Here is a 72,089-nt window from a genome sequence, read left to right on the forward strand (position 1 = left end):
GAAAGAACTCCTGACAAGACAGGGAGATAAACTAGGATGGTGGATTTATGTAAGAGAAATACTTAGAAATGAAAATGTCTTGTAAAATTAAAAAGAGTTTTTTTTCATTATTTTCTCATTCCAATCAAAACAGACATCCATGAATAATTCTCCTCTAAGGCTTCCATAAAACAGGTTAAACAAAAAATAACAAAAACATTTAAAAGTTTGAAAATGAAACAAAAGAAAAAAAAATGTGCGTATGTTTCAGAGCAGGATCACAGGGAAATGAGATGAATCTGGTCAAGATGAAACCTAGAGTGGCAAGCAGTATCTAGAATTAAGAACTGTATGAGAAAGGCAGTGGAGTAGTGACAGGAACATGGCCAGGCTGACAGATAAGGCTGGCCCCTCTACAGGGGCACAGAATGAGGTAAGAACATATTTCAAATAAAGCAGCACCTTTCCTTTCTTCTCACCTCAAGTATCCCATCTCCCAAAAAAAACCCAGTTTGATAATAATACAGAAGAGTTGTGGTATGTCACTCACTTCCCATTTTCTTTTAACCCTCACTCCAAAGTCTGGAAAAATGAACATTTCGAATTTCCAAGAAATAAAATTCATCGCCAGGTATATGGATGTCCTGAGGACCAAGTGACAAACTGAAATATGTGAGGGCTGAGAAGGTGGAGACTGTCTCATTCCACAGAGCAGAAATGTGACTGCCCAAGTTAAGAAGGGATAAGGCAACCATAACAGGTGAACTAGTTCTTATAACATTAAACTTATTTACATTATTCTTAACTATACTTAGTTCAAATCACTTTCCAGCTCAATCTTCATTTGAATGATGCTGATCTTTCCTGCAATGTGTCTGTACCATCTTCACATCTTAGTATAGCTTTCATCATGGGGATAATAGATGATAGTGGCTGCATAGGTGATGTTTTTATTTCTATATATCACTCCCTCTACATACTATATAAATAGTAACATTTAATGAGTTTCATTTGGAGAAGATATGAATGATTGATCTAATATATGTGGTTTAAAACTCTATTGAGATTATTTAGAAAATATCAGGTATCCATTCTCTGTAATAATTGCTTCTCTCATATGATAAAGAAACAATAAAATTTTATTCTAGTCAAAATAATTCTCTATAATTTTAATATCTAAAGATACAGAAGAACATTAAGATAATGTGGAATATTAAATAAGCTGGACTGCATGTTCATTTATTTAAGAATAACCAGAATCATTGAAATGTGTCTGGAACATATATAGGAACAAAAAGCAAAGCATTGAATAAATAGTGGCAGAAGAACAGCGTCATTTTGTTAAATGTAGTTTACCTTCATATCAACTGTTTTCTTTTATTTAGTAAAAATTCAATTTAAAAACTCTTCGTCAGAGATTTTCATCCTGTCATTGACTCTATTTTCAAAGCTCTATCCCATAACTAGCATGATTATTAAATTTAAAACCAAGAATTTTGTGTGAGTCAATCACTTTCTCCATTTCCTTGTTTGTGGTTTATTCTGTTCCCAAAGGCCATGTTGTGTTGAAGTCATGAAGAATTTCTGGCTCATTTGATGAAAATTTTCTGAAAGCAAATATCATTCATAGTTGTAAAATGCTGTGCATGTGTTTAATAGTACTGGATATTACAGTTAAAATCATCTGGGTAAGGAATTTTTGCATGAATATCATAACACGCTAAAATACTAAAGAGAAAACGTAGAAGAGCTAGATATTTATTATATATTTTTACACTTCTAGAGTTTGTAACTTTACAAAATATGAACAAATCACTTCTTTCTGTGAAATTTAAATTCATGAACTATTATATTCTAATCAAACAGCTGTGTCAGCTCCCATAAAGTTGGATTAAATGCTAATTGCAATCCAAAATGTTTGGAGTAAGTAAATCGGCAAATTATTTGTCTGCATGTACTAAACAAACATGTAATGTAACCATAGGTTTGCTCTTAATGAAATAAGAACTACCAGATATATGTGAAAAAATGCATCTATTAAAGAAATTGTTTGGTTATATAACAGCTATTTATTCATGGTCTGAGTAATGGCTTATATCACCAAACCTGGAACAGTAAATAGGAATTTCTAGTGAGTTAGAGGTTCTCTCAAGCATCTTCAAATAAATCGATCTAAAATATATTCCTTTAAAATTCTCCTAAATACACTTATCATGAAATATTCCACATCACAGTAAAACTCCAACATATTTTCATTTTCTCAAAACAAGACATTGTCTTTCTTTCTTCCGGCCCTCCCATAATCAGTCTACTACCAAACACATTATTTCCAACATAACTGTCTGATATGAATCTTTTTCTTTCAAACTGACACTCCTTCCAGATTGAGTTCAAAAACATCCTTCAAATCATTCTGTGCATCATTTCATAATACAAAGTAACCAGTGTCCCTTATTATGAACATAGAGAGTTAAACAAACTTATTTAAAACTATTCAATGATTTCTTATACATTTTCCATAAATAAAAAATTATCTCTCATATTGTTTCTGTAAGCCTATATGTGATATCAAACTTCAGCTTTATTTGGTCCTCTCTTCCATCACTTAATGTATACAAACTACTATCACATATACTTTTTGTATATGCAAGTTCTTTTCCTTTTATTGACCTTATATTTATAGTAATATTGCCCGAAATATAGTTCAATTATTTTTCATCTAATTTAACTTAGCTGTCATTTCTTGGGACAATCTCCATGACCTTATTTCTAAGACAGATTCTTCAATTATTGCATACAATCAACTCCAACACACTGATTTATGCATTCATCTTTCTTTTTTCTTATATCGTAATGCAATTTCTGTAAGAGAAAGCTCATAATACTTTTTATTCATTCCTAATCTATACCATCATTATGGAGCCTGGTACATTAATGGAGACGTATTATTTATTACATGATTCAGTAAGTTGTAAAAATAAACTTTATATTATTCTTCGTTTTAATGAACATGGATTCCATGCATTGGTTAAACCATCTTGAGTATTTCTGTGAGTTCTTCAATATATTACAAATCAATGACCTAGATGACATTGCCTAAACATTTTTATTTGTCAAAGATAGTCTATTACATATTCAACAGCAATGCTTTGTTGAATGAGCAATTATCTCCGTTAAGAATACATTTGACATGAAAGAAAAAGATACCTAATTTTAATTGATAGCACCCATGTAAAAATGCCAGGTGCCAATCTTTTGTGGTCCCATGTCTGAAAATACAAAGAGATTATCATTCCTATTGGCTTACTGGTCACGGAGTCAAATTTCATTTGTGAGCTGATTCAGTGAAAGATTGAAAACCAAGGGGACCCAAACCTGTGGTTAAGAGCTGAACCTGTACCTCATCTCTATCTCCCCAGATCCCACCAGGAAATGGCTGGAATTCCAGGACTGCTGACACACTCAAGATCACAGGAGAGACTACCACTTTTCAGGGGATAGTGCCTGGAGCCCTCAGGACCCAGGAACAGAGGGGCAGTCTGTTACAGGATACTTTTGCTTTCTATCTATTCCTTGTCACTGAACCTGATCCACAGCTCTTGGTACACAAGATCCTTCAGGAGAGAGCTAGTGTGCCTGGAGTCCTGACACATAGGCTTACAGGAGAATCAATCCATTGTCAGAGACAGTAAAACCAGCTAACCCCAGAGATAACGAGATGGGCAGAGGGAAGAATAATAGCCGAAGCAATATAAACAGAGGTTACATGACATCATCAGAACCCAGTTCTCACACCAACAAAAGGCTAGGATACCCTCAACACAGCAGAAAAGAAAAAGAAATGTTTGTACTTCAAATCACTTAACATGATCATGTTAAAGGATAATAAAAAGGACATAAATAATTCCATCGAAGAAATACAGGACAACAGATGTAAAGAGATAGAAGCCCTTATAGAGAAAACAAAAAAATCACTTAAAGAAGTACAGAGGACCATAAGGAGACCATAGGCAAATGGATGAAACTAGAAAATATCATCCTGAGTGAAGTAACACAAACACAAATAAACACACACAGAGTGCTCTCATTTGTAAGTGGAAATTAGCCCAAGAGCTCAGAATATCCACAAAAAACTCATATACACTCTGAAGCTTAACAAGAAAGGACAAGGAGGGACGGCTTCAATCCCAATTAGGAAGGGGACGAAAATTATCATGGGATGCAGATGGAGGAAGGACCGTGTGTGGGAGAGGGGAGTGAAATGGAAATACAGGAGAGCAGGATAAGATGAGGGAAGAGACAGGAGAGAAGCACAGAGGACCAGCAGAATGAATGTAGAAAGAAGGAACATTGGAGGATGGGGGTAACCTCTAGAATGTCCCAGATACAAAGGATGCAACAGGTTCTCTGGAACCAACACTGATGACAATAGCCAACATCAACACCAACAGTGAAACTGAACCTGAAGACACCACCTGCAGTAGATAGACATGACCACAGTGTAAAGATGGGACCACTCACCCATCTCTTATTAAATCAGTGTTATCCCTGTCTAGTTTAAATGCAGGGTTAAATATGGAGCAGAGGTTGTAAGAAAGGCCATCAGGAGATCTGCAGACACCAAAATGGACACTGTTGCTGATGCTGAGATGTGCTTGCAAGCAGGAGTCTGGTGTGGCTGTCCTCTGAGAGGCTCTGCCAGAACCTGACTGATACAGATGCAGATATTCACAGCCAATCATTGAAATGAGCCTACATATCCCAATGGAAGATGTAGGGGAAAGGATTATCGAGCCGAAGGAGACTGTAATTAACAAAAATATCCATTAACCAGACCCTTCAGGGATCCCATGGACCTAAACACCAACCTTAGATTATACATGGTCTGGTACCCTACATATGTAACAGAGGATGGCCTCATCTCACATCAGTGGAAGGGGAAGGACTTGGTCCTTTGGATGCTTGATGTCCCAAAGAAAAGTGATTCAGAGAAGAATGATTCTACAGGGTGATGAAAGAATGAATGTGGCTTGCTGAGCCACCCACCTAGAGACAAAAAGGAGGAATATGTGAAGGTGGGGTTTATAGAAAGGTGGTAATATTTGAAATATAAACAAATACAATGGTTATTAATACTACTAATAAAGGAGTGGTATCTTCCATACACTACTTTACTGTACAGGTTAGCTTGGAACATTTATTGTTGCCTAGATTCATATTTCTTTCTACAGTACCTGATATCTTGTTTCTCTGAGGAATGTACTCGTAGATCTTCCTCTTCATTCAAAGAAGGCATAACACTTAACTCCTTTCTCCAAGCAAAGGCGATTGTAGATATGTCTGTAAACGGCAGGAAGTATTTGTACAATCTAATTGGGGGTCACAAAAAGAATTATTTACAAGCAAAGCTTGTAACGTAAACAGTTTGTGTTCAGTCAACTTACCAGTATTGAAAGCATCCCAGGACTTCTGGGCAGGCAACTGCATACGATGTCAAGAGACATTTAGAATTTCAATATATGTGACTAGAGAAAATACTTTCCATTGTTTATCATACTCAATATTTCAAAAATATCATCACGGAATGAATATTAAAAGCTTTAGGACCAGAAGAAATAGTGAGTGAGACATCAAGGCAGAAGCGTCACAGTAACACCTGAAACTCACATGGAATTCTAATATCAATCCCATGCATTCTATGCTCTATTCAAATCCTATCACATGTTTATTCCCTAACACAGTCCACCAGTGATTTTCTAGTCCCTGCAGTTTCTGAGGAGCAAGGGTGTGGATCAGCCTTTCCCATTCGGTTATGGGGTTCCAAGACACATCACTGCACCAATGCAGGTGTAAGAGGCGCTTGACTACCCAGTCTCCGAAGCACCCTTTGCCCTTTCCATTAATTTTGCTACTTCAGGAGTCACTTGTCATGACCCCTGACAGTGTGCACAAAACAGGTAGCACTCCGGACTCAAAGGAAGAAAGTCGACATGGTTCCTCCTCTTTCAGAAAGCTTGGATGATCGCCCGCTACTACAAGCAGAACTGACAAGTGAGGCATCTCCTGGCTGGGCCGTGCAGACCTCGAGACTGCCCCGTGCAGACCTCGCTACTGCCTCGTGCAAACTGGAGGACAGCCCCTCTCGAGCTTTGGTTGTTTCCTGAGATCAATGGTCACTCGAGATTTCCCTGCTTTGCCTTCCGGACTTGTCCACATTCTCGGGAGAGAGAGAAACACTCAAAGGATACAGCTCGACTGATGCTCACAATGACTCACCACTGCCGACTCCTTTCACTGCCCCTTCACGGGGTAGTGTTTAGAGAGGACAGAGAGCCTCATCCCGAACTTTACCCTCTGACAATGCACCAGCGATTTCCCAGCCTCCATGGCCTGGGAACCCCTTCAGAGTCTCCCGAGATGATTATAACCCCGGAGTGCAGCAGGGGAATCAGTGGAAGGATTCCCAGCCTCCACAGCCTGGAAGCTCATTCAGTGTCCCCCAAGCGGATTATAACTCCGGACTCCAATGGGGGAAGCACTTGAAGGGTTTCCAGGCTCCGCCCTCTGAGACCGCCTTCAGTGTCCCCCAACCAGATTATAACATCCTACCCCAACGGGGGAAGCACTTGAACAGCAGAGACCCGAGCGACTTTCCACCTCCGGGACTACTTAGACGGACTCGACACAAGTTCAGATGCCCAAAACCCTATGAAGAGCAGAGATTCAAAAAACCTGATGCTCGTGTTACAGAAATGCTGCAGAAACTCAAAGATCATATAAAGGCTTCAGTCAGTAAGAGGGCCCTAGACCCCTGAAATGAACTGACAGAGAAGAAGAAATGGACAGTTCCACTTCCTCTGAGGGCTCCTGAGGGCATGAGTAATCCACTGACCAAGGATAGTATATCACTGAGTAACCCACTTGCATAATATATATGTCGTATGTATGTAGTAATTTGTATAGTATGTACGTGAGTAATATATGTGTATATATGTAGTACGTATGTATGTATGTATGTATGTATGTATGTATGTATGTATGTACACCCATGTGCAGTGACCCACGGAGGTCAGAAGAGGGCATCAGACTCCCTAGAGTTGGGCACGATCTGATATAGTTGCTGGGAACTGAACCAGGGTCCTCTGAGAGGAATGCAATCCATTTTAACCGACATTACTTCAGTTTCCCACCATTTGTGAAACATCTTACCATCCATTGTGTCTTGTACTCTGCAGTGTTCGTTTCTTGGTGCAATGGTGTCCCTTCAGTCAGGCTGGGTTTTGACGGTCTGTTGAACATGTAAGTCCGTCATGGCAGAAGGATAGCGTGGGGGGGTGCTCTGATGCAAAGAGGGACATTGCACTAACTGCTCAGTCACTGTCTCTGCTGGCCTGCACTCTGCAGCAAGTGCCTCCTGCGAAGACAACAGCTTTCCGTGTTGCCTGAGCTGACAGCCTTGCAGCCTCCTCTAGGTCCTCCTCTGTACAACCCCAGGGGATCATCCTGAGGGATCCCTGAAAAGAAATCCCAGATAAAATTTCTCCAGTGCTTACTAAAACCTCAGGCTAAAGCCCAAATGCCTGGTTGGGAAATAAAACCAGCTCCCAGTCAACCATAGCCTGACATCAGGTCCCATCCATCCTGCCTGCCATTCAGCCCACTGACGCTTCTATTCTGATAGGGTCAATGATCATATTGGATTAGAGGCCCAGCACAATCCAGGGTGGCCTTCATTATAACCACTTACATCTACAATGACTCTACTTCCAATGGATATCACATCCTGAGCAGCCAGGAGTTAGGATGAAAAGAGAGGCTGGTGCATAAGCCAGACACTCACCCTGTCTGGGATACTGACTTACTTTATTAAATGATTAAAAAAAGTATAAAAAATTAGAGAAGTTTGCACCCGAAGAATGGATTAGCACTTTCATGTCTATAATTCCTTCACCTGCTCTCTATAAGCACCTACTACCAGGGACTCAGATAAGCCAGAATTCATTTCCTGTTTCCACTCTAGATAAGGCACAGGTAACCCGTCGAAAACTGCTATTCTGAGACTTTAGGAAACCTGTTGGAGACATCAGTTCAGGAAGCCAGATGCCCTGGCCAAGACCTTGGAGATGGGTCTTCACAGAGATGGCAGATTTGGAAAGACGACAAGGTTGAAGACGTGATGCCTTTCTTGCTAAGGAATTGGAGACCTGCCCTTCAGAGAAGATGGCTTCAAAGAATGAAGTCTTCAAGCACCTCTCCTTGGAACAAGTGCTTGTTCCTATGGGGGTTGGGGAGGACGGCTGCATTTCAACCTCAGGCACTGGAGAGTGACGGGTCCAGAACTTCTCGAGTCGGCTCAGCGTGCGATGACTTAGGTGGAGAACCACTAGCTTCCTCACTTCAACTAGCCCAAGGAAGGATGCTCTGCTCTGTCTCGCTGCCTTGGAAAGACACCTTCATTCCTGTTGTTCATGCCCAAGGCTTCCTATGGTCCTCACCTGTTTGCTTCTGAGTCAGCTGAGGTGTGTTGACATACCTCACTGTGTGCAAGCTTTCCTTAAGAGCTCTAAACCCCCAACCCGTCCTGTACACTCCATGTCTATTGTTCTATTTAGCTTGATTTTTTTTCTTCAACAAAACATGAGCAGGAAGTGGATATCTCAAATGGCTAATGCTTGCATTCTTCTAAAGTTGAGGCCCAGGTGAACGAAATGAATTGTGGGCAGTACCTCACACAGACAGATCTTTATGCCTATTTTATTTGCTTTCTATGATGTTTAAAATGTCGTGTTTGGGGGCAGGAAATTACAAAATGGTAGCAGCAACGACCCATCGTGTGTCTCTGTTAAGGTTTGTTTTATTCACAGTGACAAACGCTCCTCCCAGGACTCCATATTGTAGGAGGTAAAGAGATGAGCTTGGTCCATGAAATGATGGCCTTAGGACCCAGGGCTGGTGGTTGCCTTCCCCAGGTTGTCCTTCAAATATATCTTGCCACCAACCGGTTATAGCTGCGGTTCACAACTTGCGTGTGGGTCACGATCCCTTTGACAAACTTTAGTCTCCAAAATGATTCCCGACTACGATTCATAACAGAAGGAAAATTACAACCATGAAGTAGCAACAAGAATAATTGTGTCATCAAGGGTCGTAACAACATAGGAACTGTGTTAAAGGGGACAGCATTAGGAAGGTAGATCACTGACTTATAGTCCAAAAAAGAGCGTCTAGTTATGTGCCAAGTAAACAAAATACAGGATCTCCAGCATGCCAGGATCATGGGATAAAATGCAAGCTGGGGAGATAGTTTTGTGGGAAGAAGTGCCTGCTGTGATATTACCAGCACGTGCATGACAGTCCATAACCCATGATTGGAGGGATAATGACAGGACACATGGAGGGTCCCACAGCTCCAGCCACATATATAGCAGAGGATCGCATTGTCTGCATCAATAGGAGGAGAAGCCCTTGGTCCTGTGAAGGGTCAGTTCCCCAAAGTGGGGGAATGCCAGGGTGTTGAGTTGGGAGTGGGTGGGAAGAAAAGCATCCTCACTGAAGCAGGGGGAAAGAGAATGGGAGAGAGGGGATCCAGGAAAGGGGATAACATTTGAAATATAAATACATAAAATTCCAATAAAAAAGAGACAGGAAGTGTTTATTTTGACCCACTGTTTGAGCTGGTACCATCCGTCATGATGGGGAAAACAGAGCAACTGGAGTGTGTTGGTCACATTGCAGACCTGGAGGGTGTTCAGCTTCCTTCCTTCCTTCCTTTCTTTCTTTCTTTGTCTCTTTCTTTCTTTCTTTCTCTCTTTCTTTCTTTGTCTCTTTCTTTCTTTGTCTCTTTCTTTCTTTCTTTCTTTCTTTGTTTCCTTGTTTTAAATTCCATATATGGGTGTTTCCCTAGCTTTTATGTATCTGTATAAAAGATACATATACAGAAGCCACAAGAAACTTAGGGAAGAAAAGCAGGTATAGCTGTCAGTAAGACATGGGAGGCCACAGGGCTCAAGTCGGTTTCCCTCACGATCACATGTGTACTCATCAATACAGGAGACAGAAGCAGGGCACAGAACTGAACAAGAGTAATCAATGCTTGTGAGCCACCATGTTGGTACCAGGGTCTGAACTCAGGTCTTCTGAAAGAGCAGTAACGGTTATCAACTATCAAGACACCTCTCCAGTCACACACAATCATTGTTTATACAGCCCCCCAAACACAGCACCACTTGATGTGTGTAAACACGCATACTAGACATGCGGTGTGATTTATTTGTGTGAATGTTCAGTAAATGTGATATAAATGCTCTTGTGTTCATAAATATTGGCATCACCATTTTCACTTGGAAGTTCTCTTCATTCTCAGCTTTGGTGTTTACATACATCATCTAGAGAGGAACCGCCCTGACAGCCTACCCCTGCCTCCCCCAATTTGCAACTATGCCTGCCTTTCTTCATTAAGTTAAACACCACCTCAGACTCTACTCTTTCATTTTGTTCAGTGTAGTAGACTCTCCAAAACCATAAAATGGAATCCCAGATGCAGAGGGAAGAAGTTTTGCTGTTTGTTACTTTGTTTGCTCTTAGTTGCTTTTTCCCACTTCCACTGGTTTGAACTTGTGTCCCATTCAGTGGCAGGTACTTAATTCAGCCAGCATTTTGAGAAGGGCTGTGGGTGGAGTGTGATAAAAGGAAAATTACTGGAGAGAACTCACTGGGATTTTGATGATTAATACACAGTGTTTATTGACTTGATTTTTCACTTACACAGAACCCTGGAGGGCACTGACTGGAACTAAAACTTCATATCTGACAATTTGTTCAAAGGAAATAAAAAGCCTTAAAGACTAAATTGATCCAACAAAATAGCTCTAAGTTGTAATGATTTACCCTGTATAAAGAGAAATTTTGAACTTATTTAAAAAAAATGAATTTGATGTTATTGTTTAACAATTTCATATACTTACATAATAAGTTTTAGTCATTACCTTTCTGTATTTCCCTTTCCAATTCCCCTCCCTCATCCCCCTCCCTCATTCTCCCATCATCTCCTACAGTTCTCCCTTGCTTCCTCCCTCATCCTTGTCCATCATCCCATTGGTCAACCCCTTCTCTCACGCCAATCCCTCTCCAATTGGTACCGATATTCTGAATAAGTCCCCCCTCCTATTTCATGTCTCCTTTCTGCGTGTAATCCCTAAGTCTAATTAATTACATGAGTACAGAGGAATTCGACAGAACAACTTATCTACGGGTACAGGAATGAAGAAGGGAGTGAAGCAGAAATTTCTGGTTTCTTTGGAGACTCAACTGTGTCATGGATGATGTTCTGGAAACTGTCTTAGGGGAGGATGCTTTGCTGAGAACAAACACATGGTGTTTCTGGTAGCTGCCTGGGAAAAGGGCATGTGATGTTTAGAAAGGGTACGAGTATAACCCTGGACAACAGTGGGCAACACCACGGCATTGGCTTGCCTTGCCACTCTTCGCTGATGCTCAATGGACTTTGATGACACTGGTATTCATTGACATGCTGTTGCATTGATTCACCTTTCTATCTTCAATGACCATTGTTTGTCATGACTTTGTAGAGAGAAAAGCACCAGAGAAGATCTTTTGGTGACATTGCGGTGGCTTCTTGCTGCCTCCTCGAACCCAGGCCAATTGGAAGAGCTCCTCAATTTCTTCTGGGTTGAAATGTCCATGGTGGTTCCTGAATGGTGTTTGCAAGTAGATCGACCTACTTCTGATGATTCACGTACACTGAACTGATATCCTGATGATGAAGATTGAAATTGCCCGAGAGAACTATTTGTAAGAAGGTCCACATCGTCCTTTGATTGGCATATTATCCTTTCCTTTCCACTACCTCTGGTGGGTGGTGGACTAGAGGAAGGGTAAAGGGTATAAAAACTCTTACTAAAGTAGGTCTTGAAAAATCTAAGCCTGCAGGATAGAACCCTCCTCCAATAAATGTTGATTGCCAAGGGAGGGGAGGGTCTTCATGGCCTCTTCCATCTGTGATGAAGTGTTGAGGGGCCCAGTCTTGTGCCCGTGACCATAGCCGCCATCAGTTTAAGAGTTCAATGACTAGGTCCAATCTAAAAGATGTCCTTTTGCTGTCCCCTTCCCCATCTTCTGGTTCTTATATTCCTTCCACCCACTCTTTCATGATGTTCTCTGAGCTGTGGAGGAGAAGACTTAGCTGTCCTATTTCCACCTGAACAGTCCAACACCACTGATTCCCAGCACTTTGTCCAGCTGTACGTCTCTACCATGGTAGTCAGAGGCTTCTTGTCTGATGAGAGCTGAGTGCAACCCTGATCTGTAGATATAAATATGGATGTTTGGAAGGAAGTTCGACAATGTATTTAGCATTAGGTTCTTTCATAGGGCCTATATCACCCTAACCATAGGTTCTTGACCAGTTTATAGAACCTGGTATGTATTCTCTCGTGTGGCATATGCCTTGTATGCGGTTGGAAAGCCACTGGTTGCTCCCATGACTGCAATGCCACTAACACATTAGGGGCACATCTTGCCAGACATTTTAGCTTGAATGGTTCACCCCCGTGTAAGGTTGTAGACGATTTTCTCCCCTGGCAGCCTACATAGCACTTTCTTGAAACATGAAGGCTAGCCATTATAGAGGATGCTTCCACCTCAACTTCAGATTGACCCTTCTGTGACCTGTGACCAAAAGGATTCAGTATCCTCAGAAATATGGTCTTACCATCATGTTCTGGAGGGCTACGAAGAACAATAGCAACAACCTGTAAAGTTGTGAGGGCTTTTGGGATCTCGCTGGTCAGCAATTTTCAGAAAGACATTCCACATCTAGCCCTGAGATTTTTGCTTAATTTTGGTTTCCTGATGTTCTGATAAATACACTCACCAAAGCCAGCTTGGGAAGGGAAATCTTCATTTCATCTTATCTGTTCCAGCCCATCATCAAGGTAAACCAAGACAGGATTGTGAAACAGGAACTACAGAGACTGCTCACTGGCTTGCTTCTAAGCTCACATTCAACTACCTTTACAGAGTCCAGACCCACCAACATAGGGAGGTTCTGCCCACAGTAGACCAGGCTCTCCAACATCAGTGAACAGTCAAGGAAATGCCACCTGGACATAGTCAAGGCCAATCTGATGGAGGAAGCTCTTCCAGGGAGGTTCTTTCCTCCAAGACTAGTCATCACAAGAAATCAATGAAAATAAAATAGAAAAGAAATCAATAGCTTCAGGGGGAGCATGGCTTATCCATGGAGGGTGCCTCCATATGCACGCAACAGTTGATCTTGTAAATATATTCTGTAACATGTTTTATAACCCCTCTCACCAAACCCCGTTCTAACCTAATCACCTAAGGGGAGACGGAGTGGAAAGTAAGTTTTAAAAAAATAATTGGAGCAGAAGGAAATGCTTCTTGGAAATGAAGCAAAAAAGGAAGCATTTCTGCATTCCTAGATGCTTTCCTCGCATCATCTGTGCAAAGATAATGAAAACCGTTACGTTCCAGGTACAATAATTTCCAATGTTACAAATCATATAAATAATACTGCTTATCATTCATAAAACACATTGGCACTAATCGTTTTGATGTGTTTTTCTAACTCACTCCTAGTGTAGATCTGATGAACTGGAATTGTTTGCCTGCTCATTTATACATGAGGGAAGTGAGGTTTAAACGTCGAGCCAATTTCCCAATACTTTAAGCTAATAAATGGCAGAGTAAGACAGCCGCACTTTCTCTGGCTTCATGGCGTGACCTCGTGAGAAATGCAAGTCAGGGTACCTTGGCAGGGAATTCCAAGGATCAGTACATGGCAGCTGAAAGTTGTCTTGGATGCAAGACTGGGAGTGAGGCTCAAGTCAGCCAACCCCAGCTCAGGATTCCTGAAACAGAACACCAGAATATATTACAGAGCGAGGAGACTAAACTAAACATATGGGAGTCCTCAGCAGATTGTACACATCCAGGGCTGAGGGTTCATAATTATGTTGGTCTTTGTGGAGGTGGAAAGGAACAATTATTTAGATCCCCACCTCCTAATATGTGCTACTACAGTGGAGGCAATGCCTTAAGTCAAAGGTTTTTTTGTTTTGTTCGTGTGTGTGTGTGTGTGTGTGTGTGTGTGTGTGTGTGTACATACATGCATGTGCAGTGTATAATGTAGGGACTAATCCATTTTCTCTTCCACCTTATTCATTGAAGCGGCATTTCTCAGTCAAACCCAGAGGTCACCAATATGACTAGTCTTGACAGCTGTCTTTCCCTGGGGATCTGCCCTTTCTCTACCTCCCTGGACTGGGATTCTGTGTAGGCCACAAAGCCTACCCATCATTTACCTGAGACCTGTGTGCCATCTCCTCAACTGCTAAGGTTCAAGTCCCGGTGTTGGACCCATCTCCTTTACTTTTGTTTTCTTATTCTTTTTTTTTTCTGTCTTGGTCATAATATCAGAACCAGGTTAAGGTATGACTGGCTCACTCAATCACTAACTCAAATCTCTCCACACAAATGTGTTCTAATAAGGAGGAGGACCCTGCTGACTCTCTGTCCTGTAAAGTCTGACCTTAACAGATGAGTTAAAGGATGGGATTATCCTAGTGGGTGATTGTGGACACTGTTGTTGAGGTTGAGGGAGGCTGGCAAATGAGGGACCACAGCTGAGTCACTTATAATAACAGATACAATGCTGAGTGTGGTAGTCAATACCTATATTCTCAATACTTGCGAAGAACACAAGTTGAGATCAAGCCTGGGCTACATTGTACGTCCAAAGACAGCCTGGGCTACATCGTAAATCAAGGCCAGCCTGGGCTACAGAGTAAGTCCATGGCCAGCCTGGGCTACATAGCAAGTCCAAGGCCAACCTGGGCTACATAGAATGTCCAAGTTCTGCTTGGCCTATTACATGATGCTTCTCCAAACAACAACAGGTTTTTTTTTTCCTTTTTGGTTTCTGTCTCTCCTATTTCCTCTACACTGATACCAGTGCTGTAGTTTGGGAGTGTGGGGGAGAAGTTTCATCATGTCTGATGGTCCAGGATCTCCCAAGCAGCACGGCAAACCAAACAGTGCAGCAAACAAGTCTGTTTCGATTGTTGCAGAAAAATATGACACATGGGAAGTGCTGTCTGAAGAAATGGCTCTAAGATGGGACGACACCTCAGGAGACTGGGCTTGGATCTTGTGCTAGTTTCCTCCTGATAAAAACAATGATGTTCTCAACCAGAGTCTGTGTTGGGAATACAATGCTGTGCTTCCATTTCAACACTGCATAATCTCCATATGGCCACCCTGGAAATCTTGTCTGATATTAAACAGATTATAGGAGAGACAAGTTGAGTATAAACACTGTCATTAAAAAGGGTTTAAACGATGAATATTTTTTTCTAAATTTTTGTCTGTGGTACCAGGTTCAGTGTTCTGCATAGGCTCTAAAACAGGGCAATTTATTTTTTATTTATTTATTTTTAATCGCCAGATTAAATGGACCTTATATTTTTCTATCTAGGTCTAATCGAGACGACAAAATACCATTCTTTGCTTGAAAAAAGAAAACTAATTGTGTTTCTTTGGCTTTTTTTTTGTTAATATCTTCTTTTAAGTGTTTTGGTGTTCATTTTAACAATTATTTTTTTCATTGAATTAATTACATTCTTACTTTCTAGTGTGGATAAAAATTTAGGTTTCTGGTCTTTGTTTCTTATCTAAGAATTAGTGTTGTAAATAAAGTTTCCTCTTAGCACATTCATAGTTACGTCTCATATTTTTTGATAGTCTGTTTCCTATCTTAGTCTTTTTTTCTTACTGTTACATAGTTTCATTATTTCTTGACATCTGTATTACTTGTGAATGTGTAATTTAATGTTTCTGGACTGGGAGACTCCTGTTGTCTCTCATTGAAGACGTCTATTTTAGTTTTGTTGAATTATCAGAACACATCCCGTGGGGCTGGAGATGCAGCTCAGTGGACAGAGTGCTCACTTGGCTCTCACACAGCTCTGGGCTCCACCTACAGTACCTCATCAGCCTGGTGTGGTGGTACATGCCCAGAGTACCATTACCAGGAGGAGAACCAGGAGTTCACAATCATCCTCGGGTGCATAGTGTGTTTGAGGCCAGTCTGGGCTACATGAAACCTGTATTAACAAATATGTCCCACAAGACATCCTTTCTTAGGCATTTGCCACACTTTGTTCTGTGGTTTCTGAGTGTCTGAAAAGTCCAGGGTACTTGAAGGAAAAGAACATCCTGGTGCTACTAGGGACTCTCAGTCAGGGACATTGGCTGGTGGAGCCATGTCATCCCAGCTGGTTTTCTGCCTGCTTCTGTTGCTGATGGACTGATCCTGGTCCATAGCTGTCGCACCCACCTTGTCCTGTAAGGAAGACGCAACACCATCAGATCCTTGTCAACAGCCTTTATTGCAGGACACCTTCATTGCTGATACGGGGAACCCAAGCAGCAAGATCACTCGCCTTATATAGACAGCAGGCTGAGGCTATGCTAGTTGTCCTTCAGGGATTGGCAGAGCATGAATCAACTCATTAGCATGATACAGCTCCCTCATTAGCATATTACTGGCCAACTGATGCCAGCTGCAAAGCCTGCCCATGCACAGTACCATTGTTTACCACAGGAAGGCGCCCTACATCCCCCATTTTTTGTTTAATAAAATGACTGGTCAAGATCTGGGTGTCACATCAATCTTGTCATTGCTCCTGTCTTAGGTCGTTCTTATCCAAACTCGGCCTTATCCGTCATAGAGTTACCCTATTGCCACCGCGCCCAATGTATTAGGTTGGTCCGAGCTCGAGGAAAGCTGCGTGTCTTTGGATACAATGACTCCACATGACAGTGACAAAAATGATCTAGGGCGCACTCTTGATCTTTCAAAGAGGCCAGCCATATATTTGGAGAAGCACCCTTTTTAATGGTGGTCATAGCCTGGTAAACAAACACTTTTGTCTGGCATGTTCGCTTTTTGAATGGCCAATAAGCCAGAGACCTACTCCACCTCCCAGGAGGACAATAACTCCCCAGGCAAACATGCCTGCCCACTCCTTGACAAAGGGAGAAAGTATTGGTAATCCATGAGGTAAAGTCTTCAACTGTGTTGGGGTCCAGCCCCATGCTGCTGAGGACAGTAATACGCATCAGCAATTGTCTTGATTGTTGCTCTGCTTTCATGGACCAGTTTCCTTTCAGGTAATTTGAGATTACTTTGCACTGTTGAATATGCTGAGAAAAGTTAACTCACAAAGGAATAGAGCATAAACTCTAAAAGAGGAAACACAAGACAGCTGCGTCATATGATACAGTGCTTCAAATTGATCTTGAGCTAAATCTATCCTTTGATTGTATAATAGAAGGCCAGATGCCAAATGGGTATTAAATTCTTCGTGCATCTCTAGCGCCACTGCAGTTCTTTCTACAATCTGATTGACAGTCTCAGCCGTCTGTATTTGATTGTTCATAGCGATTGCAGCTGTGGTAGCTGCGCCAGCAGACAGCACAATGGATGAAATTATGGCTGCTGTAATTCCAGAATCTCTTTTAGCTCTCAGCAAATTAATAGGAAAGCTATCTGGGTTTGCCTTCACTGGGATTGGCACAAAGGAGGGAATCTTAACCATCACTGCGGTGTCATTGGTGCCATCCCATCATTCAGCCATATAGCAGACTACATCAGAGCTATTATAATTCAAAACACCATTGTTGACATTAGTGCTTATCAGAAAGAAAAAAGGTGATCTAACACATACTGAAGTACTAGGGGCAGTATTATTTGCCAAGAGGTTATTATATTGAACATTGGTCAACCTGGTATCATTTTTTCTGGTAGCTGAAACATTATACACCACAAAGTTCTACCCATCAACCTAGCAAAGGGGGTCAGGGATGTATATGCCTGTTTCACATTGGACAGCACCCATTGAAACTAAGGCATGAGATTATGCTTGCCAGTCTTATTCTCAAAACAGTAGAATTGTTATGAACTGGCATGGGTACCGGCCAGGATCTGGCAATAGACCACAGGGTGAGTGAATTAACCAGTATTACCATTCCCAGTAGTAATAGTAGGGTTCGTAGTCTCATCTTCAGGAAGAGCAGAAGGCAAACTTAGAGTCAAGCACTCAGGCAAACATATTGGATTCTCTTGATTTCTGCGGAAAAACACAAACAGCTCCCCTAGATCTCAAAATCACGGGATCTGGGCCACGCCATTTATCAGTTTAGACATCCTTCCACTTTACTTCTCCATTAGGTATAGGTGTAGTAGTAGCATTGTGATCTGCAGTAGAGCGGCCATGCGCATCCAGAATTAAGAAATAAAGAGTAAAAAGAGCCAAAGAAAGTTGTTCTTTTGGTGTTCGTCCGCTGGCAATTCCCTCTTTTTGTTTTTTTATAAGCTCTTTTAAGGTACGATGTACCCTTTCCACAATTCCTTCACATTGGGGGTTGTATGGGAATCCTGTAGTATGTTTTTTCTGCATTGTCCGGCAAAATGCCTGAAAGGACTTTGCAGTGTAGGCAGGCCCGTTGTCTGTCTTGCGACTTCAGTCTTTCCCCAGTCTGCCCATTCCTCTAAGCAATGGCTAATGGGATTATGAGCTTTTTCACCCGTCATCAGAGTAGCATGTATAATACTGGAACATGGTATCAACAGAAACATGAGCATATTTTATATTTCCAAATTGAGATATGTGTGTGACATCCATCTGCCAAAGTTTTAGTGGGATCAGAACATGAGGGTTAATCCCCACATGAGGGGGTGGTGAAATTGAACACAACTCTGGCAACGTAACACATCATGACAAGCTGCAGATCTAGAGATTTTAGATTTTTGTTGAAGAGTAAAAGCAGGTACATGAAACTTTTGATGAAATTCTCTAGTGAGATCAACCAGAGCAGCATGAAAAACAAACTCTGTACGAGTACTAGCATCCACCAGGGTGTTGTTACTGGTCATGGGAGCAGGGAAATTAGTATGGGATCGAATATGTTGTATGAAAATTTTATTTTCTCTGGCCCAAACCAAATTTTGTAATTCTAAAAGAATTTGACATACAGTACTAGTCGACCGAATTGGCCCTGCAATTTCAAGTGAGCGCACAGCATTAACTACATAAGCAGAGTCAGAAATCAAATTAAAAGAATCATGATATCTTTTGAAAACTTCCAATACGATTTTACATTCTGTAATTTGGGGGGTACCTGGACTGTATTGAATTAATACTGGTTCTTGAGAATTAACCATATAGGTACCTACACCTGTTTTGGAGCGATCTGTATAAATATCTAACGCTCCAGACAAAGGCTCTGACGCAGTGATCTTAGGAAAGACCACTGGGTGTTCAGTAAAAAATTGTAGCAACAGGTCCTTAGGATAATGATTGTCAAACTCTCCATCAAAACTACAGCGTAATATGGCCCAATCATCTATCAAGGTACACAATGTTTCTACCTGAGCAGTTGTATATGGTATAATAATCGTCTTGGGTAAAATACCAAAATGCTGAATACAAGATTTAACGCCTAGCACAGCAAGCTGTGCAACAGCAGAAGGGTAATATTCAAGGGTCTTATTAGGAGAAATATGGGGATATATCCAAAGAAGTGGACCTTGTTGACATAATACTCCTGTAGGCTGACGAAAGGTTCTTAGTATACACAAAAGCAGATCTTCCTTTTCACTGTACCTTCTAAGCATTGTCTTTTCTAATCTTTCTTCTACATTCCTCAAGGGTAATTGTGCTTCTTGGTTAAAGCACGGGGTGAAGTAAGCTGAGAATCCCCTTTCAGGATCTCAGAAAGTGGTTGTAAAACTAAATTGGGCATTTTCATATATGGTCGAGTCCAATTTATGCTTACAAGTAATTTTTGAAAATGATTTAATGTTTTTAAATGATCTTTTCCAAATTCAATTTTTGGAGAAATACTATGAGGAGTGATTTCAGTTCCTAAATATTCTCCCATTTGGCCCATTTGAACCTTTTCAGGTGCTATGAACAATTGATTGTTTTCAAGCACCTTAATCACTTTCGCATAGGCCACTTCTACGGTGCCACAATCTTTAGCGGAAAGCAAGATATCATCCATAAAATGTACCATTCTTAATTTTGAATTGGTCACGTACAGGCTGTAGGGCTTGTCCTACATAAAGTTGACACATAGTAGGGCTATTTGCCATACCTTGAGGCAAGACCCCCCACTGACACTGCTTATCAGGCTCCTCATTTTCGTAGATGGCAAAGTAAATGCAAATCGCACCCTATCTTGCGGGGCTAGAGAGATCGAAAAAAAGCAATCTTTAATATTAATAATAATAATAAGCCATTCTGCAGGAATGCTGGAGAGTAATGGTAAACCTCTCTGTATGGGACCCATTATTTGCATTTGAGAATTAATAGCCCTTAAATCATGTAATATTCGCCATTTTTCAGATTTTTTCTTAATGACAAATATGGGCGTATTCCATGGTGACCTGGTTGGCTGAATATGTCCCAATTGTAATTGTTTGAATACTAATTCAGCAGCAGCAATTAATTTTTCAGAGGATAGAGGTCATTGAGGAACCCATAAAGGCTCCTATCTTTTCCACGAAATGGGTATTCCCCCATCAACGGACCCTTGGAAAAACCCAGACCCGTCCTGTCATGTTTTTCTTTTGACAGTACTGGGTCAACTCCTCCTTGTAAGTTTTTCCTAGACCCTTTCTGGGCACGTTTCCAATTTCTGCCATCTTATCCTTGACTTGCGGAGAGTAATCATTAGTCAGTCTCATGTCTAGATTTATTAAAACATATCTGCCCCACAGTGTCACTGGAATATCTGTAACATAGGGAGTAATCTTTCCGGACCTCCCCTCTGTATCTCTCCATGTCAATTCTTCGGAGCTCATTAAAGGAGCCATTTCGTACCTGAAACCACACAGGGCCTGAGATGATGTTTGTGTAGGCCATCTGGGTGGCCATTCATGAGAAGAGATAATAATACTATCTGCTCCAGTGTCCAACAGGCCATGGAATGAACATCCCTCCACAGTCAATGTTAACATTGGACGATCACCCCATTCCAATGAGATAAAGGCAAATCGGGAACCTGAAGATACCAACCTCCTATCCCTTCTATTCCTATTTTCAGCAGGAAAGCGCTTATGCAAGCTAGGCAGAAGCAGCATTTGAGCGATTCTGTCTCCTGGGGAAATGGCAGTGACTCCCTGGGGGGAGGTTTGCAGCACTTTTACTGTACCTAAATAATCAGGATCAATTACTCCAGGAACAATCTGTAAACCTTCCAGGGCAGAGGAGGAGTGTCCCAACAATAGCCCAAATGTATCTTTAGGGAGGGGTCCTCTAAAATCTGTATCTACAGGCTGCACTCCCATTTGGGGGGTTAGTACGAGTCTGGTGGTGGAGTGAAGGTCCAGTCCTGCGGAGTCTTTAACGGCTGTCCTCGGTCCTTCGGGTGGCGAAGGAAAGGCCAAGGCCTCTGATTGTCCTGTCCCTGTCTGTCGCCTTGCAGAGCCCCATATATTTGATGGCCCTGGGGACATGGGCCCCATTGTCCATTTTTTTGGCCGTGCACCACTATATCCTGTCGCTAGGGGTCGGCCATCCAAGTCCTTCATAGATCTACACTCAGTTGCCCAGTGCCTTCCCTTTTTACGTCGTGGATATAGTCCAGGCTGCTTAGGTCTATCACTAGTTCTCCCCTTATTCCTTTCTGGACACTCTCTTCGATAATGCCCTTTACTGCCACATTTGAAACAGGTATCCGTGATGGTATTTTTCCCTAACTGTACTACAGATGCTGCTAGGCCAGCATTAGTCAATGGTCCTCCCAGTTCCCTGCAAACTTTCATCCAAACTTCTATACCTTTATGTTTGTATGGTGTTATAGCAGTCCTACATTCTTTTGTACATTGCTCGTACACTAGCTGCTTAATCAGAGGCATGACTGTATCAGGGTCTCCGATGATCTTGGTAGCAGCCTCTACCATGCGGGCCACAAAGTCTGAAAACGGTTCTGTGGGCCCTTGCAGAACCTTGGTAAGGTTCCCGGAGACTGCACCCTTATTAGGCATTGCTTTCCATGCCTTGATGGCTATCTCATCAATTTGGCTATAAACTTGCTCTGGATAACCAGTCTGGGCTAGAGCTAATCCCCTAGACCCAAAAGCATGTCAGTATCCCAGTGTCACTGAGGGTCTACTCATGAGGCCAGATTAATGGCGGCCTGAGTATTAGCGTATTCAAAAAGATAAGATTTCCAATCTAAGTATTGACCTGAGGAGAGGCAGGTTTTAGCTAGACTTCCCAATCCCCAGGGGTGAGGCAATACCTAGCAACAGCCTCAACTTGAGCCATAACAAAAGCTGCACTGACCCCATAGGTTCTGACTGATTCTGCAAATTGCTTCATAGTCTTAAAGTCAACGGGTTCATGATATCTATGCCCGTTAGCATCCAGAAACACTGGAAAACTTTTATATATATATATATATATATATATATATATATATATATATATATATATATATAATCAATTCTCTAATATCTACCTTCATGTGTTCCCACGGCCAGACGTGAGGGTTTTAGATGTTTTACCATAATCCTTTCTTCTGAACAAACATAAGATATAGGAGGATGATCAGGGAGAGGAATGGCTTGAGGTCCAGGGAAAACTAAACATCAACAGTTTCATCAGAAAAGGATGGAGTCTATTTGGCACTGTCATTTGTGGATTCTACATTCTTGACCTAGTTGCTCAGAATCCATGTAAAAATTCCACCTAACCTCCAAGCCGTAGGAGCCACCAAATGTGTGTGTGTATATATATATATATATATGTGTGTGTGTGTGTGTGTGTGTGTGTGTGTGTGTGTGTGTATGTATGTATGTATGTATGTATGTATGTATGTATATCACCAAAACTAGGTTTGAATGATGAAGCTAAGAAGTGCTTTCTGCCTGGAACTTTATATAGATCTTCCCTGAGAGACACAGCTAGAGCATGTCAAATACAGAAGTGAGTGATAGTGGCAAATCAGTGACCTTTAATTGCACCTCTTGTTGGTAGATTTTGAGAAAGGTTTACAAGAGCTGTGTAGGTGAGGGGTCTGAGGGTACCTGGAAGAGAATTGGGGACAAGCAACACGAAGAAGGATGCCAAGGCAAGAGTCTGAACCACGCGTCAATTTTATTGTTCTTCATGGCTGAATTTATACCATAAGAGGGGTAACAGAGGGAGGGGGGAGTAAGAAACATTTATGCAGCTCAAGGAAACAATATTCCTGTGGTCAGAAAATCAGCAAATGTCGACAGGATGTCAGAGAGTTCACAGATTTGTCATATTTTTAGTCATCAGGACAACTTTATCACATTATTATTTTTCTTGACCACCAGATTTGTAATAGGCTCCTGCACCTGGCTGGGGATTTTCCATGAACCCAGTCATACTTAATTCTAACCCTAATAATAACATCAACAACGCAGGGCTTCAATGGCTTCACTCCCGACATCTACCCCTTCCTTATAGTGAAATGAATAGGTCTCAAATGGCCGTGCTTGTTCTGGAATGAACCCCTCGAGAACTTTGTCTGTCTTAGGTTGGAGTGATATTTGTCACATGGCCAAGAGAATCTTTCAGCCAGGATCTTCATGGGATAAGGCAGCAACTAATGGCACCGCCCACCCGTCACATGTCTTTGGCCTTTATTCGTGAATATATCACTTTCTTCTCCATCATTGACTGTCCAGCTTAGCACACAGGGGTGACACTTTCTTGATTTTTCAGCAAAGGCATCAGGACAGTAGGCAGAAATGAATGTTGGCCTCATTTGACTGAAGGACAAACATATCCTTACCTGGGCTGGAGGAGATGTGTAGGTGAGTTTGTCCCTCATCAAAGCCTCTTCCATAGCTAGTCTATGATAATATACCTGAACAGAGAACTGCCATCTAATCATATCTATCGACTCAGAAATCTAAAGGGTCATTGTCAGGGAATGATAGTCAGAGCAGTACAAGAGAATAGATATGCACCACAAAACAAGTAAAGATCGATGAAGCTAAGAAGTAGTGCATGCTGCCAGGAACCAGATATAGATTTTTCCTGCACACACAGCTAGAGCATGTCAAATACAGAAGTGAATGCTAGTGCCAAACCAGTGAACTGAAAACGGACCTTTTGTTGGTACATTTTGAGAAAGAATTACAAGATCTGATGGTGCATTCAACCCCATAAGAACAACAATGTCAATGAACCAGAGCCTTTCTGATACTAAAACAATAATCAAAGAGTGTTCGTGGACAGACCTATGGCTCCAAATGCATATGTAGCAGAGGACGGCCTTGTGGGGCACCAATGGAAAGAAAAGCCCTTGGTCCTCCATAGGTTTCACTGATACTTCAAGGGAATGTCAAGGGACTTTAAGGGGGATTAGAGAAGAAGGGGAGGGGGACCAGTTAAGGATATTATGGACAGAAAGGTGGGAAAGGAAATAACATTTGAAATATAAATATAGAAATATCCAATTAAAAGCAATACATTTTGTTAAAAATTAAAAGAAAAATGAAATAAATAAAAGAAAAGAGAATTTCCAGCTTACCACATCTATGGACTCAGAAATGTAAAGAATCACTGTCAGGGAATGGTAGTTAGAGTAATATTAGTCGAAAGACTGAGATGATGAAGTCTCAACTAGAAGCACTTCTCTCTCCCCGATATTGGTGTCAGACACAAACTGCACTATAGGGATCCAAAACATGGAGGAGTTTCCTCTGAGCTGAGGACACACATTTGTCATTCTCTTCTTCCTTAGGAGGTTTTTCTTCTGGACTAAAAGAGTAAAAGCCATGAGCTGTCAGGAAAACAAATGTGCCAAGATGAAAACCTGTCTTTTGGAATAAAGAAAGTAATGATATAAACTCTCTGATTTCCAGGAACCATAACAGGCAGGGAAGTCCAGATGCTTCTGAGAGGCTTCAATCTCCTTATTCCCATATGTGGAAGGCTCAGGTCTAGGCTATCTCCTCAGTGGAACCTCAACCCCTACACGGGAATCACTGAGTATTCCCAAGGACCACGTATATGTTCCTTTTTCTATACCAAGACAGAAGGCCAGCTTCCTTCACCCCATCTCTGATATCTTCATCATCTTTCTTCTCCCTCCCAAATGGCTGTTTCCTCTGAATAGGAGGCTAATTGGTAAACCCTAGAGGTACTTAAGGAATATCCAAGGTGCAGTTGAAGACACGACAACACTTGTGACGTCACAGAAGGAGCTAGAGCTCTCCAGATGCAAGAGAGTTTTCAGGGAGGCCTAATGATGATGTCACTGAGAACCACCACGTCCTACCTGCTGAACAGATTTCCTTAGATTGACCAGATTCAAGGATGCCCTTTCCAGGAGTGTCTCCTGGTACACAGTGGGAACCTTTACGTACTACATCTCTCTACAGCTAGTGACTTCTCTTTGCTTCATTAGTGGTTACATGCTCTGAATGGAGAAAGTTAGTCAGGGGCTTGCCATGGGTAGAAAAGATTTAGGAACATGGAACAGAGGAGATTCTTCTAGATAAAATTTTTATTCCGAGTTTTATTACTGTGACATACTGTACAAATTTCTAGGTTTTCTCTGTTTCCCAAAGGCCAGTATTTTCCCTACAGACCTTCAATTGAATGAATATTGTATTTCACTTTCTTATTGTACAATCCTTGATAGGGGACTTTATAAATATTCCTGAATGTGTACTCAAAAATTAAGTTTTTCAATTCCATTTTCTTCAATGATTTTGGCAACAAAGGGGGCCCAGCTCTAGAGTGAGTATAACAGTGTAAATATTTTGTACATACTTCAAATGACAAACTCCCAAATCCTTATTTTATCCAAAGATTACCAGATATCAATACAGCAAAGTACCACATGGACTATAGAATTCAGTTCTCTATTCCCATTTGATATCAGTACTACAATAGCAACCTTAATGTGTTCCTGTGCAAGACTTGAGGGTTGGATGTTTTACCAAGATTCTTTCTTAAGGCCAAACATAAGATAATGGAGGATGAGCAGGGAGAAGAATGGCTAGAGGACCAGTGAAATATATATATATATATATATATATATATATATATATATATATATATATTTCATATATATATATGTATATATATAAAACCATATATATATATATATATATATATATATATATATATATATATATGAGGTTTTTCTTCTGGACAAAATGATACATATATATATATATATATACATATATATTTATATACATATATATATATATGAGGTTTTTCTTCTGGACAAAAAGATACATATATATATATACATATATATTTATATACATATATATATGTATAAATACATATGTACTAAACCAATATTCAAAGACTATATATGGGCAGTCCTAGGCCTCAATTGCACCTGTAGCAGAGGATGACCTGTTTGGGTCCCAATGGGAGGAGAAGCCCTTGGTCGTACCTAGGTTTGATCCCAGTTAAAGGGAATGTGAAGGCGCAGTAAGGGGGGCTATAGAAGAAGGAGAGGGGGACTGATTAGGGATCTTATGGGCAAGAAATAGGGAAACAAATAATATTTTAAATGTAAATATAGAAATACCAATTAAAAGAGCAATATAATTTGCTAAAAAATAATAAAAAAATGAAAGAAATAAAAGAAGAGGAATCTGCCAGCTAATCACAACTATTGACTCAGAAATCTAAAGAGTCGTTGTCAGGGAATGGTAGAGTAATAATAGTGGAGAGACTGAGATGATAAAGTCTCAGGTAGAAGCACTTCTCTCTCCCAGATATCAGTGTGAGACACAAACTGCACTGTAGGAATCCAAAGCATGGAGGAGCTTACTCTGAGCTCAGGACACAATACTCGTCTTTCCCTTCATCCTAAGGAACTTTTCCTCTGGCCAAAAAGGACAAAGGCCATAAGCTCTCAGAAAAACAGCTGTGCCCTTTCCAACACTTGGCTTTTGGGATATGGAAATTATTGATATAAACTCTGATTTCCAAGAAAAATAACAAGCAGGGAAGTCCAGATGCTTCTGAGAGGTTCCCTGTTGCTTATCCTCATATGTGGAAGGCTCAGATCAAGGCTATCTCTTCAGTGATCCCACTCCTACCCATGTCTCACTGAGCTTTCCCATACACCACATCTTCCTTCCTTTCTTTATACAAGACAGAAGGCCAGCTTCCTTCGCCCATCTCTGATCTCTTCATGCTCTTTGTTCTCCCTCTCAAATGGATATTTACTCTGAATTAGAGGCCAATTAGTAAACCCTAGAGGTACTGAAGGGATATCTGAGAGGCAGTTGCAGTCAGGAGAACACTTGTGACGTCACAGAAGAGGCTAGGGCTCTCCAGGTTACAAGAGATTTTTCAGGGCCTAATGATGATGTCACTGAGAACTGCCATGTCCTACCTGCTGAACAGTTTTCCTTGCACTGACCAGACTTGAGGGTGCCCTTTCCAGGAGCGTCTCCTGTGACACACTGGAAACCTTTACATACTATATATCTCTAAAGCTAGAGACCTCTCTTTGCTTCATTAGCACTTACATGATCGGAATAGAGAGTGTTGGTCAGGGGCTCGGTATGTATAAAAAAGATTTAGGAACATGGGGTGGAGGAGTTTCTTCAGGATAATAATTCCGCTCCCAGGTCCATTCCTGTGACAGACAGTTCAAGTTCCTGGGTTTTCTTTGTCTCCCAAAGTCCAATATTTTCCCTCAGACGTTTAGTTGAATGAATATTGTATTACATTTTCTTATTGTACATTCTTTGAAAGGGGACTTTACATATATTCCTGAATGTGTACTCCAACCTTCTGTTTTCCAATTTTAATTTTTGCAATGATATTGGCAATAAAGTGGGCCCAGCTAAAGCGTGAATATAACAGTATTAAACATTATATACCTACTTCAAATGATAATCTCCCAAATCCTTATTTTATACAAAAATTACCAGCCATCAGTAAAGCAAAGGATAATATGGAGCCTAGAATGCGGTTCTGAATTTCTTTTAGTCTTGAAAAATTTTGCGTAGAGAGTTTTGTGGGTGTATTTGTGTCTTTATCCCTCCACTGGTGGTCCTTCCCGGCTACAGGAGTTGACCTCCTCATGTTCCATATCACTAACGTAAGTCACATCTTAGGTCACCCCATTGATTCATAGGTACCTCCCTTATCCAGGTCTCTTTCTCTTCCTGGAGGTTTCTCCCACCTACTCATCTCTAAAAGTTCAAGATTTCCTTTCCTTCTCCTGACTATCGGGTCGTATCTCCTGTCCCTTCCCACGCAGGATCCATTCCCCTCTTCCTTCCTTCTCCCACCTAGTTCCTTCCCTCAATCTCCCTCCAAGACTATTTTATTCCCCATTCACATGAGAGTCAATCATATGCACTTGGGCCTTTCTTCTTGTTTATCTTCTTTGTATCTATGAGCTTTGTGGAGGACGTCCTGTAGTTTATGGATAATATTACTTATAATTGAGCAATTTCAACAACCCTGCTGAATCATATTTTTATAGTAGTATGTTAACATTGAAAATTATAGTTTAGTATGAGTGAATGTCAGGAGGAGCAAATTTAAGTAAAAACCAACTTAAAACATAAATCAAATCACAAATTTTACCAGTTGATATTCTTATAAAAATAATACTCTACTACCATGAGTAATTATTGTCTCACAGGTGATTTTTTAAATGATACCAAAATTTGGCAGGCAAGTGATGTTTTTACCAAATAATTATGGATAATATGACTAAGATCTAATAAGATAAATATATTGTTTTCATTTTGATATCACTTGCTGGCATTTTTCCTCAAACATGATATATAATATAGCATTAAACATTATGGTATTACTTTTAAATTTTAATATTTATTTTAACCTAACCCATAAAGTAACAGGCTGCCTTATGTTATTTTTGTAGACATTCAACCTCATCCTCGCTTCCTCAGTTCTTTGTTCCCTCCTGCCCTATGACCCTCACCACTTATACTAGTCTCTCTTGATTATTCTTACTTCTACATTCATATCCCACATGTTCAATATCTTCCATACCACACTCTTTAAAACCCTACTGTCTAATCTCTGCGACCTATACCCGCTAAGTAAACTCAAACCACCCACAGCTTCACATAAATACAAGTATATGAAAATGAGATTCTATTATCTACATGAGAAAGAACACATGGTATTTGCCTTTCTGAGTCTTTGTTACTTTACTCGGTATATTTTCTAGTTACATCTATTTTCCTGAAACCATCATAGTTTAGTTTTCCTGGGCTGAATGAAATACCATTGTGTATATTGTCATATTCTTATGTATCTACGTATCAATGAACATTCCTTACTATTCTCAATAAAACAGCAATAGATTTCTTTGTGAAAAATGATGAGAAACCGAAGATAGAGAAGTCAAGATTAATTACTGACAAACTAAGAAAAAATTTCCAAAGATAAAAATTTGTGGCTATGTTAACTAGATCAGTGTATTTTAACATTAATAAAGGATGTGGTATTTATAATGTTATAATACTAATTAAAATTGTAGAATGTTCAATACTTTAGAGAATGCTTATAAAATTGTCCATCACTAAGTGATATTTCCGCTAAAAATTTAATCTTTTTATAAAATATTTTGGTTTTATATATATATATATATATATATATATATTCAAAATGAAGCACATTAAGAAGTTACTGTCATAAAATTCAATAACAACACCAAAGACCGGTTATATGAATTAAAAACGGACTAGGAGTTATTGAAAATATCTCCAGTTAAATTAAGAGACTTAGAAAAAAGATAGCATTTTAATAGAAGTGCACATGTCAAACAAGATACAATAAAATCCCGAAACTCTACTAAGATGGTTACTATGCATTCCTATGTGCTAAGGTTTCATCAACATGGTATATAAAGAGAAGGTATATATCAGAAAAATATATTCATGGTTAACATACTAAATTTCTTCATAAAACCCAAGCAGACACGTCTCTTTTTTGTTGCTTAAAGAGTATGTACAAAGCACGGATTTTGATTATAACACTAATATTTCAAAACTATCATTAAATATGCAAAGATCTTAAAACAAAACCCAGAGTTTTCAGAGCAAGCATTCAAATTTAAGAAGGAAAAGAAAATATTTTAAGTACATAGATGTGCGTAATGAAGTCCCCAGCTAACCAGTAACAGACGGGTCAGATTTATTATTCTATATATTCCATAGAATACTCTCTCCCAGTTCATTGTTCCTTAGCATACGTTATTGCTTATCTTTCTCTGTTTCTTATCTTCTGATTGCAGGTGGTATTGGCCTGAAATCCACCATTCTTCATTCACAATGTAAAAACCCTTTAGCTCATCACAGAAAAGCCTTCCAAGTGTATTTACATAGGTTTATTTAATACAAATTCAGCTTATAGTTTAAGGGGAATAGTGATGGAAAATATCTTTTCATACATACTGTTGAGGAAAGCTTGTTGTAATTTCCAAACCCAATGAGCCCATAAAGAAAACACACAATCTGGTTATTATAATTATAATCTATAAACGTGTATTGGGTAGATCTAACGCTATCATAACTTATTCCCCAACCATAAAACCCCTTGCTACATGTGCTTTCTCCAGGCCATATGGATTGTTTCCATCATTCCTTCCTCCTCTTTTTCTTCAGCCCTCTCCCTTCCCCTCTTATCCTCTTCTGACTCTCTACCTAACCCCACCCTCAAACCTCTAGTACCAACTTTCCCCTCCGGCTCTCAGTAATAGGCTCTAGCATTTACTGACCAGTTAAAATGGGAAGAAGGTTCATATATGATCACCTGAGTCCATGATGGAGGGCTAGTCGGGGGGAAACCTCCTTTGAGGAAGCAGATAAATATCAGGTTACAAATTGCATTTGCTGGGAGAAGAGCAAATCTGTATAATGCTTTGCATATCTATCCAGTGGATTCTGAGAAAATGTGGAATATTCTTCCTAAAGACCCAGCTATACTATACCTGATCTTATATCTGAAAAGACCTGCCATACCGCAAGGACATGTACTCCATCATGTTCCTAGTGGATTTATTCATAATGAACAGGAAATAGAAATAACACAGATGCCCGTCAACCAAACAATGGCTACAGACAATGTGGTTCATTTACACAATGGAATACTACGCAGCTATGAAAAATAAGGAAATTGAGAAACTGCTGTCAAGTATATGGAATGAGAAAGTATTGTCCTGAATGAGGTAACTGTGACCCAAAATAACATGTACACATTCACTTAAAAGAGGGTATTAGCCATAAAGTACAGAATTCACACACTACGATCTACAGAACCAAAGAGGATAAACATGAAGAAAGACCCAAGAAAAATGCTTGAATTTCACTCATAAGGAGGAATAAACTAATGAGAGGAGGCAGATGAAAGGAAAGGATTGGGTGGCTGAGCGGATGGGAAGGAAATAGGGTTTGAGAATCATTTCTTGGGAGAGACAGTCAAGAGGGACAGAGGGCAGGAGAATAGACTGAATCAGTGACTGTCCAGGGTGGGCGCTATCTCTATGATTATCCTGCAGTCTGCGATGGGTGAGGCTGCCCTGGCGTCCATGAGGGTGACTTTAGCTGAGACTCGGTGCAGTGGGGATACGGAGACTGAAATGGTCACTTTCTGTATCCACGGAGGACCCCAGGTGGAAGGATAAGGACACAGACCCACCCCAAAATTTTGACCCAGAGATTGCCCCCTCTCTATAAGAGACACAGGGACAGAGATGGAAGAGGAAATGAGGGAATGGCCAAAGGATACGTGACCGGATGTGAGACTTACCCTATGGGCATATGGCAAACACTGACATTATTGATGGTCCTTCTTGTGTTTGCAGACGGGAGGGTAGCGTTATTGTCCTCTGCAGGCTCCACCGAGCAGCCGACTGACACAGAAGCACAGACACGTGGACAAATATCGGATGGATCTCAGTGAATCTCACTGAGGAGCTGAGGGAAGGGCGGAGAGAGGCAGAGGAGCACAATGGTCCTCACGTGGGGTCACTAACCCGTCGCCTGTCTGTGGATCCTGTTCTCCTACCCGGCTGCGTTTTCAGGACCTGGTGGGAGACGATGAATCTCGTCCTGCAGAGACTTGATGTGCCAGGGGAGAGGGTGCACCCAGAGGGATCCTCCACTCTCTCAGAGAAGAAGGGGGGATGATAGGAGGAGGGACTGTAAATGGTGGGAGCCTGGAGGGGTGTGGTGACAGGGCCGCATTCAGAGTGTTACCTGGTGAATAGATACAAACATTCTAGCAAGGGGCGCAGGCATGACATCACGGGGACTGTGGCGTGACATCATGGGTGTGGGGCATGACATTCTGGGGGTGGGGCATGACATCGTGGGTGTGGGGCATGACATTTTGCGGGTGGGGCATGACATCGTGGGTGTGGGGCATGGCATCATGGGAGTGGGGCATGACATCATTGGTGTAGGGCATGGCATCGTGGTGGTGGGGCATGACATCATGGGAGTGGGGCATGGCATCATGTGGGTGGGGAATGACATCATGGGTGTGGGGCATGACATCGTATGGTTGGGGCATGACGTCATGGAGGTGGGGCATGACATCATGGGTTTGGGGGAATGATATCATAGGGATGGGGGCATGGTATCATGAAGCTTCATGGAAAATAGTTAGAACTAGAAAAAAAAATCAGCCCGAGAGGGTGCTGAGACCTAGAGATACAAACATGGCGGCGTTTACCTATGGATGGTATCGGCGGTGAGATAAATCTTATTCTATCTACGATCCACACATGCAGAGAGGACACAGGAAAGGAGAAGGCCCGCAAGGGGGAAAGCACCGACCTCTCTGAAAGGAAAACTGGAACAGATTCTGTGGGTGAGTGAGGATGACTGAGGACAGGAGCGGAGGGTCGGTGGGGACGATGGAGGGAGAGCGCGGTGCAGAGAGAACCGGCCAGAATTAGGGGACACACGGGTTAACGCAGACACTCGATGGATGCGCTGGTTAGTTCATGGTGTCTAGAGGGAAAACTCCGGAGGACTTAATCTGACAGAGAACGCAGAGTCCAAACCTTCAATCCTTTGAAATCGAGCAAGCAGGACCTCAGGGGTGGGGATGGGGCACATTCAGTGGAGTCAGTGTCTGAGGAGGTCACATGGAGATCCCTGAACAGCAGACCGAGGCTGGGACAGAGATTATAAAGATATAGCAAATGAGGCCTTCCTGGTACCTTAAGCCTCCATTGATGTAAATGCACCCGAAAACCCTTCCCGCTCTCCAAGGTTTGTGTAGCCCTCGTTCACCCTGGGTAAAATATATGCACACAGCGCGTCTCTGAACACCTTCTAACAGAGCTGGGACACGGAAATCCTTGGAGCAACCACCAACTCACTTGCAAGCAGAACAAGATTCTGTTGTCCGACTAGTTCCTGAGGCCACTTCCTCCTTTTACACCTGGACACTCTAGGAAGCAGACATCACAGATGTGTGCGTGTGTGTGTGTGTGTGTGTGTGTGTGTGTGTGTGTGTGAGTATGTGTGTGTATTATTATGTGTGTGAGTGTTTGTGTGTGTGTCTTTGTGTGTCTCTCTGTGTGTATGTGTGTGTATGTTTGTGTCTGTGTGTGTGTCTCTGTGTGTGTATTTTAAGTGTGTGAACGTTTGTATGTGTGTGTGTGTCTGTGTGTGTCTCTCTCCGTGTATGTGTGTGTGTATATATGTGTATGTTTGTGTCTCTGTGTGTGTGTCTCTGCGTGTGTGTCTGTTTGTCTGTCTATGTCTCTGTGTGTGTGTCTTTTTGTATGTGTTTGTGTGCATGTGTGTGTGTGTGGGTGTGTGCATGTGTGTGTGCATGTGTGTGTGTGGGTATGTGCATGTGTGTGTGCATATGTGTGTTTGTGTGTGTCTGTGAGTGTTTTAATCATGCACAAGCTAACCATCCTCACACACAGAGTGTCTGGATTGCTTTTCTTTTGGAAGGTTGGCGAATCTTTCTCTTGTCCTAAGAAAAGACCACCCTGGTTCTCAACTCTCTCTGTGAAGTCATGACAGGTTGAGTGATTTTTATGTATGAGGAGTCTGTCCTAGTGAAAATTGCTTTCATGGATACAATAAACCTTGAAAAACAGATCTCAACATTTACTTTCCTTAGTATGTGATCCCTCGAGGGGATTATTCCATTATTATTATTATTATTATTATTATTATTATTATTATTATTATCATCATCATCATCATCATCATCATCATCATCATCATCATCAACAACAACAACAACAACAACATCATCATCATCATCATCATCATATATTATTATTATTAATATTATTGTTCCAGGATTATTCCATTATATTATTGTATGCGATGTTACCAGTATGCTAATGTTCACTGATGGTAGGAAGATTTTGGTTCACGTGGGTCCCATTGGACGGCCATGTCTTTGTTCTTGGAACTGAAAGATTTATTTGCATGTTCCAAAGAGCAAATACATGCAAGTACAGAAAGTTCCTTGGTCTTCTACATGAGAGTGAAACCCTCACGTAGTACTCTGATCTATTTGAGAAACAGAATTTAGACGAGCAATGAAAAGGTTGGTGACCAAAGACCCAAGTTAGGGAGACATAAGGCAGTTTTCCACAATGTTTCGGGATTTGGGGATTGGTAGACATTATATAACCATCTTTTCATTCATAGCAGGAATAGTCAAAATTATTAAATAATAGTAGGCAGAAAATTTTAACAACATGTGTATGCTGGCTAATTTAAATTCCCGTATTTCATCTCTAAAACATTATACATTCTCTTTCAGGTTCTTCTTGAAATTCTTTGAAGACGTGAAAACTGGTATGTGTTTATGTGTTCACATCCATAAAGCATGGCCATCCCTCTAGTGATAGACAGATGACACGACTGTCAAGAGACAGACTGACTTTCTTGCCAAAGAAATAAAACTTCAACTTCATGGAGGCAGTTTTGGTCTTAGGTGCAGACGTTTAAAATCCCCTGAGAAAGCTTCCTACAGCTACCGTTTCATGTATATTGTAATGTCCTAGGAAATGGGTTTTCTCTTTGCATGTTGTTTCAAGTGTTAAGATCTACAAGAAAGTTTTGTCTGCGTGTACTATTTGGAGATGTTGTCTTTCTTCTTTCCTATAGATGTATTCTGGGTTGTAGCCACACACACTTACACACACAGACACACGCACAACTGTTCTTATCTTCAAGTTTACCTACTTACTTACACACACACACCTATTCTTACCTTCAAGTTTACTTAGTTACATAAACCAACACACACACACACCCACACACCCCCACACACACACACCTGCTTCTTACTTTCAAATTCACTTAGTTACACACACACACACACACATACACACACACACACACCTGCTTCTTACCTTCAAGTAGACTTAGTTATTTTCATAGTTATTTGTTTATTTATGCACTTTACATGCTGCACACTGCCCCCCTCCAGTTCACCCCTCTCACAATCCTTCCCCCAGCCCTTTCTCCTCTGAGCAGGAGGGGACCCCACGGGTATCTCCTCACCTTGCATATCCAGTCTCTGTGATCACATCCTCTGCTACTGAGGCCAGACACAGCAGTCTAGATGGATGGGGAGGGGAGGTAGAGGTCACATCCAGAAAGAGGCGGAGAGCTGGGGTAAGAGATGCCCATGAATCATGGGTGTTTCCTTAGCTGAGACTCACAGCCTCAGTGATATGGACCTGAAGAAGTCATCTCCTGGAGCCGAGAGCAACCCAAATGGAATGATAGAGACACCAACTTTAGACCCAAAATTTATTCTCACCACAGGACATGCAGGGGCCGTGCATAGAGCAGAGAGTGAGGAATGATTAACCAATGGTTAGTGCAGATTGAGACCCACCCCATGGATGAGCACCGATCCCTGACACTATTAATGACGCTCTGTTATGCTTGCAGACAGGAGTCCATCATGGCTTCCCTCTGAGAGACTCCACTAAGCTGCTGACTCAGACAGAAGCAGAAACCCACTATCCAAAACACGGGTGGAGCTTGGGGACTCTGATGGAAGAAGAGAATGGAAAGGATTATGGCCTCTAAGGGCATAGGCCCTCCACAGGCTTTGTCTTCATGCAGGTACTGAACAACTAGAATTGGGCTTTCCCAAAACATGTTGTCTGTAGATGGGACATCTGTGTCTTTAAAATTCATTTATTTATTTACTCACTTTACATCCCAATATCAGTCTCCATCTTCATGGGATGCCAACACCCGTTGTCGGGGGAACCCGTCAAAAGACAAAGCTACACATTTCCTTCCTATGTCCTGGGGGCTCAGGTTCAGTCCAAGTTCACTCTCTGGTTGGTGGTTCAGTCTTTGGCAAACCCCGAGAGTCCCCGTGAGTTGACTCTATTGGTCTTCCTGTGGAGTCCCTCATACATTCTGGGCCTCGATTCTTAACCAGTTTGTTTTTTTAAAGACACCCCAAGCTCCAGCTAATGTTTGGTGGTGAATCTTTACACTTGTTTCTCTCAGCTGTTGGGTGGAGTCTCTCAGAGAACAGTTATGCTAGGAATCTGTCTGAAATCACGATAGAGTATCTTTAATAGTGTCAGGGATCAGTGATTGCCCTCGGGGTAGGTCTCCATTTGCACTAACCATTGGTTGGACGATCCTTCCATGTCTGCTCTATCTTTGTCTCTGAAGATCTTGTAGTCTGTGTTCACTATGGATTGAAGGTTTTGTGGGTGGATTTTTATCCTTTTCACATCACTGGGAGTCATGCCTGGCTACAGAAGTGGACAATTTAGGATCTGTATCCCCACTGCTAGAGTGACCCCAATAGACACCCTGAGGATTCGCCTTTCCCAGGTCTCTGGCACTTCCTAGAGATGTGCACCCCACACTTGTGATTTCCATTCCCTTTTCCCTGCATTCACTATACCTAATTTCTCCAAACCCACTCTACCTAATTCCTCCTACCCACTCCCTTCCCTACCTCCCCTCCCATTCAGTTTCCTCCCTCCCTCCATCCTCCTCAATATCTATTCTGCAACTGCATTTTAAAGTCAATATTTAGGAAAAAACACTGAGTAAGTATAGGAAGTATCCCATAAGTAATTGTGGTGGATGTTTAGGCAAGATGTGCACATGTCACTGTCTTCATTACATTCAACATGAAGGAAAACCATTTATATATTCTATTACGTTATACAAGAGAATCTGTTAAATGGGTTACACACATCACACAACTTTATTACTTTGAAAGCTCACTTTATTGCAAATATTTACACAATGAAAAGTACAAAGGTTTAAACTCATGTGAGTGTACTTTGTTGTAAATTTAAAGTTTATATATACAGGTTGATGACAGCAGTCACCTCAGATTCACAGGGATAATACATCAGGGAGTCATCTATTACCTTATCTGTCTTCTTCCCTTTATTCCTGATGAAGACTCATCGCACTTGCAGCCCCTGCTGTGAGAGATGGATCAGAAAATGCCTAAGAGTCTACAACCCAGAATCCATCTATAGAAAAGGTAAAAGACAACATCTCCAAATGGTATACGCAGTCAAAACTTTCTTGTAGATCTTAACACTTGAAACAAAATGCAAAGAACAAACCCACATCCTAGGATATTACAATACACATGAAATGGTAGCTGTAGGAAGCATTCTCAGGGGATTTTAAACTTCTGCACTTAAGAACAAAACTGCCTCCGGGAACATGAAGATTTCTTCCTTTGGTAAGAAAGTCAGTCTGTCCCTTGACAGTCGTGTCGTCTGTCCATCACTAGAGCGACGGCCATGCTTTATGAATGTGAACAGATAAACACATACCGGTTTTCACGTCTTCAAAGAATTTCAAGAAGAACCTGAAAGAGAATATATAATGTTCTAGAGATGAAATACGGGAATTTAAATTAGCCAGCACACATATGTTGTTAAAATTTTCTGCCTACTATTATTTAATAATATTGACTTTTCGCGTTGCCACAGGTATAGTCTCTCCAACCACCCTGTGTGTGTGTTGGGCCCCGATTATTCTCTGATTGCTATTATGAATATTCAAACCCACACAATAAAGGTATCATTTCCTCAAGACTCATTATTTTTGAAGATTAAGTAAAATCAAATAATCATTTGATAAATAAATGATTACTGCTTTAATACATAGACTTAAAGGGAAGGCACATCTCGATGTCTGCACAGTAACGAGGTCGTCAGAGAAGATTTTTAAGATGTGTACAGTGAGCCAATAAAGTGAAGAAGGATCAAGCAAACAACACCAGACCCCTTCATGCCACAACCTTCAATATGACAGCTGGTATCTGTAACTTAATAATTACTGTCTCTTTATAGAATACATTTTCTTCGCAGGAGTATTACTGTGTAGGCTTTAAATGTGTGTTTTCTTAATATTGTTCATGATATTCTATCAATCAGACTATTGATTTAAATAAAGAAAAAAAAGATGTATTGTCTGGATATGTAGTCTAGGCTAACCTGAAATTCCTAATTTCTCTCCCTCAGTCTCTTGAATGTGAGCATTCTAAGAGCAAGACATGGCGTCTGGCTTGATAGAAATTCCTTCCTATTCTTTCATCTCAACATCTTAGAATTCCACCAAACTACCTGTATTTCTGTACACATAGTATCTATGCAGTTCATTCCTATTTGCTCACTTTTGCATATGGCACCTGCTGTGTGCTTGTTTGGTTACTTACATGGAAAACTGTTCAGTTCCAGCACAGCCTTGTCTGTTTTCAAATATCGTCCTTCTCTTCTCTCTATAGTTACACTCTGTTTTTCACACTATAACTGCTAAAGTAGCTGTTAGCTCTGTGGTGGTGACTCCTTCTCATCTTGTTCACATTGTAGCCTTATATGGAGACTGAGTATGGACTGCAAAGTTCTTATCATTATGTTCACCAAACTCACCAATCCATGAGCTCTCGTGTAATGAGAAGCTCCAGGGTTTAGCTTACTTTGGTTCCTTGGGGATTCTGCCTGTCCCTTCCCATTATATCTTCTGAAGTTCAGTCTCATGTCCCTCAAATATTGGAACGTGGCAAACTCATTTTTCTTCCAGTCTGATAACGTTTCTCTTCAAATGAGATGTCGTCTCCTGTTTTGTGGAGTGTATGTGTCTTTGCTGAAGTTTGGGTTTTCTTGCCAAAAGATACACCACTTTTTCCTGACAAGAGTAGAGAAGGAGATATCACCAGCCTCTTAGGCTCTCTCTCTATTCACCTGATATAATGAAATGTCAGACGTATGTGAGTAGATCAGCACATGGTTGATCCACAAATCAAATGTGATTTTCAGTATTTCCAAATTATAAATAAACATGTTACCTATGTTTACAAATACCATATAAGACACACACACACACACACACACATAACACACACGTTCACACACACTCACATTTATGCCACATACACATGTGTACCTATATATTCATGCGGAAACACAGACACAGGGAAACACAATAGGGAAAGAGCACGTAGAGTTTGTACATGAATTAAAATGTTAGTATAAACAACAATGCAGGGTTACACTATTCCTTTACATCCTTTTTCACCATTTGGTCACTTTTAAATGCAGCGAAGAAAAAAATGTATTCCCTATGAGTTTGCTTCTGTGTGAATTAAGTTAATTTCCCAAATCACTTAAGTTGATCTGGTGTTGAATGCTTGTCAGCAACATGGGACATGAGCATGAGTGCATGTCTACTCACAAACATTTTAGATTTACCTTTGTGTAAACTCTATTTTGGGTAGTTTCTCATCACAACACATAATTTTTGTTTCTATTCACTAATTGATCACTAGATTAATTTTCTATTGGGGATAATGAAAAACACAGCTCACCAAACAACAAAAACAACAACAGAAAGCAATACAATACAAAACTTTCTCATAGGGGAGACGACATAGTCAGGTATACTAGCTTATTAGATCTATTAGATTAGATCTGCACCCATTCATGAAAAATTTATAAAAATCTAAGTGTAGAGAACATAGGACAGTCTTAAGCTCTGAGAATTAGGAAGCAGGAGGTCTGTTGTACATACTTGACCACTCAGTGGACTCTGCTCTTGTAGAAAAATTGCTGGAATGAAGAGGATTCTATTGTGATTCATTTCACACTTATTTTGATGTACTGTAAATATTTCTTCAATTAAAACAAACAAACAAAAACAAATAAACCACCTTCCCACAGACAAAACAGAAAATGAATACTTTTCTAAATTTGAAATATTTTTAAAGCAACTTCCTTTTCATTAGTAGTTTCTGTATTTGTATAGGTAGCTCTCTAGTTAGAGAGTGAGGCCTTGCCTCTCCCAGTTAAATTTCCAGAATTCAACTCAAGAACCAGAATGTTATAGTTATATATGAATTTGTGCAATAAAAATGATTCAGGAGAAATCCTGAGGTTTCATAAAAGAAACCTTACTAAAGCTAAAAGCACACATTGCACCTGACATGATAATAGTAGGAGATTTCAACGCCCCACCCTCATCACTGGAGAGATATTGGAAACAGAAATTAAACAGAGATGTAGAGAAAGTAATAGAAGTTATGAACCAAATGGATTTAGCAGACATTTATAGAACATTCCATTCTAAAAAATAAGGACATACATTCTTCTCATGATCTCGGAACCTTCTTCAAAATTGACCACATAATCGATCCCTCAACAGACCTTAACAGATACAGGAAGATACAAATAATCCCATGTATTCTCTCAGATCACCACACACTAAGACTGGTCTTCAACAATAACAATAATGACAGAAAGCCCTCATATACATGGAAGTTGAAAAATGCTTTACTCCATGACAAATTGGTGAAGGAAGAAATAAAGAAATTAAAGACTTCTTAGAACTTAATGAAAATGAAGACACAACATTCCCAAACATATGTGACACAAGGAAGCAGAGCTAAGAGGAAAACTTATAGCTCTGAGTGCTTGCAAAAAGAAACTGGAGAGAGCATATGTCAGGAGCTTGATAGCACATGTAAAAGCTCTAGAACAAAAAGAACTAAGCAAACACAAGGGGGGTAGAACGCAGGAAATTATCAAACTCAAAGCTGAAATCAACGAAGTAGAAATGAAAAGGACAATACAAAGAACCAACAAACCAGGAGCTGTTTCTTCGAGAAAATCAATAAGATAGATAAATCCTTAGCCAAACTAACCAGAGGTCAAAGAGACAGTATCCAAATTACAAAAATCAGAAATGAAAAGTGAGACATAACAACAGAATCTGAAGAAATTAAAAAAAATCATCAGCTTGTACTATAAAAGCCTATATTCAACAAAACTGCAAAATCTGGAGGAAATGGACAATTTTGTAGACAGATAACAGGTAGCAAAATTAAATCAGGAACAAATAAACTATTTAAACAACCCGATAACTCCTAAAGAAATAAAAGCTGATATTAAAAGTCTCCCAACCAAACAGAGTCCAGGTCGAGATGCGTTCAGTGCAGAATTCTATCAGACCTTCTTAGAAGACCTCATACTAATATTGTCCAGACTATTCCACAAAATTGGAGAGACGGAGCACTAGTGCATTCCTTATATGAATCCACAATTTCTCTTATACCTAACCCACAGAAGACTCAGCACAGAAAGAGAACGTCGACCAATTTTCCTTATGAATATTGATAAAAAATAATCAATAAAATTCTTGCAAACCGAATCTAAGAACACACCAAAAAAATCATCCATCGTGATCAAGTAGACTTGAACCCAGGGATGGAAAGATGGTTTAATATAGGAAAATTCATAAATGTAATCCATCATGTAAACAATCTCAAAGATAAGGAGCACAAGGTCATTTCATTAGATGGTGAGAAAGCATTTGACAAAATTCAACAACCCTTGTGGATAAAAGTCCTGGAAAAATCACGAATTGAAAGCTCATATCAAAACATAGTGTAAGAAATATGCAGCAAACCTGTAGCTAACATCAAACTTAATGGAGAGTAACTTGAAGCAATCCCACTAAAATCAGGGACGAGACAAGGCTGCCCAACTCTCTCCCTACTTATTCAAAACAGGACTCTATATCATAGCCAGAGAAACCAGACAGTAAAACGGGGACAAAGGGATACAAATTGGAAGGAAAGATATCAAAATATCACTATTTGCAGATGATATGATAGTATATACTTAAGTGACCCCAAAAGTTCCACCAGAGAATTACTTAAACTGATAAATAACTTCAGAAAAGTGTCAGGGTATAAAATTAACTCAAACATACCTGGAGCTTCCCTCTCCTCAATGGATAAACAGGGTGAGAAAGAAAATAATGAAACCACATACTTCACAATAGTCCCACATAATATAAAATATCTTGTTGTGAGATTAACCATGATCTGTATGACAAGAAGATCAAGTATCTGAAGAAAGAACTTGAGGAAGATCTCAGACGATAGAAAGAGCTTCCAAGCTCATGGATTGACAGGATTAATATACTAAAGATGAACATTTTGCCAAAAGCAATCTACACATTCAATGCAATGTCCATCAAAATTACGACTCACTTATTTAATAGAAATAGAAAGAGCAATTTGCAAATTCATTTGGAATAAGAATAAGCCAGGATAGCTAAAAGTATCCTCAACAATAAAAGAACTTCTGGGGGAATCATCACCCCTGAACTCAAGCAGAATTACAGAGCAATAGTGATAAAAACTGCATGGCATTCATACAGAGACAGATGGATAGACCAGTGGAATAGAATTGAAGACCCCGAAATGAACCCACACACCTATCATTTGATATTTGGCAAGGGAGATAAAACAATCCAAAGGAAGAAACAGCATTTTCCAAAAATAGTGCTGGTTCAACAGGAAGTCAGCATGTAGATGAATGGAAATTATCCCATTTTTATGACCATGTACAAAGCTTAAGTACAAGTGAATCAAGGACCTACAGATCAAACCAGAAACACTGAAACGGATAGAAGAAAAGTTCGGAAAGAGTCTTGAACACATGGGCACTGGAGAAAATTTCCTGAACAGAACACACATGACTTATGCTCTAAGATCAAGAATTGACAAATAGGACCTCATGAAACAGCAACGTTCTGTAAGGCAAAAGACACTGTCATTAGGGCAAAACTACAACCAACAGATTGGGAAAAAATTTTTACCAATCCTATATCTGATAGTGGGTAATATCCAAAATATACAAAGACAGGAGCAGGGCACAGAACTGAACAAGAGTGATCAATGCTTGTGAGCCACCATGTTGGTGCCAGGGTCTGAACTCAGGTCCTCTGCAAGAGCAGTAACGGTTCTCAACTACCAAGTCACCTCTCCAGTCACACACAATCATTGTTTACATAACCCCCCAAACACAGCACCACTTGATGTGTGTGAACACACATACTAGTCGTGCGGTGTGATTTATTTGTATGAATGTTCAGTCAGTGTGATACAAACGCTCTTGTGTTCATAAATTTTGGCATCGCCGTTTTCACTTTGAGGTTCTCTTCATTCTCAGCTTTGGTGTTTACATACATCATCAAGAGAGGAACCGCCCTGTCAGCCTACCCCGCCTCCCCCCATTTGCAGCTATGCCTGCCTTTCTTCACTAAGTTAAACACCACCTCAGACTCTACTCTTTCATTTTGTTCAGTGTAGTAGACTCCCCAAAACCATAAAGTGGAATCCCAGATGCAGAGGGAAGAAGTTTTGCTGTTTGTTTCTTTGTTTGCTTTTAGTTCCTTTTTCCCACTTCCACTGGTTTGAACTTGTGTCCCATTCAGTAGCAGCTACTTAATTCAGCCAGCATTTTGAGAAGGGCTGTGGGTGGAGTGTGATAAAAGGAAAATTACTGGAGAGAACTCACTGGGATTTTGACGATTAATACAAAGTGTTTATTGACTTGATTTTTCAGTCACACAGAACCCTGGACGGCACTGAGTCGAACTAAAACTTCACATCTGACAATTTGCTCCAAGGAACTAAAAAACCTTAAAGACAAAATTGATCCAACAAAATAAGCCGTAAATTGTAATGATTGACCCTCTATAAAGAGAAACATTAAACTTTTTTTTTAAAAAATGATGATTTTGATGTTTTTGTTTAACAATTTCATATACTTATATAATGAGTTTTGACCTTTCCTTTCTGTATTTCCCTTCCTAATTCCCCTCCCTCATCCCCCTCCCTCATTCTCCCATCCCCTCCTTCAGGTCTCCCTTGCTTCCTCCCTCATCATCCTCCATCATCCCGTCGGTGAACCCCTTCTCTCACGCCATTCCCTCTCCAATCGGCAACGATTTTTCTGAATAAGTCCCCCCTCCTATTTCATGTCTCCTTTCTGCGTGTAATCCCTAAGTTTAATTAATTACATGAGAACAGAGGAATTCGACAGAACAACTTATCTACAGGTACAGGAATGAAGAAGGGAGTGAAGCAGAAATTTCTGGTTTCTTTGGAGGCTCAACTGTGTCATGGATGATGTTCTGGAAACTGTCTTAGGGGAGGATGCTTTGCTAAGAACAAACACATGGTGTTTCTGGTAGCTGCCGGGGAAAAGGGCACGTGATGTTTAGAAAGGGTACGAGTATAACCCTGGACAACAGTGGGCAACACCACGGCATTGGCTTGCCTTGACACTCTTCGCTGATGCTCAATGGACTTTGATGACACTGGTCTTCATTGACCATGCTGTGGCATTGGTTCACCTTTCCTTCCTCACTGATCATTGTTTGTCATGGCTTTGTAGAGAGAAAAGCCCCAGAGAACTTCTTGTGGAGACAATGCGGTGGCTTCTCGCTGCCTCCTCGAACCCAGGCCAATTGGTAGAACTCAGCAATTTCTTCTGGGTTGAAATGTCCTTGGTGATTCGTGAATGGTGTTTGCAAGTAGATCGACCTACCTCTGCTGATTCATGTCAACTGAACTGATATCCTGATGATGAAGGTTTAAATCGCCCCAGAGAACTATTTCTAAGCATGTCCACGTCGTCCTTTGTTTGCCGTATTGTCCTTTCCTTTCCACTAACTCTGGTGGGTGGTGGGCTAGAGAAAGTTTAAAGGGTTTAAAAACTCTTACTAAAGTAGGTCTTGAAAAATCTAAGCCTACAGGATAGAACTCTCCTCCAGTAAATGTTGATTGCCAAGGGAGGGGAGGGTCTTCATGGCCTCTCCCATCTGTAATGAAGTGTTGAGGGGCCCAGTCTTGGGCCCATGACCATAGCCACCATCAATTTAAGAGTTCAATGACTAGATCCAATCTAAAAGATATCCTTTTGCTGTCCACTTCCCCATCTTCTGGTTCTTATATTCCTTCCACCCACTCTTTCATGATGTTCTCTGAGCTGTGTAGGAGAAGACTTAGCTGTCCTGTTTTCACCTGAACAGTCCAACACCACTGATTCCCAGCACTTTGTCCAGCTGTACGTCTCTGCCCATGGTAGTCAGAGGCTTCTTCTCTGATGAGAGCTGAGCGCAACCCTGATCTATAGATACAAATATTGATGTTTGGAAGGAAGTTTGCCAATTTATTTAGCATTAGGTTCTTTCATAGGACCTATATCACCCTAACCATAGGTTCTTGACCAGTTTACAAAAGCTGGTGTGTATTCTCTCTTGTGCAATATGCCTTGTATCCAATTGGAAAGCCACTGGTTACTCCCGTGACTGTGATGCCACTACCACATTACAGGCACATCTTGCCTGACATTTTAGCTTGAGTGGTTCTCTCCCGAGTAAGTTTGTAGATGATTTTCTCCCCTGGAAGCCTACATAGCACTTTCTTGAAACATGAAGGCTTCCCATTATAGAGGATGCTTCCACCTCAACTTGAGATTGACCCTTCTGTGACCTGTGACCAAAAGGATTCAGTGTCCTCAGCAATAGGGTCTTACCATCAAGTTCTGGAGGGCTACGAAGAACAATGACCAACCTGTAAAGTTGTGAGGGCTTTTGGGATCTCACTCGTCAGCAACTTACTGGAAGACATCGCACATCTGGCACAGTGATATTTGCTTAATTTTGGTTTTCTTTTGCTTTGATAAATACACTCATCACAGCCAGCTTGGGAAGGGAAAACTTTATATCATCTTCTCTGTTCCAGCCCATCATCAAGGAAAACCAAGACAGGATTGTGAAACAGGAACTACAGAGACTGCTCACTGACTTGCTTCTAAGATTCATTCATCTACCTTTACAGAGACACACCTGCATAGGGCAGTGCTGCCCACAGTAGTCCAGGCTCTCCAATAACAGTTAACAGTCAAGGAAATGCCATCCTAGACATAGTCAAGGACAATCTGATGGAGGAAGCTCCTCAACCGAGGTTCTTTCTTCCAAGACTAGCCATCACAAGAAAACAATGAATATAAAAAAAAAAGAAAAGAAATCAATAGCTTCAGGGAGAACATGTTTTATCCATGGAGGCTGCCTCCATTTGAACTCAACAGTTGATCTTGTAGATATAATCTATAACACAAGGTTTTATAACCCCTCTCACATAACCCTGTTCTAACTTAATCACCTAAGTGGAGATGGAGTGGAATGTAAGTTAAAAAAAATAATTGGAGCAGAAAGAAATGCTTCTTGGAAATAAAGCAAAAAAGGAAGCATTTCTGCATTCTAGATGCTTTCCTCGCAGCATCTGTGCATAGATAATGAAAACTGTTATGTTCCTGGTACAATAATTTCCAATATTACAAATCATACAAATAATACTGCTTATCATTCCTAAAACACATTGGCACTAATCGTTTTGATGTTTTTTTCTAACTCACTCGTAATGTAGATCTGATGAACTGGAATTGTTCGCCTGCTCACTTATACATGAGGGAATTGAGTTTTAAATTTCGAACCAATTTCCCAATACTCTAAGCTAATAAAGGGGAGAGTAAGACAGCCGCACATTCTCTGGCTTCATGGCATGGACTCGTGAGAAATGCAAGTCAGGGTACCTTGGCAGGGAATTCCAAGGATCAGTTCATGACAACTGAAAGTTGTCTTGGATGCAAGAGTGTGAGTAAGGCTGAAGTCTGCCGGGTCCCAGCTGAGGATTCCTGAAACAGAATAACAGAATATGTTACAGAGCGAGGAGACGAAACTAAACATCCGGGAGTCCTCAGCAGATTGTTCAGATCCAGGGCTGAGTGTTCATAAGTATGTTGGTCTTTGTGGGGGTGGAAAGGAACACTTATTTAGATCCCCATCTCCTACTATGTGCTACTACACTGGAGGCAATGCCTTATGTCCAAGGTTTTGTTTTGTTACTCTTTGTGTGTGTGTGTGTGTGTGTGTGTGTGTGTGTGTGTGTGTGTGTGTGTACATGCACGTGCAGTGTATAATGTAGGGACTAATGCATTTTCTCTTCTACCTTATTCATTGAAGCAGCATTTCTCAGTCAAACACAGAGTTCACCAATATGACTAGTCTTGACAGCTATCTTGCTCTGGGGATCTGCCCTATCACTACCTCCCAGGACTGGGATTCTATGTTGGCGACAAAGCCTATCTATCATTTAACTGAGACCTGTGAGCCATCTCCTCAACTGCTAAGTTTCAAGTCCAAGTGTTGGACCCATCTTCTCTACTTTTGTTTTCTTATTTTTTTCTTTTTTTTTTTGTCTTGGTAATAATATCAGAATCAGGTTAAGGTATGACTGGCTCACTCAAACAATCACTCAAATACCTCCACACAAATGTGTTCTAATAAGGAGGAGGAACCTGCTGACTATCTATTCTGTAAAGTCTTACCTTAATAGATTAGTTAAAGGATGGAATTATCCTAGTGGGTGATTGTGGATGCTGTTGATATTGAGGGAGCCAGGAGAATGAGGGGCCACAGCTGAGTCACTCATACTAACAGATACCAAGATGATTGTGGTAGTGCATAGCTATATTCTCTATTCTCGCAAAGATCACAAGTTCAAATCCAGCCTGGACTACATAGTAAGTCAAAAGACAGCATTGGCTACATCGTAAATCCAAGACCAACTTGGGCTACAGAGTAAGTCCATGGCCATCCTGGGCTACATAGTAAATCCAAGGTCAACCTGGGCTACATAGAATATCCAAAGTCAGTTTGGCCTACTTACATGACTCTTCTCCAAACAACAACAGGTTTTTTTTTCCCTTTTTCGTTTCTGTCTCTCCTATTTCCTCTACACTGATACCAGCGCTGTAGTTTGGGGGTGTGGGCGAGAAGTTTCATCATGTCTGATGGTCCAGGATCTCCCAAGCAGCACGGCAAACCAAACAGTGCAGCAAACAAGTCTGTTTCGATTGTTGCAGAAAAATATAAGTGCTGTCTGAGGAAATGGCTCTAAGATGGGACAACGCCTCGGGAGACTGGGCTTGGATCTTGTGCTAGTTTCCTCGTGAGAAAAACAATGATGTTCTCAACCAGAGTCTGTGTTGGGAATACAATGCTGTGCTTCCATTTCAACACTGCATAATCTCCATACGGCAACCCTGGAAATCTTGTCTGATATGAAACAGATTATAGGAGAGGTAAGGTGAGTATAAACACTGTCATTAAAAAGTGTTTAAACGATGAATAATTTTTGTTTTAAATTTTTGTCTGTGGTACCAGGTTCAATGTTCTGCATAAACTCTAAAACACGGCAATTTCTTTTTTTTTTTTTAAATCGCCAAACAGAATGGATCTTATATTTTTCTATCTAGGTCTAATCGAGACATAAAAATAAAATTCTTTGCTTTAAAAAAAAACTGTGTTTCAATAGCTTTTTTTTTGTTAATTTCTTATTTTTAGTGTTTTGTGTTTTGGGGTTCATTTTAACAATTATTTTTTCATTGAATTAATTTTCTTATTTTCTAGTGTAGATAAAAATTTAGGTTGCTGGTCTTTGTTTCTAATCTAAGAATTAGTGTTGTAAATAAAGTTTCCACTTAGCACTGTCATAGTTATGTCTCACACATTTTGATAGTATGTTTCCTACCTTCTTCTTTTGTTCTTACTGTTACATATTTTCATTATTTCTTGACATCTGTATTACTTGTGAATGTGTGATTTAATGTTTCTGGACTGGGAGACTCCTGTTGTCTCTCATTGAAGACGTCTATTTTAGTTTTGTTGTATTAGCAGAACACATCCCAAGGGGCTGGAGATGCAGCTCAGTGGACAGAGTGCTCACTTGGCTCTCACACAGCTCTGGGCTCCACCTACAGTACCTCATCAGCCTGGTGTGGTGGTCCATGACCATAGTCCCATTACCAGGAGGAGAACCAGGAGTTCAAAATCATCCTCGGGTGCATAGTGTGTTTGAGGACAGCCTGGGCTACATGAAACCTGTATAAAAAATATGTCCCACAGGACATCCTTTCTTAGGCATTTGCCACACTTTGTTCTGTGGTTTCTGAGTGTCTGAAAAGTCCAGGGTACTTGAACGAAAAGAACATCCTGGTGCTACTAGGGACTGTCAGTCAGAGACATTGGCTGGTGACGCCATCTCATCCAAGCTGGTTTCCGCCTGCTTCTATTGCTGATGGGCTGATCCGTGTCCACAGCTTTACTCATGATCGCCCTGCTTCCTTTTAGCTGTACCGATTCTTGCTTCCTGCTGAGGCCGTGATGGAGTTAGTGACACAGAGAATTGGGGTCTCCTCCCAGCCCACTGATTCTCTCAACAATAAGTTCTTTCTCTGTAGAAATAGTTTCTCTGTTGCTTACATTATCAGAAATAAATAGAACACTCTTTTCTGTTTTATTTTGACACTGGGTTTCATTATGTAGGTAGGGCTGGCCTGAAACTCACTGTATAAACCAGGTCGGCCTTGAACTCACAGAGATCATCTTGCTTCTGAGTGCTGGGATTAAAGTGGCATACCTGGCTCCTTCTTTTTTTTAATTTTTTTTAAATTTATCTCTATGGTGTGTGTGTGTGTGTGTGTGTTTGTGTGTGTGTGTTTGTTTGTGTGTGTTTGTGTGTGTGTTTGTGCATGTGTGTTTATGTGAGTGTGTGTGTGTTTGTGTTAGTGGGTGTGTATGTGTGTGTGTGTTTAGGAGAGTGTGTGTTTAGGAGAGTGTGTGTGTTTGTGTTTGTGTGTGTATGTGTGTATGTGAGTGTGTGTGTGTGTTTGTGTGTGTTTGTGTGTGTATGTGTGTGTGTATGTGAGTGGGTGTGTGTGTGTGTTTGTGTATGTGTGTGTGTATGTGAGTGGGTGTGTGTGTTTGTGTTTGTGTATGTGTATGTGTGTGTGTGTGTTTTGACCAAAGAGTCCATCAGATCATCTGAACCCTGATCCTCTGCAAGAGCAACCAGTGTTCCTAACCAGTGAGCCGTCTCCCCAGCCCCTTTTGCCTGCTCTAAACTCCACTTCATTGTTCATCTTGCCCAGACATGCCTTTAATTCCTACTCTTAGTGTTTGCTTTAATTCAGTGAGTTCCTATTCGATTTTCTCTTGTTTCTTCTATTACATCACCAAGATGATGTGTATCCTTTTGTTTTGGAAGTTTCTCATTGACGACGCTTGAATCCTGGCTTTAAAATCCTTGCTGACAATTCTGACAATGGTTTTCTCTTGGTGCCACCACCAGAAAACTGTTTTTTCTCCTCTGCTTTTCATTTAGGGGGATGGTCATGGTGTGATGTGATTTCCATTTTGACATCGTTTGTCTAAGATGTCAGCAGTCCTGACACTGTGGGTGCAGTGACTGTTTATCCTTCATAAGCTTTTGGTGGTGTTTTGGGTTTTCTGGATTTTCCTGATTGAATAAAAGGGATTATACCTCCAGTCCATACCTACAGGCATGTCTTAGAGGGGTCAGGAAGAGTGGTTCTCAACCTTCCTAACGTAACCTTTTCATACAGCTCCACCAACTGTAAAATTATTTCATTGTTACTTCATAACTTTAATTTTGCTATAGTTATGAATTGTAATGTAAATGTCTGATGTATGGGATATATGATATGTGACTCCTGTGCAAGGGCCATTTGATCTCCCAAAGGGGTCTCAATCCAAGGGTTAAGGACCACTGATCTGGACTTAGTGGGAGGCCCTTACCGATGTAGATGTGTTGCCCAGTGTTGCTGGGGAGGAGTCTCCATCTCTGGAAGGCAAAGTATCTTCCAAGAACAGGCTTTTTCTTGGGTCCCTCTGGAATAGTGGACACACTCTTGATGGTTACTAATGGATCAACTGACTCCAGGCAGTTTTCTTTTACATCATCGAAGATGAGGATTCAAAAAGGGTTCTGCTAGCCAAAAGCAGTGGCTGAAGCTATCCCTCGCAATCTTTCCCCTTCCCTAATGGCTCCTTCTCCGCACAAGGCCTACAGTAGATGTCTGAGTACCTCCCAAGCTGCAACTTTCCAATCTGCACTCTTCCTCTGTGCTGTTTCTTTCACGAAGAGTACACACGCTAACCCTGAACCCATCTTGTCTTCAGTCAGCACTAACCACCTAGTCCTCTCTGCCAGCTTCACTTTCCCGTATGACCCGGCTGCTCACAATTCTGAGGCATGTTCACGCTTGTATGGACAAACAGAATGGCACCGATTGGCTAGTCTATAATGACGCAGATTCTGTATGATTCTGATTCAGAAGCCTGTAAATCCAAGATGAAGAGACCACCTGCAGAGGAAGGAGTTCTTGTGGGATGTAATCACCACAGAATGGATCCAATGGGCTACCAAGACAAGAGAGGGAGCCAAACTCCCTTTCATAATTTAACCTTTTTCCACAATAGCATCATTAATGGATCTTTATTTGTAGGTTGCATCCCTCTTGACCTAATCAATTCTTCACAACTACATTCCCACTGGGGATTAATCTTCAGAAAATTACTTTTGGGCGAACAAATTCAAACCAGAGATGAGGGTGAATATTTGGATATATATAGTGGGGGTGGGCATTATTCTTCCCACGTCCTGTACCCTTAAGATCTTTAACTCCCTCCTTCCCCATGGTAGACTCACTGAATGACGTGAATTCCAGGTGATTGATGAGGTACAGACACCAAAGCTCATTGTCATATCCTGTCATCAGTATCAAGCTCAAAACAGCAAGAGCCACCTGTGGGAAGGAAAATATGAATAAACTTTACGGTATCTCTAAACTATAAACCCCCAATTTAATCAAAACTTTGTTTTAGACTCAGTTCTCTTATATCGATGTACTTTTAATGTGCAAGTCAGTGAGCTTGCTTGTGACCCTTCTACAGGTTTATACTGTACATTAGCCATCTTCATCCTCAACACTCACCTCCATTTCCACCTGCACACACACACACACACACACACACACACACACACACACATACACCCTGCTGCTCCCCTTCCTCTTCCTAAATGCCCCCTTTCACTTAATATCCCTTATTAAAATCTAAATTTTGCAATCGTCTGAGTCTGGCTTGTTTTACTTAACACATTGTATTTTACACTCCATCTGTTTTTCTGAGAACAAAACCATTTCCTCTTATACACGGATGAAAATCACATCAATGTATATCCCATTTTTTAAGCCTTTCATCCTGTGATCAACAGCTAAGGTTAGTCCAATGGCTTGTCTATTGCACACAGTGTGGCAATCAGAATGGATGTGCAGGGTCCTGGTTAGTTTTTATTATCAGTTTGACTCAACCTGGGAAGAGGGAGCCTCAGCTGAAGAATCGCCTCCATCAGATTGGCCTTTGGCCACATCTGTAAGGAATTTTATTTTTTTTGATGGTTGATGTGGAAGGGTCTATCCCACTATGGGGAGTGTCATCCACTATGAAGGTGGCCCTGGGTTGTATGAGAAGGAGAGAAAGCTGAGTAGGTCATGGATAGCAATCCAGTACCCAGCATTTCTAAGTTGTCTCTGCTTCCTTTCCTGCCTCTAGAGTCCTGTCTGAGTTCCTGCCCCAACGTCACTCAGTAACAGACGGGAACCTAGAAGATAGAGTGAGACAAACTCTTTCCTCCTCAATTTGACGGCTTTGATGAGATTATTCTTCTTGTTGCCTACTTGTTCTTCACTTTTTTGAAAGTTGTCTCTGTTTATTTTAGTTAGAAAGATGATATTACACGTTTTCTCATGGGCTCTCGGTCTCTCTGTATCTCTCTCTTTCTCTGTTTCTGTCTCTCTGTCTCTCTGTATATGTGTGTTTGTGTGTGTATATGTGTATGTTTGTGTGTGTGTTTGTGTGTGCATGTGTGTGTGTTTGTGTGTGTATGTATGTGTGTGTTTGTGTGTTTGTATATGTATGAGTGTTTCTGTGTGTGTGTGTGTGTGTGTGTGTGTGTGTGTGTGTGTGTGTGTCTGCTTTCCAGGCTTAAAAAAAATACCCAAGTCTGTAAATCTCAGCAGGTGCCTAGAGAAGGAAGATGAAGGGGAGAAAAGGGGGGAAAATCATGTCATTTGAGTTAACCCCACATTGTTGTCAACCACATAGTGGACAACAGTCACATAATGGCAGAGGAGTCATAAGAGCAGAGAGAGAGGAAAACTCAAAGTGTGAAGGAAAATATGCTTAAAACTACGATAGAAGGGAGACAAAGAAGACGGTGCTCTTAGAAAAGTGGACAGATTTTAAAAAGCTTGCATAAGTTGTTAAGCTCTAAGTACATTTAAAAAATTATAATGTTAAAGTGGAAGGGAATTACTGGGAGGAGGGAAGGGAGGGTCAGAGTCTGGTGGGGACAGGGGAGGGTTCTGAAAAGAATCCTTTTGAAGATCCGAAGAACTATGTGACAGAAACAATTAAAGTGCCCTGTAATTTACAGGTAAATTCCACACTTACCTGCATCCACTATTCTGTCTACCCATATTTCAAAAACAAAATTACGTCATCTATTTCATCCTGTTTTGCTGCATTTGATCTAATGAATTCCGTGTATCCAGAAGTGCTGGTGAATTTTAAAGACATTTAATATATGACTGGTCGATATCGGGTTTGTCATCAGTTTATCCCTACTTTGGAAGAAGGTCCAGGAGCTAATTTTTACTCCCTCTTTGCAAAGAATCCATAATTCATGATTGCCCTTGACTTTGATGCAAGGTATTTAATCCTGGCAAATTCCAGCTTTGTGTGAATAAAAATGGCCCTCCTCTAATTGTGGGTTTTGATAAAGCTAATTTTGGTGTGCTATCCAGTGGGCTGCCTCAGAGAGAAAGGCTACCAATATTTCTGATACGGAAAATGGCTTAAAGATAACCACAGGAAAGATAGGAGCTGGGAAAATAACCACCAAGGATTTTGGTGACTCAGAATCCAAAGACCATTTCAGGAAAAAAAATGCATGAAAAGAGCTACATGGGGAGATTGTGACTCCAGTTATCAAAATATTTACGTGGGGACTTTATTTTGGGTCTCCACGAGGCTACATGAGAACCTAAAACCTAGATGCTGGAAGTTTCTAAGCGTTACTAGGGAAGGAAGTGGCCTGAGAGCGCTTCTATGACGTAAGCAGAGCCTGGATGATGTCACAGAGAGAAGGGCAGAGGTTTCGCTTCTCTTCCACTTGGGGCGCTAGACTCCCTTGACGGTGGGTTCACTATCTTCCCAGTGGTGTGTGAAAGAAAGTTCAGCTCCTGAACCCCCCAATTGTTCAACAGGCTTTTGGTGCCTGACCGGTTTCCGAAGACAGAATCTGGACGACTAAAACATTTTCTTTCAGTAAACACGTTTATGAACATAACTGGGACCCTTGTAGCCCAGAAAGCTAAAAGTTTTCCCTAGTACAGCGAGTAACGGTATGTTCTGATGTCTTCCACGTTTGAGAGCTAGGCCCATGGTCTAGTCTAGTCAGTCTCCGGAGTTTATTATCCTTTGCTAACAATATCTAATTCATAATTCTATGAAAATGCCAAAGATCCTTTCTGTGCCTGTGCATTTTAGGAGATAATATTTCTTTGTTTTTTTTTTTTTTTTGTTGCTTTTTTTTTTCGGAGCTGAGGACTGAACCCAGGGACTTGTGCTTGCTAGGCAAGTGCTCTACCACTAAATCCCAACCCCATTAGATATTAATACTAAATGGCTGTTTTTGCCTAGGCAAAAGTCCCTTCATGTGGTCGAAGATTCAACAGCTTCATGGAATAAACCTGGGGCTGGGTCTGGATGCACAATACAGAAAGCCAGTGGACTGGTGCTGTGTCTCTGGGCAGACACTTGTGGATGTTGCCACATAGTTCATAATTAGAGGGTAGAAGAGGGGTGTGGCCACCCTTCTGGCTCCTTTGCTATCCTATCTCTGTTCTGCTTGCTTAAAGTGGGGGACAAGGAAACTTAATACCACACTTACCTAGCCATTCAAGGAGAGGTTCCTCAGCAGAGGCAAAGTGCCACAGGCTGAAGAAATGTGTCTGAATATGTTATTCTGAGCTGTAGAGAACCATTTTTTCATTTCCCTTTGAACTTTTGATTTTGATTTTTGAGACAGTGTTTTCCTGTGGGTAGCTTTGGCTATCCTGGAACTAACTCTGTAGACCAGGCTGACCTTGATCTCACAGAGGTCCTCCTCCCTCTGCCTTTTGAGTGCTGGAATTAAAGGTGTGCTCCACCATTGCCCAGCCCTCCTATGAACTTCTGATTACGACAGAATTAGATTCAGATTCTCAAACCTGAATATCATGGCCTTCCTCACCTGCTCCAAAGTTCTCTTAAACCAGAGCCTTGGTCCAGTGCCCTCCCCTCCCCACCCCCATTGTTCTTTCAGGAATTCATATGATAGAGGGAACAGCATTTTGTCTGCTTTAAGAAGGCACGCTCTTCAAACCCAGGCCATGGGCAAGTATGAAGCCTGAGCACAGAACGATAGAAACAAGACAGTTTACCAGGATGCCGTGGCCTACCACACAAGGTCTACAGCCATGAAGAAGAGGATGTCTCTGAGGAGGATGAGCACACCATCCAACCAGAAGCAGAGGAGGAGGTGGCCTTCTCCCAAGGCCCTGGGGAATAAGGTGGGCTGCAGAATTTCCCATTGATGGAAGGAAGGTGATGAGCCTCTCACCCAATGGAAGGCCATAGTTCTAGATCAACTGCCAACAAATCCCTCTCTCTATCTGGTCAAGCATGACGGAATTGACTGTGTCTATGGCCTGGCACTTCACAGCGATGAGAGGATTTTAAAGCTTAAGATCTTGCCTCACAAAGTAGTGTTTCCTCAAGTGAAAGACACCCATCCCGCAAGTGCCATGGTTGGCCGAGCTGTGGAGCATAAATTTGAGGGCAAACATGGCTCTAAGGACAACTGGAATGGGGTGGTCCTAGCCTATGTGCCGATCATGAAGGACTGGTTTTCCATCACCTACGAGAAAGATCCAGTCCTATACATCTACCAGCTCTTGGATGATTACAGAGAAGGTAACTTCCGTATCATTCCAGAGACTCCTCCAGCAGAGGTGAAGTCAGACGTTGACAGCGACATCTTAACAGGTCAATGTATGCAGTACACCAGAAGTTACAGGTCCAAAAAGATTGGCAAAGTCATTTACCAAGTTCTAGCCAAGTCTTCCATGTACTTCATCAAGTTTGTTGGCAATGTCCACATCTAAGTCTATAATCTGGTGGAAAAGATCGGTTAAGGTGAAATTCACAAAGTGTGGGGGACATAGATCTGTAATTTATTGGATTGGGGGAAAAATGTTTTTATGTGTTTTAGATACACAAGGGCCTTTGACAACCCCAGTATCTTTTCCACTGGAATTTGTTTTTGCTCTAAAAATTAAGATGTGCGATGTGACGTGTTGTATGTGAACTCTTTGGTGGAGGAGATGGACTTTGGTGGATGGAAGAGGAAGCCGGAAAGATCAAGGCTGTGAACAGCAAGTCTAATGTCATGTAGGCTATAACAAACAGGACTGAGCTGGTCTGGTCTTTAGGGAGAGAAAAGAACTGGAGATGAGGCTTAGAGGAGCAGGGTTGGCACGGAAAAAAAAAAGATGGATGTTTAAGAAACAGTGGAGAGGGACGAGAAATAGATAGAGTCTCTGAGGTGAAGTTTGATGGAGAAACAGACTGTTGGGGAAAGAGTGGCAGGGAACAGGGAGGTGGTCTTGGAACTCAAGGGGAAACCCAATAAACTGATCCAAGCAGACTGAGAATCAGAGAAGGTCGGGGATTGTTTGACTAACGAAACCTAATGAAACCTGTTTCTCATCTGAAGATGTATTATTTTTAATTATGTGGGTGGGGGCAGGGCATGAACACAGGAGACCGCAGAGACAAGAATCGTCAGGTCCCCAGGAGCTGGAATTAAAGGTGGTTGGTGGCCATTGGACATGAGCTCAAAGAACAAATCCACGTCCTCTTTCAAAGCAGACGAGCTCTTGATCCATTGGTCATCTCTCCAGGCCCCTAAAGTCATCTTTTTAAATACATGCAACCTTCACATGCAGAGAAGAGACCAGGATGAGGGTTAGAAAGATCAAATTGATGGGGATGTGGAAGAAAGACTAAAGAACTCATGAGGGAGTAGAGGACACTGAGGGACGAAGGAATTCCAATATGGAGTTCTCATAAAGTGAAGCAGGAGACCAGGAAGAACAGAAAGGGTCTAGAATGAGTTGAACTTGGGCCGCATCCATATTGGTCTCTTGGTTTCCTTAAAGAACAGCCAACCATCACTACAGAAGGTGGATGTGAGGTGGAGGCTTCCCCGGAGGACATTTTAACGAGGATAACTCAAGAGTAGTGAATGCCAAACTAAGTTTATATCTATCGATTCCTGAAAGTATCATAAAGCCCATTATTTTGTATGATCAGTAAAAAGTAATTTAAAAGGGAAGATGAGGATGCCGTGAGCTTCTGTCAGGTGTTACATGGATCCTGTGTTTAGCTTCCCTGAGCACGTTAGACTCTGTTGCATCCTGTAATATTTTTTGAGGTCTCTTCTCAATGCCCCTAGATGACCACAAAGAGCTCCTGCACTGGCTCGTCTTGCCTGGCTCTCCTTCGACTGGATGGCTTCCTACACACCTGTGGGCCCTGTTACCCTATCTAGCCCCAGGAAGTTCCCGTCTTTTACTCACATGTAAGCTTATCCTCAGAAAACTCTTGATGGTGCCTCTAGTGCAGAAGTGCTGAGCTCTTTCCTATGCCATTTGCCGTGACTTTAAAATGCTTTGCAGTTCCTGACCATGTAGCTCTCTCCTCCTGAGAAGTCTCTGTGCACCCCATGGGGTCTCTCTGAGCCACATCTACACTCCAAGAGTTTCTTTGGAGACAACCTTATCATGGACTCATTCATTGCTGTTTCTTCTCTCAAGAATAAATTTCTAACTGCAGGACTTGAAAATACTTTCTATCATTGATTAATTCTGCTATTTGGGGGTTTTTATACTGGCTGGTTGTCTGATGGTTTCATTGCTGCGAAAAGACACCATGACCAAGGCAACTTATAAGGGACAAGATTTTTTTGGGGATCTTTTTTTTTTTGGAGCTGGGGACCGAACCCAGGGCCTTGCCCTTCCTAAGCAAGCGCTCTACCACTGAGTTAAATCCCTAACCCCAAGTGACAACATTTAATTAGGACAGGCTTTTAGGTTCAGAAGTTCAGTCTATTTTCATCAAGGCAGGAAGCATGGAAGCATCTAGACAGACATGGTATTGGAGAAGAAGCATATCACCCCCACAGTGATATGCTGCCTCTAACAAGGCCACACCTACTCCCACAAGGCCACACCTCCTACTTGTGCCACACTTCCCATGGGACAATCACATGCTAACCACTGCCCTGATTTTATGCCAACTGGACACAAGCTAGAATCGTCAGAGAAGAGGGTGTCTCAGTTGAGAACATGCGTCCATAAGATCCAGCTGGAGGGCATTTTCTTAGTGATTGGTGGGGGAGGGCCCAGCCCACTGTGAGCGGCAACATTCCTAAGGTGGTGGTCCTGGGTTCTATAAGAAAGCAAGCTCAGCAAGACATGAGGAACAAGACGGTAAGCAGTGCCATTCCATAGCCTCTGCCTCAGTTTCTGCCTCCAGGATCCTGTCCTGTTTGAGTTCCTGTCCCAACTTCCTTTGGTGATGAGCAGCAATGTAGAAGTTTAAGCTGAATAAACCATTTCCTCCCTAACTTGCTCTTTGTTCATGATGTTTCCTTACAACAATAGGAACCCCAAGTAAGACAATTTCTTATAGAAACAGTGTGTCTAGTAGAGCCACAGACACTTACCTCATAACCACAAATAGAGACAAATAGACGCTTTGTTTTAATTTAAAGGTAAGACTTGCTCATGTACTGACCTGTGACTTTCTAGTTTGCTTCCTTCTCGTCTTGATGAATGCCATGATCAAAACTAACTTGGGGAGGAAAGGGTTATTACCTTACAGGTTACAGACCATCAGTGAGGGAAACCAGAACGGGAGCTTGAAGTGGTAACAAGGAGCTCTGCTTGTTGTCCTGCTCCCTGTCTCAGTCATTGTTCTGTTGCTGTGAAGAGACACCATGGTCAAGGAACTACTATAATGAAAGCATGTAATTGGAGGATAACTTACAGTTTCAGACGTCTGGTCCATCATCATGGCAGGGAGCATAACACGGGAGCAATAGAGAGCTACTGCTCTGTAAGCAGAGAGAGAGAGAGAGAGAGAGAGAGAGAGAGAGAGAGAGACAGAGACAGACAGAGACAGAGAGACAGAGAGACAGACAGAGAGAGAGACAGAGAGAGGGATAGACAGAGGGAGACAGAGAGACAGAGACAGAGAGAGAGACAGAGAGAGACAGAGAGAGAGACAGAGAGAGAGATAAAGAGAGAGAGACAGAGAGAGACAGAGAGAGAAAGACAGACAGAGACAGAGAGAGAAAGAGAGAGAGACAGAGAGAGAGGGAGGGGGAAAGAGAGGAAGGGAGGGAGGGAGGGAAGGAGAGAGAGACAGAGAGAGAGAAAGAGAGACAGCGAGAGAAAGAGGGACAGAGAGAGAAAGAGAGAGAGAGAGGGAGGGAGAGAGAGAGGGAGGGAAGGGGTGAGGGAAAGAGAGAGAGAGAGAGAGAGAGAGAGAGGGAGAGAGAGAGAGAGAGAGAAACTCTGGCAAAGCATGGGTCTCTAGAAAACTCAAACGCCACCATTGTCGACACCCCTACTACCTCCAATAAGGCCCACCTCTTAATCCTTCTAATCCTGGAAAATACTGTCATTCCCTGTTAATTAAATATTCAAATATATGACTGGGGGAACCTTTCTTATTCAAACCGTCACACTCCCCATGGCTGCTCCATTACTATTTCTTACAGCCTAAAAGGCTATTCTTTTTACACATGACTACTGATGAACTTGCCCACAATGGTGGGCCCTCCCACAACAATCATTAATCAAGAAAATGTTCCATAGACTTGCCCAAAGACTAATCTAATGGAGGCAGTTCTTGAATTGTTCTCTCTTCTCAGTTGACTCCAGATTGTCAAATTGGCGGAAGAAAAGAGGGAGAGACCCATAACCATAATGTTTCTCTTACTCCATGTTACATCCTCACCACCAGCCACTCTCTACTCTCAGTGTACAGACCCACTTCCCTGTATGGCAGAACTGAAGAGTAACTACTGTCACCAACATGAATACTCGAGGATATAGGACAAGAAATGAATACATTCTACAGCTCCCAGCACCAAACAAAAGCATTTTACTGTGTGCTGCACTTACTGGGAGACTGTCAGTCACTGGCCATTTCATGGGTCACAGTAGACCACAGAACCAAAAAGTCACAACCTACATATCATCTCCTCTCAGCGGGAGACATTGCCCTTTCTCAAACCCCATGAATCTATCTGTAGGCTTAGATTTTTTCAAAACCTGCTTTATTTAGGGTTCATAAACCTTCTAGCCCACCAACCAGAGGTAGCAGAGAGAGAAAGTTGATAGGAAAAGTGAGAGAGTTGTGGACCTATTTAGAAGTAATTCTTTGGGGTAACTTCAATCTTCATGGTGCAGTACGATCCAATAGCAAATGCAAAACATGAATCAGTAGCAGTGCCTTGATCTTGCAGAGACCACAAGGCTCTAACAAACCAACAAGAAGCAGCAGAAGCAGCCAGAAGCAGCCCGAATAGCACAGGTTCTTTTGTGCATTTCTCATTACGGAACGAAGACCAGCAAAGACCATCGAAATATTGCAAGGTGTAGCAATGTAAAGATGTCCTCGCCCTCTCTGTGGGATTATATTTATGTTCTCCATAAACATCCTGTCCACCTTCAAGAGTGTGCTCCAGCTAAATATCACATGCCTTCTCATGTGTCTGCTTCAGCAAAACATCCTCTCCTAACATAGCTTCCGGAAAAACATCCTGTGACACAAGTGAGTTTCCAAAGAAACCAAAATTTTTCCACTTCATCTAGTCTTATCTCACACTCGGCAGTGACAGCACAAAACGTATAATGGCCGTCTTGCAAGGGTCCTAGGCCTCAGCCCTCAGCTCCATCATCCGCTGGAGCTTCTGCAATTGCACTCCGTGAAACTCAGCCCCTTTCGTGAGCACAACCTTCAGTTATCCCCGTAAACATTGTGCTCTCTCCATCTTTGCTCTCAGCCAATAGCTGTCCAACTTCCAGCCAACTCAGCTGTGACCAGAAAAACCCTCATCAAGAAAGTCAATGAATTTGACTTGATTTTTTTTTTCCCTGACGGAACAGAGTGTTCTCCCTGCAAGGTTACCCTGGTGTCTGAGTCATCTGTAATAAACACACTACTATTAAGATCAAAGTCACAGGAACTATGACAAATAGCATATCACACGACAAGCATCACAGTTGGCCAAGCCTTTTCTGCAGCCTTATTGAAGTATAATTTACTTTCTTAAAAAATCCATTTATTTTAAGTGTGTAATTTAATGATTTTACAGCAAAATTTATGGCTTCCATCGCTTTTTTAATACTCATTTCCCACTAGTTCATACGATATCACAGTCTATTAAAAACACAGAAGTGAAGTCAGGAGAAGGACCAGAGCGGGAAGCAGGAGGTTCTTGATTTGCTAAGACGACAGATACATTGGCAGAATCGTCTGGATAAAACCACTTGGGAAACATTGGGTCTTCTCTTAGCGTGCAGCCTCCAGACAAAGAGTTTAAAGGGTTAAGTCATGTGTCCTCCTACATCAAATCCGGAGCTGACATTGTGTGGTCAGCATCACTTTTGACCACTTTCATGTTAATCCCATTCATCACTCTTGCACATTGCCTAGCAACTCACATAGTAAACAAACTTATTTTGGTTCATGGTTTCATAGGTTTCGGTCCATGGTCACATGACCATGAAAGGGGCACTGTAGAGCTCAACTGCTAACCTCACTGTCATCCAAGAAGCATCAACACAGGAAGAGACCAAAGACAAAAAAACACCCTCCAAGACATGTTCCAAATGACCAAGTCCCTTAATTTCCAATATCCTAGTTTCCCGCCACCTTCATACACATCCATCAACAGATGAACTCATTGAGTAGAGCCCACAGGTTCCAATCGCCTTTCATATTCCCACCTTTGAACATTGTACTGGGACAATGTGTATCTTAAACCCATAGGGTAGGGCCAGAAGGTTGTGTCAGAGGTCTAACCATCACCGCACACTAGAAACAGCTGGGTAGGTTTCTCAACATCCCCTATTTCTTTCTGGGACTGAGCTACACCATCTCTGCATTGCAGCACTTTGTCTGGGGTGAGATACCGTCGGCAGTCAATTGTAAAGATGCCCCCACCATGTGTGTGGTTGAATGTAAAATGGGACATCTATAATATAGACACACATGCATATACACAGACTCACAGAGAGAGGCAAAAAGGGAAGGAGTTGAGTCTTAGGAACCCTCAAAGAAGAAGGAGTGGAAATAGAAGATACAGATGTCAGTGAGAACCAGAACAAAGCAGTGTCTTCTATACATGACAGGACCACTATCCCTCAGCCCTAGCTGACAGGAAAGGGAGAGTCAGTTTTCTACAAATATATAGCTGGTGATAAGCTGGCCAGGCTCCAGGGGCTTTCCCAAAGCCCATGAATTTATGGGCAGCATAAATGACTTGAGTGGGTTATTACAGAGGGCAGAAAGAGAGCTTGAAGTTGAGAGAAGGGGTTAGGTTGGGATGGATCTGGGAGGAGTTAGGAAGAGACGTGAGAAGTAAATTCTATCAATACATAATGTACAAAGTTCTCAAGGAACTAATAAAATTGGTTTTAAAATACCATATCTGTACTGAACACATACAAACCATTTCTCTTGTCATCTCCTAAATAACAGGCCCCCATGATTTCATTTCATTAAGTACCAAAGTAATGCAGAGATTATTTAAAATGTAGGAGGGTCTGGGGAGAGGCAGTGGGGTAAAGCCAAGTGTGTGGGCACACATGCAAACACCAGGGCTTGGTATGGGAACAGGAGGATGACCGGGACTTCCTGACAGTGAGCCTCACCTCAGGTTCAGCAGGGGACCCTGTCACAAGGAATAAAGTAGGTAGTGAAGGAGCAGAACACGCTCTACCCTCCCCCATTCTCTGCACTTACATGTCTCTATGCACACACACACACACACACACACACACGCACACGCACATGCACACACACACATATAAATATGACTAGAGTATACAAGAGGCTTGTATAGGTTATATGCAAATGCAGGGTCGCTTTATCCAAGGAACCTGAGGACTTTTAGATCATTGGGAGTCCTGTGGTCAACTCACAGAGGACAGGATATATCTCCTTATTGTGCAAACGAATCCTTTGGTGAGTGTGTGTCAGTGACTCCACACAATTCTCCTCCTCTAGGTTCCTGTGTCTCACAGAGATTGATCTGGAAATACTGAAACAAATATAAACTAAAAGCTTTGTTGTGGTTTCTAGGTGTGCATTAAAATCATATTCATCAAGTTTTATTAAATGGCAGGGAAATCTTCAGCTCCCAGCAACAATAGACTCAATCATGTTGGCTTCTGTTTTATCCCATTATGAATAGCAATTAATTGCACATCAATAGCTCCACAGGCTTTGAAATGAATCAGGATGAAGGGAAATGTTTCCGTAACCGCTATGTGGACAATCAAGTAGAAAGGGTGGAGGTATGATGCCTTAGGCTTATGGGAGAGTGATGGCTTGATTGTAACTTGTTATGCAAATAACCCTAACCTCTGAGAAAAGAATGTAACGATAAAATATACTACCAAACAAGATGGATACTCATTACTTGATTTCTTTATAAAGAAAAAAAAATACTTTAGGATTTTGAATAAGTGTGACACTCAGAGGTTCAAATACTTGAATGTGTTTGGTTTCCAGTTTGTGGATTGTTTAGAAAGGATTGGGATTTGTGTTTTTGTTAAAAGAGATGTGTCAATGGGAGGTGGGGCCTTGAGATTCCAAAAGCCCACCAGGCTTCTCTCTCTCCCTCCCTCCCTCGCCCTCTCCCTCCCTCCCTCTCTCTCTCCCTCTCTCTCCCTCTCCCTCCCTCTCCCTCTCTCTCCCTCCCTCTCCCTCTCTCCCTCCCTCTCCCTCTCCCTCTCTCTCTCTCCCTCCCTCTCCCTCTCCCTCTTCCTCTCTCTCTCTTTCTCCCTCTCTCTCCCTCTCTCATCTGGGGAGCAGGATGTGAGCTCTCAGGATCTACTCATCCAGGCCGGCCTGCGTGCCAGCCTGCTGTCATGGTGTCTACCACGATGGTCCACGGACTCACCCTCTGAAACTGTAAGACGGCAATTAAAGGTTTCCTGTCATTAATTGGTTTGGTCATGGTGTCTCCTCACAGCAATAGAACAGTAACTAAGGTACACATCTTCATGTCTATTTTTCTAATATTTCTGTATTTATTTCATTAAAGTTACCTGTTGTCCATTGAACAGTTTTATGAATAAGTTTCAAGTTTAAAGATAAATAGTGACAAATAGGAGTGGCACTGCTAGGGGGTGTGGCCTTGTTGGAGTGGGTGTGGCCTTATTGGGGTCGGTGTGTTACTGTGGGCGTGGGCTTTAAGACCCTCACCCTAGCTGCCTGGATGCCAGTCTTCTAGCAGCCTTCAGAGTAAGATGTAGAACGCTCAGCTCCTCCTGCACATGCCTGCCTAGATGCTGCCATGCTCCTGCCTTGATGATAATAGACTGAACGTATGAACCTACAAGCCAGCCCCAACTAAATGTCCTTGTAAGACTTGCATTGGTCATGGTTTCTTTTCATAGCAGTAAAACCCTAAGATATACATACATACATATATATACATATACAACTAGGTTTACACACACACACACACACACACACACACACACACACACACCATTTATAGGGATTTTCGAGCTAGCCAGGGCCCCTGCAGGTTCGTTAGTCCATCTGATACATGTGTTCATGGAACATGTCTCTCTCTGTTTCTTGTTCTAGGAAGTACGTGGACAACATCTGCAGACTCACTTCATATTGATTTATTCTCCTCTTCAGCCTTAGAAATCTCAGCTTACAGAGAGGGGAAGATGGGAACTTGGTTCGATAGCTCTTTTTGTCTGTGGGGAGCTTACATCTCAAGTCACAAAGGAAAATAAATATAACAGGAAATAATAATACACATCCAAACCATGATGGGAAGTTCATATCCGTTCCCCTTAATGAATGTCAGCTTTGGAAACTGGAATCCACAATGAGATGAGACTTTTGAAAAATCCTAATTCTCAGGCAGGCTTTGGTATTTCTCTTTCCCTGAAAAGGAACACCACTAGAAAAAGACAGACGGTAGGTTGCTTTTGTCCACAAATCGAATCAGAAGCATTTGATAATGAGCATAGAGGGGGCTCACCCCATGTTTACAAAAGAATAAAGCAATATGGGGCCAGGGGTGACATCTAGAGAACAGTTGGTGCCTTATTGGTATTAACAAAAAAAATTCCTGAAGTCAAGAAATAGTATTTGACAAGAGAAAGAACTAGGTTTTCATTAGGCAGACTATTTTTTAAAAGAGCCTTCCTTTTAGTCATGGAAAGAGAAGGGTGGAGCACGTCAGTCTGTAGTTAACTAAAGTCATTCCCATCAAAAAATTAAGAACAATGTGGATTTTAATGGACTTGAATAAAATTAGAAATTTTAGCTTTCAAAGTGGAAAAATTGTGTTCCAGAGAGAGAGAAAGAGACAAAGGAGTGTCCAAACTCATACTTGATTCTTTCAATAAATCTACTGGTAACTCATGTGTTTGTTGATATTAGGATGAAAACGCAGGTTGGATTTCTCGACTTAAGAGTTTAACATGTGGGGCTGGGGATTTAGCTCAGTGGTTAGAGCGCTTGTCTAGGAAGCGCAAGGTCCTGGGTTCGGTGCCCAGCTCCGAAAAAAAGAACCAAAAAAAAAAAAAGAGAGTTTAATGTGTGTGAACAGCAGTCAATGGAAAGACATGTCCTTGGATTTCTCAAAAGGCATGAAAAAGCCACCGTGGAGTTACTGAATTTTGTTTCAAAGACTTTAGCTCCTTGTCTGCAGGGATGCAGGGCCTCAGAGGAAGGTCCCGAGACCTCCTAAGAGATAGCGTCCAACACCTGAGGCCATGCGCACAGAGGGAAGTAGCCTTTCTCAGAAAATGGAGCTGGGAGAGCTAACAAATGAAGGCGACACATCGATCAAATCGCTGTAATAGAACGACGGCAGCCAGTTAACAGAGCGAGGCAGCTGTCAGCGACTTGGCCAAGAACTAAGAGGATTTGAAAAGATAATAACACACAGAGTTCACAGAAGCCACTATAGACTCATGGCATCTGCGAATTTAATCCATGTGCTCTGGGCAGAGAAAACAATCCAAACCAGAGATCCCTCTTGCTCAGCCCGACGGAACGCTGTGCCGTGTCCCGGATGTCCCATGTCAAGGACTCAACCTAGATGCCGGAAGCCTGTGAGAAACCTGAACTACGTCATTTCAGTGCTGACACCGGAAATGGCTCAAGTCTGCACCTTAATTGGAAGGAGAAGAAATAAGTCACACAGCACCGGAAGTAATCCTCGTCAGGGTCTGTGTGAGGTCGGAAGTGTAGTGCGCCATGATCAATCAGTAAGCACTGCCTACACGTGTCGGGTGAGCCCACACAAATAAGGAAATGGTTTTTAAATTTAAACACAATTTCTAATAACTAGTAACTTTTAAGTGTCCAGTTTTAGCACAAGCTTCCAGATTATGTATTTTCTCAGGCAGAAGAACGCGGCAAGAAGTTAGTTTGGAACTTCGGAGGTTCCCACTATATGACAGCAAACTAAGAAAAGCATATAGGTGGGGTGTGGTAAAACGAACTAAAGGAAATCTGTAAAACCAAGAAAGGATAATTCAAAAGACTTGTACTGGAAATGCCAGCAACAGGGAATGTCTCGGAAGACCATCTTCGTTTTCAGAGTTTATCACAGGAAAATTGCCAAAGACTGGTAGCAAAATTGCCACTTGTCCCTGAGGACAATCCCTGAATGTCCACAGAGAGAGAGAGAGAGAGAGAGAGAGAGGGGGGGGGGAAGGGGAGGGGAAGGGGGAGAGAGGGAGACAGAGACAGACACAGAAAGAGAGACAGACACAGAGACACACACACAGACACACACATGCAGAGATATACACGAAGACACACACAGCCCAAATGAGGATTTACAGAAAGATAGCCATCAAAGGACTGGAATATTTTGTGCTAAATTATGTGAGCTTTGTGGAGGAATGAGTGCCAACCAAATTTTGCAAGTTCTGTAGCCACCTGCATGTTTCCGCACCCCCTTATCTGTCGGGGTATTGCATACATAGCTGTCACTCCTGCTTTCTTCATTTGTATTTTACTGTGAATCTCCCTTCTCCCCGTTCAATATGGCCAGCAATTTTCCATGTGGAAGGACTTCACAATGCACTGTGTCTATGGCAGCACGGAAAACAATTTCAAAAGAGGCTCAGTGCTAGGCAAACAGTACAAATAATGCATACTTCACCTCCAAAGGAGGGGCTCAAAGAACACAGAGGCTCTGGCTGGCCCACAGGGCCGAGCTTACAAAGTTAGGGCCCACAGCATCACTGGGACCCAACCAGCAGCTCTCATTCAGCCCTCCATGCTAATGACTCATTTTCATCTCTTGAGACCAGAGGAAGACGCATTTGGAAGATCCTCTCCCTAAAAATGAAGCTTGTACAGAAACTCTTATGAAACTTAAGAACAATTTTCAATAGGAAAGCCCACATACAATAAAAAAATAAATGGCAGATTCGACAGGCTTCTCTGCGAAACCATCATGTACACACACACACACACACACACACACACACACACACACACACACACCAGAAAAATAAACCTACATAAAGGATACATTTCCAGGCACAGATATCTGTTGGGAGGAGGTTGACATTCTAACAAACCTCATCGAAGGACTCCATTCGGAAGATTCAGAAGGTCAAGACATTGGTTCACTCCTGGGAGCAGATCGCTGTCTATATCACGGAACCTTTATGGAAAACAAAGACAGATCAGCCTAGAATGAGGTAAACAGAAACCCTTTCAAGGCTATTGAAGAATTTTGGAGCCAAACTCCACAGACAGCTAACAGCATAGAAAGTGCCCCATGATTGCAGGTTGTATAATACCACTGAACCTGGTGAAACATTTCCTACTCTCCTAGGAATCCTAGACGTGAGAGGGAAACAAGGCAGCCTGGGCAGCCCACGTCAGTCTCCATACAAAGTGCACTTTGCAGGCTGACACCCACACGGCTAGTCTGCAGTTCAACAATCCTGGTCATGAAGGCATCGAAAAACAGTAGACGCCCTCCCTGGTAGAGACACTGTCTCTGGTTCCTGCCTTCTGGCGGCTCCACGGTCATTCCACCCTTAACTCTCCACCATCCTGTTGACAAGTGTCTGGGCTTTATCTTTGACTTAGGAGTATATTTTAGTCCTTTATCTCTCTCTCTCTCTCTCTCTCTCTCTCTCTCTCTCTCTCTCTCTCTCCCTCTCTCTCTCTCCCTCTCTCTATCTCTCTGTGTGTGTGTGTGAGTGTGTGTGTGTTTGTGTGTGTGTGTGTAAATGTTATAAAAGATAAAAAAAGAAAAAGTTGGGGGTTGGGGATTTAGCTCAGTGGTAGAACGCTTGTCTAGGAAGCACAAGGCCCTGGGTTCAATCCCCAGCTCTGAAAGAAAGAACAAAAAAAGTTTCTGGTTCCAGTAAAAATTTAAAATAAAGTTTCTTCCTTTAAAAGCTTTATTTTTTTATTCCATTGGGCTTGGGGCAAGTTGAGAGCAGCAAGGGATTCAGTGTGAGTGCCCAAAGGTGGCTACAACACATGCCCTTACATGGGGGATATCACAACAGATGCTCCTTCTCTCAGCATTCTGGAAGGTGAGTGTCTAGAGCCTGAGTGTCAGTAGGGTTGTGAGAGTGCATGCAAGTGCACACACACACACACACACACACACACAGAGAGAGAGAGAGAGAGAGAGAGAGAGAGAGAGAGAGAGAGCTCCCTGCCCCTCCCCTTGTTTCTGCAGGATGCAACCATCCTTTGGCTTATGGAAACATAGTCCATCCCTGCCTCTTTTGTCACACAGTGACGTCCTCTGCTTCCCATTCTCCTCATGGGCTCAGAAGTCAACAGCAATGGAGGGGGAGCCAACTCCAGTCCATATAGGATCAGCTTACTCGGCTACAATGGGTAAGGCCCTGACTGCCAATCAATGACACACATAGACATTTGCATGTAAAGATGTCAACTCTCATTCTGAAAGGACACAACAGCATCTTCACCAACTCTTCACCCAGCGCCAAGCCAGAACGGTACCCTTGGCTCTCAAGACTGCTTCTAGTTAGTTGAACGGTTATTAATTGCGCTAATCAGTTCCCTTACTGTCGTAACAAAGTACCTGACAGAAGAAAAAGGAAGCTGCCACTGTCCCCTGAGCTCCCACAATATAGAGAAGCAGGCTGGAGTCAGAGACGGGCAGGCCATGCACCTCGCAGTCTGCCTCTGTGGCTCTATGGCTGCCAGCTTGTCTCTGTGTCCAAGATGTTCCTCAATCCATTCACAAAATGGTGCCAGCAACTGAGGTCCGACTGTTTAAACTTGTGTGCCCTTTAAATGAGAATTTCTAGGAAGAAGTTGTCTGCGAAAGCTGACTGGCTGGTTACAACTGCAGTGGTGAGGAGATGTTGGGATGTCACTGATCCAGAGACTAGTTACCTGATAGTTTTACCCCCAGAATTCTTTGCCTACCTCTTTGTCAAAACTAATCTATGTCAAATATTTAAAAAAAAAACTTTTTGTAATCTATTAACTTTGTAAACCCCTATCTACCACCAATCCAAAAGCTAAGAATGTCATCAGATAGCATGGTCGGGCCATAGGAAAGATCGCCCAATTTGCTTTAGCTGTCTTGCTTGTGTGCCCACCAACGTATTTTGCATTTGCCTTGCATTATAACTTTCTTTGTTCTGTAAAAGTATGAAACTTCGTGAAACTGTGTACACACTGGAATAAGGGGTGACCTAAATTTGTGTTCCTGGACCATGATCACTCTACATGGCTCCAGAATAAATCATCCTTAGTCCCTTAAGGTGAGAGCTGTGTTTCTGTGTTTACAGTCTCTGAGGAGTATTTCACATTCAAACTATCCGAGAAAGGGAGGGGGTGCCCCTGAAGGAAGCAGGGACCAACCTCTTCAGCTGGAATGTTGAATATCTTTGTCTCCTGTGTGAAGTCATGTGACAAAAAAGTCCAATGTCTTTGCCTGTGTTATGTCTAACAATAAGATGGTATGAAGCAATGATCTTCACCATGGAAAAGAAGTGGTTTAAAGGAAGTTCTCTTGAGTTCCTGCCCTGAGTTTCTGCCATGATGGGCACTGATCAAGCTGAGGTCAACCCTTTCCTCCGTGAGATAGTTCACTCAGTATTTCATCAGAGCAAGGAGTAGTAAATGAGAGAGTTCCACCCTGCCTTGCTTTGTTTTCTTGCAAAAATGTCTCACACTTACACCCCAAACATACCAGTAGGGCTGGTGGACCAGAGAACATCGGGGATGTATCTGTCCACCTCTCTGGTACCAGAATTCCAGGCCACCATGTCTGACTTTTATTTTTTAATGTGGGTTCTGGGGACCGAACTCAGACCCTCATACTTTCATGGCAAACACTTTACTTGCTAAGCCAGCTCCATAGCCCAAGAACCCCACCTCAGAACCTTTGAAAGCCATTCCTCTGTCAGACCACAGTCTCTCTTTAAGGCGTACATTCCTTCCATCACAATGCCTTGTGGGTTAAATATCTAATCAGAAGACAGGAAGCGACATTGAGCTATGAAGGATTTTGTATTGTTTCTCAATAGGGCGGCATTTTGCATTTGTAAAATGTGAAGTTTCTGGAAGAAACCTTATCTGCCTTATGCTTCACAAAAAAAAAAAAACAAAATACCTTTAGTCCATGAAGTATAACTTAACACCCACAGTAATCATGAAGAAGGCAGGGGTGGATATCATCTGTGTTGTGTGGTCCTGAGAAAGGTCAGATATTTACCAGAAAATTATCAAACATTTAATGGGGAGAGGGGGAGATAAAAGAATGTAACTTTAAAATTATATTCACTTCACTCTTCTTTGGGGAGAAACATTTTAAATAATATTCCATTGTACTTCCTGGTGTGTGTGTTTTAATTGTTGTATCACATCCACCTCCTGGGACTTTGGCCCTTATTTGAGTGTGTGATTGCTAATTGCTAAAGAAGGCCGGGGGAGGGGCTTGCAAAGTGGGGCTCTGATATGACAGAAGATGAGTTCAAATGAGGTTGGCAGTAATTCTGGCCTTAGAAGGGCAAACACAATAAATATATCTGCTGGGAATGTGTTTGGTCACAGTAATATGAAACCAATCACTATCCCTTAATCCCAAGGGTGTGATTTACTTGGGAAGAAATACCAAAGCACACACAGCATCAGTTCACCAGCCCAGCCATCCCACAGGACTCTTGGCTCATCCATCTTTCTCATCTTACTGCCCTCAGTGATTGGCTATAATGTAGTCACAAGATGGCGGCTGCATCCGCAGAGAACACAGCACACTCCTCCACAGCAGAACTCCAACACTGGATGGGAGGAAGAGGAAGAGATATGAAACTGTTCTGGATAGCTCCTAGTTTTGACAGGCAGAAAAAAATCTTTCCTCAGAAGATTT

The sequence above is a fragment of the Rattus norvegicus genome, chromosome 3 (assembly GCF_036323735.1).
Source record: "Rattus norvegicus strain BN/NHsdMcwi chromosome 3, GRCr8, whole genome shotgun sequence".
Taxonomy (NCBI): domain Eukaryota; kingdom Metazoa; phylum Chordata; class Mammalia; order Rodentia; family Muridae; genus Rattus; species Rattus norvegicus.